The sequence below is a fragment of the Amblyomma americanum genome, chromosome 10 (assembly GCF_052857255.1).
Source record: "Amblyomma americanum isolate KBUSLIRL-KWMA chromosome 10, ASM5285725v1, whole genome shotgun sequence".
Lineage (NCBI taxonomy): Eukaryota > Metazoa > Arthropoda > Arachnida > Ixodida > Ixodidae > Amblyomma > Amblyomma americanum.
In genome coordinates this window covers 107,680,408-107,752,496 of record NC_135506.1, presented here as the reverse complement: position 1 = coordinate 107,752,496, position 72,089 = coordinate 107,680,408, and the positions used below count along the sequence as shown (strand labels likewise).

At 47.5% G+C, this 72,089-nt stretch overlaps 1 protein-coding gene and 1 long non-coding RNA gene across 2 annotated transcripts; both read left to right on the top strand.

Annotated features, from left to right (window-relative positions):
* The first annotated feature begins 24,937 nt into the window (after window positions 1–24,937).
* LOC144108614 (uncharacterized) lies at window positions 24,938–31,222 on the top strand. The gene is made up of 4 exons (XM_077641805.1): window positions 24,938–25,084; window positions 27,187–27,336; window positions 28,727–28,883; window positions 31,102–31,222. The coding sequence occupies exons 2-4, from the start codon at window positions 27,198–27,200 to the stop codon at window positions 31,220–31,222; spliced, it is 417 nt and encodes a 138-aa protein (XP_077497931.1). The 5' UTR covers window positions 24,938–25,084; window positions 27,187–27,197.
* An 11,832-nt stretch (window positions 31,223–43,054) lies between these two features.
* LOC144107638 (uncharacterized) lies at window positions 43,055–47,102 on the top strand. The gene is made up of 3 exons (XR_013309336.1): window positions 43,055–43,178; window positions 45,088–45,263; window positions 46,803–47,102. It is a non-coding gene; the product is annotated as an uncharacterized LOC144107638 (long non-coding RNA).
* Window positions 47,103–72,089: the final 24,987 nt, after the last annotated feature.

Here is a 72,089-nt window from a genome sequence, read left to right as displayed (position 1 = left end):
GGCTGCGTGAAAAAAAATCGTATCATGGTAATTTATTGTTCTAGTGACTGATGACTGCTGTGTGATAGGTGATGGCGAGTTGATGAAATTGTAATAAAGAAATGAAAAAAAATGCGAAAAAGAGGGGTTCAAAAGTAAAATCGCTGAGAATTAAAAGCAACTACTTGATGTTGCTAATTAAGGAAATTTAGAGCGAGTCATTGATAAAATATATGAAACAATTGAAAGAATGAAAAATGAGTTCAAAGGTATGCTCAGAATGGTAAGCATAAGAGAGCGTTGTTGAAATTGTAAGCCTAACCCACTATGTACGCTATCGCGTCGTACCCTTAAGGCTGTTCATCGCATGCGCTTATAAAGCGTTGCTCACGAGATTTTCGAACCAGAAAGCTCCACTTCTCGCATGCAAAGCTGACGGCCAAATGAGGCTTAGATTTCACCTCTATATTGAGGCTCGCCATAGAAAAGGTGCATGGCGGGTTCACTTTGTCTGTGCACGCCCGAATAACTCCACGAACGCCGACTGAAACGGTTATCAAGCTTTTTCTGAGCGTTTGTGGTGCGCTTGAGGAGTCAGTCCACCGACAAAGCGAACGCGCTGCGCACCGCAGGGATCGCTAGAAGGAGCCCGGCGCCTCCAAAGCTCAGTCGAAGACTTGCCCCGGTTCTGGCTCCATGTCTTCGGCGGTGCACTGGAGGCGCAGGGCTGCTTCTAGCGATCCTTACGACCGAGAGCGTCACGAAGCAGCGTTGGCTAGAGATAAATCGCGAAAGCTGGCTCGCCGGATTCGAGGTTCGTTTCCGGGAGCCTGACTCATGCGCCGAACGCCGAAAATACAAAGTAACAGTGGCGGGTACTCACCTCGGGAAGCTGGTTAACGACGTATTCTTCGGCAGAAACACTAACACTGACGCCGTCTGTTCCGTAGATAAATCCCTGTGATCACACGCTTGTAAGTCCTGTGCACTGACGACGAACTCTTCCGAAAAATAACGAAGCGCGGCCAACCTCAACCTGGCACAGCGAATTCTCTTTGCAATCCACGGGGCAGCCTTTCATTGGCGGAGACAGTCTAGTGTTGACGAATCACGGCACAGGAGGCAGCAGCACGTGCTCTAAGGTCCAGCACGCGCACTCTCCAACGCCACCTGTATGGCGTCTCAGCACTAGACGCCGACATGCAACGTGGAGATGTTCTAATGTGTTGAAAAAAAATTTTTTCAACACATTCGAACATCTCCACGTCGGCGTCTGATGCTCAGATGCCATACACGTCTCGATGGCTGAAAGGTTATGCGCTCAGCTAGTGAGCGGGGAAAACCCGCGTACGAACGCGGCCGCGGCCGCCTTATTTCTATGCAGATCAAAAATTAAAAAAAAAGTGATGAAAATTGGTTTTTGGGCAAAAGGAAATGGCGTACAGGTACTGTGCCATTTCCTTTCCCCCAAAACCAATTTTCAATTCTAATTTTTTTATGGGCCATCGGCGTTCATTGTCGGCGTTTATTTAGGGGACAGAAATACCGCATAACCGGCTCCCAAGGTCAGAGGGAACCTCAGCTGCGCTTGAAGTACGTGGCCTGGCGAGATAGATATGTGGGCTTCATATATTAGCGTTGACAGCATTGTGGAAGAGACGCGCCACTGCAGCGATAGGCCGCAGCGTTATTTGGGCGACCAGCCTCTCGCAGTCGAACATTAATTTACTGCCAGGGTGGCAGGGTGAAAGCGCTGCCTACCAGCCTGCGGAACGCACTCACGTTACAGGCGCCAAGCCGCGCCTAGTCGCCCGATATACCACAGCTTTTTCTCTCTAACCAGGTTCAGTGGCTGTAAAATCGCAGCTAATTTTAAGAAGAAAGCCTTTATAGGCTTACGGCTCGCCAGCGATGATGTCGCACTATAGCTGTCAATGTAACTTGTTTGCGCTGTCCACCGAGAATTAGATCTGAGAGCTACTGTCTACCCGCCGCGGTGGCTCAGTGGTTAGGGCGCTCGGCTACTGATCCGGAGTTCCCGGGTTCGAACCCGACCACGGCGGCTGCGTTTTTATGGAGGCAAAACGATAAGGCGCCCGTGTGCTGTGCGATGTCAGTGCAGGTTAACGATCCCCAGGTGGTCGAATTTATTCCTGAGCCCTCCACTAGCACTTCTTTGTACCTTTCTACTTTCACTCCCTCCTTTATCCTTTCCCTTACGCCGCGGTTCAGGTGTCAAACGGTATATGAGACGGATACTGCGCCATTTCCTTTCCCCAAAAGCCAATTATTGTTATTGTTATTATTATTACTATTATTAAAGATGCTGCCTAAACGCTCTCTTGTGTCTCTAACAACCAAGCGTGCGCGCGCTAATGAACGTCAGCGAAAGCGTCGGGAAGCGATCAGTTGTGTAGTATTTAATCACCATCTTAACCACACATAAGCGATACAAGCAGCAACATTACGCGAAAGGTTTCTCGTCTCACCGCACTATAGGTCAACAAAGTGCCCCATCCCCCCTTAATTTTTTGAAAATTTGTTTTGAGGAAAGGAAGTGACGCCGTAACTTTCTTACATACCTCGGTGGAAACCCGCTTACTCGATTGTGCGCGCAGGAGAGACGTTCCAATACGAACGTATGGGAACGTACTACATTCCAATAAGAAAAGGTTCAATTTAAGTTAAAAAAAAACAATAACCAATGAGTGTTCAGCGTGCGCAATCCAAGTTAATTTTGCGCGACTGTGAAGGATTCTGTGAGCCGAAAGCAAAGGCTCCTGCATGTGTGGTGTGGTCCGGACTCAATGTTCACGCTGGTGTAAATTCACCTGCGTGGGCGCAACCTTCACTCCATTGCATTCTGGGAACCCGGTTTTGAGTAGAAACCTAAGTGTATTCACAAGTATAATAAAACTACAGCTGAAGCGTATTTAATCATAATAATAATTGGTTTTGGGGGAAAGAGAGTGGCGCAGTATCTGTCTCATAAATCGTTGGACACCTGAACCGCGCCGTAAGGGAAGGGATAAAGGAGGGAGTGAAAGAAGAAAGAGGTGCCGTAGTGGAGGGCTCCGTAATAATTTCGACCACCTGCGGATCATTAAAGTGCACTGACATCGCACATCACACGGGCGCCTTAGAGTTTTTCCTCCATAAAAACGCAGCCGCCGCGGTAGGTTTCGCACCCGGGAACTCTGGATGAGTAGCCGAGCGCGCTAACCACTGAGCCACCGCGGCGGGTGAAGCGTATTTCACATACCAGCATTATAGGTGAGCAACTGAACGTTGTTCTCCAACTGATGGCGGAAGGTTCTTAATAGGCTGTCAGCTGGGGACGCGTCTGGTCTTCTGGCGGCCATCCCAGGTTTCGTAGGCTCTGCGGTGGATATTCCTTAATGGCTGGCTGGGACTGAGCTGGGGCCGGTTGGCAGCGAACTCTTGCCACATAGAGAAACCAGCCCTCCAATACGCTAAGGCGCCCGTGTGCTGTGCGATGTCTGTGCACGTTAGATCCGCAGGTGGTCGAAATTATTCGAGAGCCCTTCAATATGGCACCTCTTTCTTCCTTTCTTCTTTCATTCCCTCCTTTATCCGTTCCCTTACGACGAGGTTCAGATGTCAAACGATGTGCGAGACAGATACTGCGCCATTTCCTTTCCTCAAAAACGAGTTATTATTATTATTATTATTATTATTATTATTATTATTATTATTATTATTATTTATACGACACCTCTTTCTTTGTTCGCTTAGTCCCTCCTTTATCCCTTCCCTTAAGGCACGGTTTAGGTGCTGGCCGAGGTGCGAGACAGATACTGCGCGATTTCCTTTCCTCAAAAACGAGTTATTATTATTATTATTTATACGACACCTCTTTCTTTGTTCGTTTAGTCCCTCCTTTATCCCTTCCCTTAATGCGCGGTTTAGGTGCTGGCCGAGGTGCGAGACAGATACTGCGCCATTTCCTTTCCTCAAAAACGAGTTATTATTATTATTATTTATACGACACCTCTTTCTTTGTTCGCTTAGTCCCTCCTTTATCCCTTCCCTTAATGCGCGGTTTAGGCGCTGGCCGAGGTGCGAGACATACTGCGCAATTGCCTTTCCCCAAAAACCAATTTTAAGTTTTTCATTTCCAACCGCCGCGGTGGCTCAGTGGTTAGGCGCTCGACTACTGATCCGCTGCGTCACGGAATCGCGACGAGTGATGTGTGTGACGGATGCGGTGCAGTGGAAACACTAGAACACCTGCTCCTTCGCTGTGCCGCGTTCGCCGATGCTCGTCGCGATATGCTCGCGGCCTATAGGGCGCAAGGCATACTACCAGACTCCATCAAGACGCTATTGTGGCCGCAGGGCAGTGCGCGCACTCGTGAGCGAACTTTGGTGAGCCTCTGTGCATTCCTCGAACACACGGGCTTGACGTCCCGTCTGTTCTCCGTCAGGTAGTTACACGCAGTGACCGAACGCTCCGCGAGTTCTGCCTTGAACGATTAATAACTGGACGCCGCACTCCAGTTTTAACCATCACAGTGCTGTGCGCGTGTGTGATTTAATTCCTCTAAAATGAACTAATCACGCGCACAACCTGGACACATTTCTTATTGTTTAAATAGTTTGTACATATTACTTCTCCCCCTATCCTCTCTTCCTGTCCCCTCACCTCTTTCATTTCATTCCTCCATTCTGCCTGCTATCCTTTATTTCCGCTGCCCCAGCATAGGTGCTTCAGTATCGATGGCAGATGCCGGGCCTAGAAAAAATCTTTTCCTTCCTTTTTACTATTATTTTTAATAAAACGACTACCACCACCACTACTGATCCGGAGTTCCCGGGTTCAAACCCGACCGCGGCGGCAGCGTTTTTATGGAGGAAAAACGCTAAGGCGCCCGTGTGCTGTGCGATGTCAGAGCCCGTTAAAGATCCCCAGGTGGTCTAAATTATACCGGAGTCCTCCACTACGGCACCTCTTCCTTTTTTCATTCACTTCCTCCTTTATCCCTTCTCTTATATTCAGGCGCCGCGGTGGCTGAGTGGTTATGGCGCTCGGCTGCCGGCCCGAAATACGCGGGTTCGATCCCGGCCGCGGCGGTCGAATTTCGATGAAGGCGAAATTCTAGAGGCCCGTGTACTGTGCGATGTCAGTGCACGCTAAAGAACCCCAGGTGGTCGAAATCTCCGGGGCCCTTCACTACGGCGTCCCTCATAGCCTGAGTCGCTTTGGGACGTTAAACCCCTATAAACCCATAAAAAACCTTCTCTTACGGCGCGGTTCAGGTGTCCGCCGATATGTGAGACAGATACTGCGCCATTTCCTTTCCCCAAAAACCAATATCCATTTTCAGTTTTTGTTAATTTTTCATCTGCATAGAAATGCGGCTGCCGCGGCCGCGTTCGTACGCGGGTATTCCCGCTCTCTAGCTGAGCGCCCAACCATTCAGCCATCGAGCCATCACACATGGAGATGTTAGAATGTGTTTAAAAATTTTTTTCAACACATTCGAACATCTCCATGTTGCATGTCGGCGTCTAATGCTGAGACGCCATACAGGTGGCGTTGGAGAGTGCGCGTGCGGGACCTTAGAGCACGTGCTGCTGCCTCCTGTGCCGTGATTCGTCAACACTAGACTGTCTCCGCCAATGAAAGGCTGCCACGTGGATTGCAAAGAGAATTCGCTGTGCCAGGTTGGGGTTGGCCGCGCTTCGTTATTTTTCGGAAGAGTTCGTCGTCAGTGCACAGGACTTACAAGCGTGTGATCACAGGGATTTATCTACGGAACAGACGGCGTCAGTGTTAGTGTTTCTGCCGAAGAATACGTCGTTAACCAGCTTCCCGAGGTGAGTACCCGCCACTGTGGCTTTGTATTTTCGGCGTTCGGCGCATGAGTCAGGCTCCCGGAAACGATCCTCGAATCCGGCGAGCCAGCTTTCGCGATTTATCTCTAGCCAACGCTGCTTCGTGTCGCTCTCGGTCGTAAGGATCGCTAGAAGCAGCCCTGCGCCTCCAGTGCACCGTAGAAGACATGGAGCCAGAACCGGGGCAAGTCTTCGACTGAGCTTTGGAGGCGCCGGGCTCCTTCTAGCGATCCCTGCGGTGCGCAGCGCGTTCGCTTTGTCGGTGGACTCCTCAAGCGCACCACGAACGCTCACAAACAGCTTGATAACTGTTTCAGTCGGCGTTCGTGGAGTTATTCGGGCGTGCACAAAGTGAACCCGCCATGCACCTTTTCTATGGCGAGCCTCAATTTAGAGGTGAAATCTAAGCCTCATTCGGCCGTCAGCTTTGCATGCGAAAAGTGGAGCTTTCTGGTTCGAAAATCTCGTGAGCAACGCTTTATAAGCGCATGCGATGAACAGCCTTAAGGGTACGACGCGATAGCGTACATAGTGGATTAGGCTTACAATTTCGACAACGCTCTCTTATGCTTACCATTCTGAGCATACCTTTGAACTTATTTTTCATTCTTTCAATTGTTTCATATATTTTATCAATGACTCGCTCTAAATTTCCTTAATTAGCAACATCAAGTAGTTGCTTTTAATTCTCAGCGATTTTACTTTTGAACACCTCTTTTTCGCATTTTTTTTCATTTCTTTATTACAATTTCATCAACTCGCCATCACCTATCACACAGCAGTCATCAGTCACTAGAACAATAAATTACCATGATACGATTTTTTTCCACGCAGCCCTCGATTATTTCCGACACGGGGTTCTAACTACTATGCCGAGGGCATTTCGACCAAACGAGCTGTATACGCTCTCGCGTAAAAGCACATCACTACGGCGGCCGTGGTAGCGCACAGGCCACATCAGAATCATATTTCAATGAAATTTGAACCAACGGTTACAGTGATTTTTTCCGCGAGGCGTTGAGGCTGGAAGCGAAGCGTTTCTTTCGACGTGAAGGACTTTTCATGAAATTTGAACCAGCGCCTAAACTAATATGGACCGCGAAACGTTGAGGCCGGCGGCGAAGCGTTCCTTTTCAACGTGAACGAGACTTTTCATGAAATCTGAACCAGGGATTACAGATTTGGTCCGCGAAACGCTGAGACCAGAGGCGAAGCGTTTTTTTTTCGAAGTGAAGGGCTTTTTATGAAATTTGAACCAACGCTCACAGTAATTTCGACCACGAGACGTTGAGGCCAGCGACGAAGCGTTCCTTTTCCACGTGAAGGAGACTTTTCAAGAAATTTGAAACCACGGTTACAGTGATTTGGTCCCCGAGACGTTGAGGCCGGTGGCGAAGCTTTCCTATTCGACGTGAAGGGAACCCTCAGGGCGTGAGCACGTGGAGGCGATTTCCCGGCGTCGTTGTGTGGCCCACACTCTGTGACGAGGCGTCCCCCAAACTGTCGCACTAGTGCTTTGCTGATAGCGTTTCAATATGCGTGAGGTCGAGCGCTGAACTGCTAGTCGGAAGTTACGCTAGCCATTGGTCGGGCCTCGAGCCTTCAATTAGCACATGCATTGGCGCCAATGGGAGCGGGTGTCTAGGGCGGGCGACTATGTTATCGCTTTGTCCCATGTAATCAGCGAATAAGTGTCCCCCTTTTGGGGGCAAGATTTCTTAGCAGGAAGAACTCAGCAGCTGGAATAAAATTTTGCACAAAAGGGTTTTACAGGGAAATGCAAGTCTTCACAATAGAGTAGTCAAGGGCTTCCAACCATACTGCACTTTGCCACTGGATTAACGAAAAGAAAAGTACACGGGCATGTAAATTGGTTAGTTGTAAACGGCTTAGGATGGGGTTTGCTGCTCGCCCGTCGCTGTGGCCGAATAGTTAGCGCCCTCCGCTACTGAGCCAGAGTATCCGGTTTCGAACACTACCGCGACAGCCGCGTTTCGGCTCAGGTGAAACGCAAAAGGCTCTCGTGTGCTGTGCGATGCCAATGCATGTTAAAGATCTCCAGGTGGTCGAAATTATCCCGGAGCCTTCATCTATTACACCTCTTTTTTTCTTCAATGAAAGCTGTAACACCCCATCCGTAGCTTTTTAGCCGCGTACGCGGGTTTGACATCGAACCCACCTTGAACCACTTGGCAGCTATGACGTCACTACCCGCTGCCGCCGAAACCGAGCGCGCGTATGTTTCTATAGGCCGTCGGCGTTCGTTGTGTTCGTGGGCGTCGGCAACGTTCTAGACTCCTATGATTTTGAGGAAAGAAAGGGCGTATATCTTGCTCCTTGGGTCGGTGGACGTCTCAAACGCGCTTTGATGTACCTGGCGGTGGTGAGAGAGATGTAGGCTTCATGCATTAGCGCTGACAACGTTGTAGCATACAGGCGGCACTGCACGAATAGGCCGCAGCGTTCATTGGGTGACGAGACTCTCGCAGTACACCTTTAATTTAACTTCCACCTACCAGTGTGGCAGGGCGAACACGCTGCCTATCCAGTGTGCGGAGCGCACTCAAGGTAACAGACGCCAAGCCGCGTCTACTTGCCCGATACACCACAGATTTCGCTCTCTAACCAGGTTCAGCAGTAAAGTCACAGCTAAAATTCTTCTTCCGCTCCCACCTCCCTTTTTTCGTTGACAGCGCAGTGGAGGTGTCTACCAAGAAGAAAACCAGCTACTGCTCCATATGCTTTTCAAAATTCGCAAAATGTCTCTTATTTCTGTATTTTTCTCTCCCACTTTCCGCCCTTCCCTCACGGCGCGGATGACGTATCCACTGGGAAGTCGGACATTTACTGCGCCTTCCATTTCTCAAAACCAATAATCAGGTTCGAAGCAGACCACGGCGGCCGGGTTTCGATGGAAGCGAAACCGTGCGCTGTCCATTGTCAGTGCACGTTAAAGATCCCCAGGCGGTCGAAATTATTCCGGAACCCTCCATTACGGCACCTATTTCTTCCTTCTCTTTGTCCCGACCAGCCGCGGTGGCTCAATGGTTAGGGCGCTCGGCAACTGATCCGGAGTTCCCAGGTTCCAACCCGACCACGGTCGCTGTTTTTATGGAGGCAAAACGTTAACGCGCCTATGTGCAGTGTGATGTCAGTGCATGTTAAAGATCCCCAGGTGGTCGAAATTATTCCGAAGCCCTCCACTTCGGCACGTCTTTCTTCTTATCTTCTTTTACTCCCTCCTTTATCCCTTCCCTTACTGCGCGGTTCAGATGTCCAACGATTTGTGAGACAGATACAGCGTCATTTCTTTTCCCCAAAAACCAATTTTCAATTTTATTTGCTGAAATGTTTAGCTCGAACTGTCGGTTCTACGGCGAAAAAGCCACTGGACCACATAACACGGGACTGTAGAGCGCATCCTCCACAGCACATCTTCCACCCCCCGCTCTCATGACTGCTCCCTTATTTGACGCGTGGCTTTCAGCAAAGGCCAGCGATGCCCGAGATACTCAAATCAAGGCCGTGGAATGGGACTATACCGCCCGAGACCCCTAACCAACGCTCTACTCTTTCGACCAATGAAGCTTTTACTCACTCACTCGTGGTTTGGAACATGCCTATGCGGAATGATTTGGGGTACGCATAGAACTGCCGTATATTTTTCGCCTCGTGGGGCACTGCGATGGGTGAACTGATGTGCTTAGTTGGGATTCAAGAAGGTGGAAGGTAGAAGCTGTGGGCAGGCGGTAGCGCCTGCTTTAAATAGGGATTTCTGTTCAGCTTTGCAGCTTGCTAAACAACGTTAACATGCTCAGTTGCTCCTTGTTTTAGCTCCTCGACAGTCTTGAGGACGATGTTTACACTGCATTCCTTACTGCATCAGTAGGCTTCATCGGAGCGAAGCACTTTTTACAGAGAAGTATGTTATTGGTTTGGTGCAGCGATATAGCCCTGCATTTTATCTTGAACCTGCAGCGCCTGCCATATGGTCATAACTACTTGGTGAACAGGTCAGCCCAATCATGGGATTATATATTTTATTTAAAATTTATTGCCATCTGCGAACCGTAGCAAGTACCAAAGAGAAGGACATGGTCCTCTCCACGATTATGAGAGGAAGGATAGGGAGGAGAGAGAGGGTGACAGGCGGCGAGCGGAGGAATGCGAAACCAGAAGGTGTCCACCACGCCAGAATGCAGCGCTATATATGGCTAAACCAAAGCTAAAACTGCCTTCGCTCATTGGCGTGCTTATTGGAGCTTAGCTCTCTTTTAATTGCACGGTGGAAAGATACTTCAACGCAGATTCCGGCGTGATCATTGCGGCGTGTCTCCTCGCTGCAGGCTGCGCCTTTCTTCGAGAAGAGACGTGTTTCCTCGGCGTCGAGAACCGACCTGTCCAGAGCATCAAAGGCGAAACTATACGGCGTCCGGCCGTAGCGTGAAAGCAGGTGCCACCGTTCCATCGAAAGTGGCGGCCATCACGCTTGACTCCGTAAGTTCGATTGTGCTGTTATGTGAGATAATTGAAAGCTTTGTAAAGGCATGAGAGGCTTTCTGTAGAGCACAGCAAGAACTGCCTGTAGCATGGCTCCACTGTAGAGTTTGCAGCCTGGTTGCAAAACCTAGTCGAGCTTTGCTAGACGCAGTTATTGTAGTGGACTACTGTCTGCAAAATCTACAGTGTAGTAAGACAAACTTTGAGGGCTCATACAGGGAACCCGGACTCAGTCTCCGGGCACCCTCTGGAGCGGAATCATAGAGCCGAACAGCTTTCGGGGAGGCGAAACGCAAAAGGGCGTCAGTGTGCTTTGCAATGTCAGCGCGCGTAAAAGATCCCCAGATAGTCGAAATTATTCCGGAGCCCTACATGGCACCATTTTCTTCCCTTCTTCTTTCACTCTATCATTGATTCCTTGGCTTACAGCGCTGTTCAGTTGTCCACCAAGGCGTGAGAGATACTGCGCCATTTCATTTAATCATATGCCGAATTTAATTATTACAAATTTTTCTCTTCTTTCTGCTGCTGCCTAATTGAATAATTGAAGAAAAATGAAATGTGGCGTCATGTGGCACCACCGCCGCGGTGGCTCAGTGGTTAGGGCGCTCGACTACTGATCCGGAGTTCCCGGGTTCGAACCCGACCGCGGCGGCTGCGTTTTTATGGAGGAAACACGCTAAGGCGCCCGTGTGCTGTGCGATGTCAGTGCACGTTAAAGATCCCCAGTTGGTCGAAATTATTCCGGAGCCCTCCACTACGGCACCTCTTCTTCCTTTCTTCTTTCACTCCCTCCTTTATCCCTTCCCTTACGGCGCGGTTCAGGTGTCCAATGATATGAGACAGATACTGCGCATTTCCTTTCCCCCAAAACCAATTATTATTATTATTATTATATCATGTGGCACGAGGTGCCCGTTTCTTCTCTAAATGCTCTTTGAAGAGAAGTTAGTCATCTCGAGGCTTGTTGTTTTAGTACGCCGGCGCACTTTGCATTGCGAGAGTAGACTTGACTCATGTGAGCAACCCCCACCCGTCATCAGAAACATGTGGCCGGATCGGGACACGCACATGACATCGTCGCCCCTCCTGCAGCCATGGAGTCCCGGCGCCCTCACCACCACGTAGATTAAAGCGCTAATGAGGTGTCCACTCTCTCACTAATGAGGTGTCCACCCACCCGGGGAGCCAGTTAGGTGTCTTTCCTTTCCTCAAAATAGAGTCGGATGCAATTAAGCTGGTTTCGAGAAAAGGAAAGGCTCATAACTGCCTCAATTTGTAGACGCACGCGACCGCCTACTCACAGCGCGACTGAGTTGTCCATTGACCCAGGGAGCCAGTTACACTTGTTTCCGCATTTACATGTAAGAAATGCGTAGGTGTCCCCATGAAAATGAAAATTGGTTTTTGGGGAAAAGAATTGCCGCAGTGTCTGTCTCATATATCGGCGGACACCTGAACCGCGCCGTAAGGTAAGGAATAAATGAGGGACTAGAGAAGAAAGGAAGAGGTGCCGTAGTAGAGGGCTCCGAAATAAGTTCGACCACCTGGGGATCTTTAATGTGCACTGACATCGCGCAGCGCACAGGAGCCTTTGCGTTTCGCCTCCATCGAAACGCGGCCGCTGTGGTCGGGTTCGAACCTGGGTACTCTGTATCAGTAGCCGAGTGCCGTAAACACTGATCACCTAGGCGTGTCCTGAGTACTACGCGTCGCGGGCTTTGAGGCGTGCCGGCCGTCCATATTAAGGGTGCGCACGTAGTGCCGCAGAGCGTTTCGCATTGCTCGGTCGCGTCTAAACGTTTCCTTCCAAGAAATTGTGCCGCGTGGCCTGCGGAATAGCCTGCAGCCAAGAGGGGCGAGACGCGCCATGCGCATTGGCCGTATGAGAGGACTCGCTGTCAAATCGAGACGCTGACTACTCTAAGTTGAGGACACCAGTTCACTAGCATGGTTACATCGCGTACCTCGCAGTACAGTAACCATTCTTCCGGGTGGGCAGCTTCAGCATCACTAAAAATACCACGTTTCTCGGCTAAAAAATGAGAGCGGCGCAGAGGTGAGTTCGAGCCATAAGTAACAGGATCTGTGCAGTGTGCCGCGTCTGCTTATTCAGTACTGGTCTGCCTGTGGGAGTGAAGACACATGGGACAGGTTCTCTGCTGCTTGGTAGCCATTGAATATAATGATGAGTGTTGATTTTCGTTCTGCCCATACACTCGTTTATATATTTTAAGAAGCACGTTTATCGCCTTAAGGCTGTCCCCGCACAGCGATTATTTTGAAGAAATTGTAGCAGGTCTGGTACCACAACATCTCCATGCAATATCAATAAACTCTTTAACAGCCGCGTGCTATGTCGTAGATCATAATTTCTCTCTTCAGGAGAGCAAAGCCGCAGTAACAGTGTGACTTCTCAGTGCACACTTCATCGAGGGAGAAAGAATGTTGGCAGTGAAAAAGAGATGCGACTTGGGCGGCGTAATGAAATGTTTCGGATTAATTGCACCCCCCCCCCCCCTCTGGCTCGGTGATTAGTGCGTTCAGCTAAGCGCCGTTGTGAAACACTTGCGATTAATGGTTATCGTTCCGATTAATGGTTCTGGTTAAGGAATGGCGCTTCCACCAACCCTTAGAACTTAGGCCCTGGATGCAAAGTGCGCAGGACATGTTTGACTGTGCGCTGCGCCTTCCTTGAGAGAATGTTGCAAAGGATCTGTGTTGGAAAGTTCCCAGTCGATCACAGTGCCGCAACACACACGCTCATGAGCGGAGGTCAGAGCTTATAATACTAGCTTTGAGCGTGTGTGTACCGTGCTTCTGCGCAATTTCAACAGTCGGGAGCACCAAAAGAACGCCATGAGTCGGCCTCGCGTCTTTGTAGAACGGGGTCACAGTTTGGTCGCCTTTGTGCAAATAGACTCCTAAATAATCTAAAGTGGCGTTCGACAGCAGTTTTTTTTTGTTCCGCCATGCAAAGATGATAGCGTCCAAAAATCGTAGGTCTCAGGGTGATCTCCACCGCGTCTTCGTTTTCAGGCGGATTCCTTGGCTGGAAGAAACGCGCTTACACCGCGTCCAACTTGATTGCAATCGCTGCACCCAAGGCGGCACCAATACGCCAAGCCTTAGCAAGAAAGCCGGTCTCACTGCAGAATCGCGGAGGGTTACCCTGTCGCCAAGCCATGATGTGAAAGCAGGTCCGACTGCAGAATCGAAATGGTTGCCTGGTCGCCAAGCCGTGACGTGAAAGCAGATGGAGTCAGCCGCAGGCGCACACCTCCTAAGCCGGAGGAAGCAGGCATGGCCCCTTCAACAGGTAAGTTGAATTTGGAGACTTGGGTGAGATAAGGTGCATGTTTAAGGGAACTTGTGGAATCACCTCACAGGTTAGGTGCAGCAAGAATTCTCTAGTAACCGACAGACCTCTAAGCGCTCGTTTCGCTATTGTTGAAGCAAACGTTAACCTCACAGTACAGCTAGTGTTACGTAGTTCGCAGCAGAACCAGACGATAGGATGGCTGCACAGAATACCGGCAAGCTCTCTCAGGAATGAAAGGTCTGGTTAAGGATAAGTTACCACATCAACGTTATTAGATTGTATTCCGCAGCTACTGTGTACCCTTACGGAAAGGTTACAAACTGGTAGGAACTATGGCAATGCTACTTGTAGACTAGTCTGTGAACATCGAAGTGGGTGCTGATCGTTATTCGAACAGAGTTTATCTTTTGTGACGCGGCGCCGTGGAAGCAGACTCAATGGTCACTTCCAGGTACAGTTTTATACAGTTGAAGACAGAAACGGCAAATGCCCTCAACGGGCAAATGGAGGCCCTCCAGCCAACAGCATCGACCGCCTGTCACGTTGTGGTTTTAATCTCCTTGCACATTCAAGCGTGGCATCTCAAGGCGGCTGGTAGCTGCAAGGAGACTAAGCAAGGATTAACCGCATTAACCACGACATCAATACAGTGGGCTTAGAGGGCCTCCTTTCATGGAGATACGTCGCTTCGTTCTTGAGTTGCGAGCTACTATGTCGTTGCTCAGGCTTGCTCGACCAACGTCTTCAGTCTTGCTGTGCACTCTCATTTCTGTCTTTTGCAAATGCTTGCACACTGCAACCTAGCCGAGCAGCGTTGTAGATTCTGACAGGGACCCTTTTAAACCATGTCTCAGTGCCAAGCTGCACTGTTCCCCAGTCGACTTGCGACTGCCAACTGGGTTTTTTAGTCAGCAGTTACTATTTTTGAGCTTTTAAGACGAACATTTCTGGTTATAAGTCTTCTAGGTGCCGTTAAGGATTCGGTGCTAGTTAAAACTATTCCGGGGACCACCACTACGGTGTCGTTGATGGGCCATGTGTACCGAAAGAGGCGTCGTAGCGGAGCGCTCCGGATATATCTCGAAATACGACATACGACCACCTGGAGCTCTTTAATTTGCACCGACACCGCACAGCGCACGGGCGTCTTTTTATTTTAAAGCGAAAGCTTCACTTGCCCCGAACTTGCGATTTTGACGTGGCCGTGCTCCAACGAGGCACATAAAGTCACAGCGCGCGCCTCACCGCAGATATTTCTCTCTCTCTCGCTACCTAGTCAATATTGCACATGCGCCACTAATTGCACCGAGCCACAAGTGTTCCGCCGCTGCGCAGCGCCGTGTCTTTCCTCAAAATGCAACTTTCAATTTTCAGTTATGCTTTTCTCCTTACACTCCCTCCTTTATCCCTTTCTTTAGGGCGCGGTTCAAATGTCCACCGAAATATGTGAGACGGTTACTGTCCTTCGCGCGCTCGCCGCGCCATCTGGCATGACGGCACACCGCGCGGCTCGTCGCCGCCGCCGTTTGGTATGACATCACACCGCGTTCGGGCATATTCTCACAGCCGGCCTCCTCTACGCCGTGGCGGCGACGGAGCCGAAAACCGCGGCAGCAATGGAGCGGCGCGGGGTTCTAATCTAAGCAAAAGTTCCCAGGACGTCCAAGCACCTGTTGAATCGATCCCACACATGATGTTATTAGTACTGAGGGGTCCATATAAAAGCATCTGCTCTACTTTTTTTGGACCCTAGTTAGGAAACGACCCCAACAACTGAATCATGAAAGTGGATACTCTCCTGCCGTATGCACTATTCTGATAGGGTGTTGACAACACAATTTAGATCAGCAACATTTCACTCTCTGTATTTCAACAGCAGCACTTTTTTCATCGAACCGAAAAAATAGAACACCTCTCCATGGATGCTTTCATACGACCGCACCTCTCTATAGGGAAGTGGTTAACTGGCAGGTGATATAGCACTGCATTTCAGCTAGATCTTGCGTTCTCTGGGCACTTTTGTCTCCGACTGAACATACAGGACCACAGCTGCCACAGCTGCATGGGTGGAGTATAAAACTCATTGATGGCCAGACTCTCCACCACACCATTAGCCAATGCCAGCTGGGTCCCTCACGTACTGACATTTTGCCCATGAATCGGGCATCAATAGCAGCTGACAACTTAAACCATTCACCTATTCAATGTGAACCAGAACATAACCTTTCTTTGAATTGGTTTCATTGAGTCAATTAAAATGGTCCACACTCCCAACACTGTTGGCATCACATAAAAACTTTAAAGGGACTAGAAACCCAAATATTAAGTCAGCATAGATTATTAGTAGGTCAATGTTCCAAAAAATGTCAGTCAAATTTCACCAGCGTAGAGATTTTTCTTAATGAATGAAATAGTAGAAACAGCATACAGTTTTATTGCTACTGGTGACGATGTTGATGATAACATTGCAATGAACAAACCACTGGCTGAGCTTTGTAGATTGAAAAAAAACGACAAGTATACAGATTGACAGAACTAGTATTTCTCGACCGAGGTTTGCATATTAAAATGTAAAGCGTAAAAGGCATAACAAACAAAGAACAAGACTCCTCCAGTGTAGTCACAAGGGTTGTAGTCTTGGGCCTTATCCCTGCATGGTTAGAGAATGATTCCAATAGTTACATGTTTCTTTCCGGTAAAGCCATTACAGAACAAGTGTAGAGGTGTGCGAATACCGAATAGTACCTCTTGAATCGAATATCGAATAGTAACAAATTTACTCAAACATGTGCTGAAGTGCTTGTAATTTATAAGTTCTCATGCAAAAAAAAAAGCCGCTGCTGCACGTGATCCGGCAACAGGTTTTCTTGCCTGGACGTGGCAATGTTGCCAGTTGTACAAAACAGTTTTTCACTTGGAACTTGCGTTTCTGATATTGCCAGGTATTTCTGGCCATTCTGTACAGCTGACCTTAAAATTTCTGCTTGCCTGTTTTCCTCCAGTACGTAAAAGGGTCTTCATCCTTGCTGCAAACTGGCTCTCGAAGATGCCGCTGAAGTTCATCAATGTTGCCTGGTTCACGGTTGTCTCTCTTCCCAGATGACATTGCAAGTTTGTCAATATTGTCCCATATGCTGGCACTGCACTGCTTTTGTGGTGTAGATGTTGAGGGCTCCGCACAGTCAGTGGGTGGTGGGATTGGCGAGCTCTGCAGCTCAGTCCTTATCGTTCCAGAAGCCTTGTTTCTTGTAAAGCTTCAGTACAGAAGTTGTTTTTGAATCATGGGCCGCATGCCGTTGCCATGAGGTTCTCTTTTTGCTCATTGTGGTTAGGCGATCTTGCCTTCACAGTTTTTTGTATTTTTTTGCGAACAGTGACTTGTCTTCATCCGCTGCAGTACAGTCGTTCAGCACTATGTGCGTTCCGTATTTCTGCCCACTCATGTCTTTTGTTCGGATGCAATTGGCTCAAGGACCTTGACCAGTCCAGCCACTGTTTTCCATTCCTGTGGTGTCAGGTTGGATACCACTGTCTCCGACGTAGCGTGTTCAAGGCAGACTGCTTCTTTAAGCTGAAGGAGACGTGATAGCATGTCATGCTCGCTATTCCGTCTTGTGTCTACATTCTGGACGAGCTCCAGGAGGGGTAGCTCCATCCGCTGCTGGCAGTCCTTTAGTCTTGCTGCAGCTTGGGCACTGTGCTTGTAAGAGCCTACTATTGCACGGCCTTTTTTAAGAATGGCCGGTACTCCTGCAGTTTTTTCATTGGCATACTTGATGACCAACTGCAATGTATGGCCCGAACACTGCACTGAAAGTCCCGGAGAGCTGCGCGGAAATTTGGAGCATTGTCAGACACAACAAAAATAGCTACCTCTTCCAGTGGCAGATCCTATTCACTCGTCGTTGCTTCCAGGAGAGCTAAGATGTGGCATGGAGTGTGACTGTCAATCACGTGCGGGCCAACAGTTTTGACAACAGTTACCAGAAGTGAACTATCGATTACAGGACGCGCACGCAATGAGCAGGAAGTGCTAGTGGGACCCTGACTGCCGCACAATACTTCAGGCAATCTGCAGGTGTCGTCACTGTCGCTTGTGGATAACAAATAAAGTAGTTTCAGTTAAAACAAATGGTCACCGAACGTATTTCTGGATAAAGTGATTTAAAATTATGTATTCAATAAATCAGAGAAAATATGGACAGTTAGCAAGAAGCACCTATGCTGTGATGGCAACCTGGCTACCAAGTGTTTCCCAGGCATATGATGGCATCGGCACTTCTTACAATGTTGCCACACTGCGTAAACGAGCAAGGATACAACCGGTACAAAATTGAGATTATTTAAGATATCTAAAGCACAGCTTGCATTTTATGTAGGGGTGCGCGAATGCAGTCGAGCCCACTTATAACTGCTGGAGTTATAACGAACACTCGTTTATTACGAACAAAGGCAAACCTACTATCAAATCATGTATTAGGGCAATGGCGTTGCATCTCAGATACAGTGAACAAGTGTGGCTGCACAACTCAGCTACAGCGATTGAGGAGGCACTGTGAACTCGGTCCTGAAGTAGAAAACCTCAGTTTCTCTTTGGAGCACAGAGCGACGAGCACCTCAAAGTCCGCATGACAACACCTGCCCTATTTCTAAAGAAAGAGCGCAACCTCCGGAAAGCAAAAATAAAAGAATAAATTACGGTCTGTATGGAGCGCCAACAATGCTTTTCTTAAGATGCGACCATCGAAAACGCATGGTTTCAAAGAGGGTGATGAAAAGTGCAGTAAGCTTTGAGTTACCGTCCTTGAATGGCTGAGCATGGAAGAGAGTGACCAGCGGACACCATGTGTCTTTGCGGAGAGTAGCAAGGCTGCAGTGCTTTAAAATCTACATACTCGTGCGACGACTGGGCAATGCATGAGAGTTTAATCAATGAGTACGCCACTAAACATAAATTTGCGACTTGTTTGCCGAGTGGCTTGTAAAAAAAATTTGAGTATCCCGTTCGTTCTCGACAACCGTCGGTGCGCACCATGTGCTACCTTTTCTGACTGTGGCAACCACATTTTTCTGCCAACAAACACGACGAGCCAGACGTGCCTCTTGACATTGGCGTAATTCACATGCTCCAGGTGTTTTGTCGGAGCCCCGACTCCTGTGCATACTAAGAGCAATGATCGCAATTGACTGATAAGGTGCCGAAGTCTCTGTCCGGGTGACTCTGTTCCCTACCATGGAATAAGTTCGCGTGGATAGAACTGCCTGCAGCGTGCATCAGGAGTTGTTTCCGTAAGGCAGACATTGTGATGCAAAAAATGACGGAGGACGCTGTCGAACACCCACAATATGGAGCGCGTGCTTATTTTTGGCAACGCGTCTTTAATACGCAGCTAGCCCAGCCTGATGTCGCCTGGGATGAATTTGCTTTGAAACGGACTATTAGTGTGGTCATAGTTCGCATTTTTCCTAAGGCCACCTCTGTATGAAATTTCCGGCCAAATACCTTGTCCCATTCCATACTGTCCCGTTTCTTTAGCGCTGTGTTTCTTCCTAATGTTCGTTCACCAACTCGCCCTACAATGCACCTTAATACTTTTTTGCAACTTTGGAATATTATGTTTAATGAATGTTATTCAGTTTTATTGTAAGCATTATTACCAAGTAGTACATGTTTTTGCAGCTGATTAAAGCTTTTATATTCCTCATTAATGCCACATAGAGGTTTTTAAAGTAAGAAATTATGCGCTTAGGGTTCAAAGAAACGAAATAAAGAACACAAAACTTCCTACTGGCAATTTGTTCATGCATGATACGAGAGTAAAAATCATATACATTGTTTATAAAAAACGTTTGAGTGGAAAAAGGAGATAATTTTTCTAAATTTTTTACAGGCTGTTTTGCACTAGTTAGCAAAATTGAAAGGACTATCACAAGACAGGAAAATTTTTTCCAAGCGGATATTAAGGGGAATTGCTTTGGACAGTTCAGTAAAATGCTACAGATTTTGTGTGAAAAAGCAGAGATTGTCGAGCGCAAACTCTGCTGCATCTGGCAGGCATGGAATGACCCAAAAACTGGTGAAGTAGCATAGGAACCTGACACTGAGACTTTTGTTCTCTTGTCAGCTCTGCTAGGATGCTTTGAACTAGTCAGACAGGTTCTATGCAACACGGGGAATGCACACAACCATTGGCCATTTTCGTGTGGTTGAGCTGTTTTTGGTATTTTCTTCTTAACCTTGGAATAGGCTGCCATATCTTGCTAAAGAAAAAAATGCAGCCATTGGTCGAACATTATTTTATGTGATTAAAGGCAAATAATTGGCTCTCCTTTCTTAGTTTGGAGGCCGTTTTTCGGAACAGGTTTATTCGCTCATTCTACTATATGAATTACAGAGGTCATCTTGGCACCTTTGCGTGTCGCAAGTGTGGTGATTAACTGAAACCCAATGATTGTCCATTAAGACTTCTGTAGTATAATGTGGGTCCTTACTAGTATGTATTCTCTCATGTGTTGTATGAAATGTGCTTCATGTTGTCCGAGCAGTTTGGCCACAAGGCGTCTGCTACTGGAGCCACAGCACTTGATGCTGGTGGCCCTTATTCCCCTGGCGCCCTGGGAGCAGACGGGGGCCCAAGCCTGTTGTGCAAGCTCTGCAACGTGGCCGATCATCGTCTCTACAAGATTGTTAAATGGTGAAAGAGCCTGCCTCTTTTCAGGGATATCCAGGTGGGGGTCTTTACTGTTTCTCATGAGCAGATTATGTTTGCAATTACTAAAATTTTCTGAGGAGCCAGCGATGGCGTAGAGGTAGAGCGGCCGCCTCGCGTGCAAGAGGACCGGGGCTCTAATCCTGGTGCCGCACAATTCTCCACCGGGTTTAAAAAAAAAACGTGTGTCGATGGAATTGCATAACGAGGCCTGGGGTGCGGCCTGATCTCGGTGACCAGAACCGATAACGCACTCCCTCAACAGAACAGGACTCCGCCACCCTGGTGTAGTACTTGGCCACAACCTTCTACGAACAAACCAATTAACCCTCGGCCCTTAGTTCCCAGCGGCTGCGGAGCAACTGACCGCGGTGACGGTCAGACCTGTTACGCAGCTCAGGGTGCTAAGAATTTCTGGCTCCGGAAAGGCCACCATTGGAATCTGAACTTGGCAACGTTTTACGTTAGAACTTTATCTAGTGAGGCAAGCCTAGCAGCGTTGTTCGAGGAGCTAGCGGGAACTAAATGGGATGTGATAGGACTTAGCGAAGCTAGGAGGACAGGTGAGGCGTATACAGCACTAAAGGACGGACACATACTGTGCTATCGCGGATTAGAGGATAGATAAGAACCAGGTGCTGGATTCCTCATTAATCAAGATACAGCTGGCAGCATAGAGGAGTTCTGTAGTATTAACGAGAGGGTAGCAGCTATTTCAATTAGGCTGAATAAGAGGTACAAGCTGAAAGTGGTGCAGGCCTACGCGCCTGCATCCAGCCATGATGACCAGACCGTTGAAAGTTTCTATGAGGACGTAGAATCGGCAGTGAATAAAGTAAAATCACAGTACACTGTACTGATTGCCGACTTCAATGCGAAGGTGGGCAAGAAGCAGGCTGACGACCACGCGATAGTTGAGCATGGTCTAGGTTCTAGTAATATCAGGGGAGAGTTATTAGTCGAATTCGCCGATAAAAATAATTTACGGATCATGAATGCTTTCTCTCGCAAACGAGAAGAGAGGAAATGGACCGGGAAGAGCCCCAATGTTGAGGCTTAAAAAGAAATCGACTTCATACTGTGCGCTATACCTGGCATCGTTCAGGATGTGGCCGTCCTCGGAAAGATGCGCTGTAGCAACCGCAGAATGGTAAGGTCTCGAATTAGCTTATACGTGAAGAGGGAACGGAAGAAGCTAGTGATGAAAAACTTCATTAACAAGTTAGCCGTAGGAGGGAAAGTACAGGAATTTAGGAAAGCGTTGCAGAATAGATATTCGGCTTTAACTGAGGAAGGCGATCGTGATGTTCATACAATGAACGATAATCTGACAGCCATCATTACGGAGTGCGCAGTATAATTAGGCGGTAGGACAATTCGACAGAATACCAAAAAGCTATCTCAGGTGATGAAAGATCCGATTAAGAAACACCAAAGCATGAGAGAGTCTAACCCTACCGTTAGAATAAAAGGGATAGAGCTATCGAAGTTAATAAATAAGCGCAAGGAAACCGACATAAGGAAGTTTAATATAGAGAAAATAGAGCACGCTCTAAAGAACGGAGGTAGCCTAAATGCGGTGAAGAGGAAACTAGGCATAGGTAAAAGCCAGATGTATGCGTTGAGAGACAAGCAGGGCAATGTCATTAGCAATGTGGATAAGATAGCCAACGTAGCCGAAGGGTTCTACACTAACCTGTACAGTAGCCAATGTAATCAGAGTGTTAATGAGAAAGACAGTAGTACACAGCAGTGGGTCATCTCGAAAGTAACGTAAGAGGAAGTAAAGAAAGCCTTAGGAGCAATGCAAAGGGGAAAAGCAGCTGTGGAGGATCAGGTAACAGCAGTTCTCTTGAAGGACGGAGGGGAGATCGTGCTCGAAAAACTAGCCACCCTGCATACGCAATGCCTTATGACCTCGACTGTATGGGAAGCTTGGAAAAATGCAAACATTATCCTAATTCATAAGAAGGGAGACGCCAAGGACTTGAAAAATTACAGACCGATCAGCTTACTATCCGTTGTCGACAAAGTATTTAGTAAGGTAATCGCTAATAGAGTGAGGGCTACCTTAGACTTTAATCAAGCGAATGATCACACAGGCTTTCGTAAAGGATATTCCACAGTAGATCATATTCACACTATCAGTCAGGTGATAGAGAAATGCGCAGACTATAACCAACCTCTATATATAGCCTTCATTGATTGCGAGAAAGCATTCGACTCAGTGGAAACCTCAGCAGTCATACGGGCATTGCGTAATCAAGGGGCAGAAGAGCCTTATGTCAAAATTCTGGAGGATATATATAGCAACTGCACAGCAAATATATTCCTCCATAAAGTCAGCAATAAATTCTAATAAGGAAGGGCGTCCGGCAAGGGGACACGAACTCGCCATTGCTATTCACCGCCTGTTTACAGGAGGTATTCCTAGGCATGAATTGGGAACAGTTGGGAATAAGAGTAAATGGAGATTACCTAAATAATCTCTGGTTCGCTGATGGCATTGCCTTGCTGAGTCACTCAGGAGGTGAACTGCAAATCATGATCAATGAGTTAGACAGGGAGAGCAGAACGCTGGGTCTAAAATTTAACATCCAGAGAACCAAGGTAATGTTCAAAAGTCGAGCAAGGGAACAGCAGTTCACAATTGGCAGCGAGGGCGCCCTCGCCGCGGCATTGCAAATACTTGGGAGTGCGCCGACAAAGCACACCCTCCCCCGGAAGGGACTGGGTGCTCCCGGAGGGGGGGGGGGGGGGGGGGGGGGGTGAGGGTAGGAATATGAAGCCAGCGCAGCAACAGGCGACAGGTTGCATAAACACCTGTGCTTTGTGTCAACCACATGCATACCATTCCCCTTCTTCCCAGCGGGAAGGCTTTCTTCACATAAATTCTCGGGATGGCGCTTTTCGCCTGTTTCTCGTTTTGATGCGTAGAAAGCAGATTATGCGGTTTCTAGCGAAAGCAGCCTTTGTATTAAAGTGCACATACCATATAAACGCCTTATAAGGCTCAGCTTGAATATCGTCAGGACATAGCTTGAGCGAATCACGCGTTATTCTTGTGCAAAACATATAAACCACTTAGCAAACAAGTGTTCCTCCTCATTTTAAGAAGAAATTATTCCTTTTCACCCAATTTTTCTGTAAGAAGGCTCACTTGTAAAGTGCTTGTATTAACAGACTATGGAATTCTAACAGCAAAGAGAAAACTCTCAGAGAAAACCGATCGCTTATAACGAAGAAAAGAGAAGAAAGCAAATACGAGTGTCTCCATCATCAGTCGATTTCGCAAGCAAAATGCAGGCGTCGATATCGAACTTCAAACGCTGATCCCGGAGGGCAGGCTGCACCGCCATTCACTTGAAACGGCGCGAACCGGTCGTTCTCGGTGTAGACGTCAAGAATTTGAAACTAATGGCGGCAAAATTTGTAATTTGGCTGCTATTTCTTTTCTTGGCCTTGTTGTCCGATATATAAACGCGAGGAGATTGAAGCCTACATTCGTCACTTACTGTGGGACTGCCAAGCACTCAAGCCTACAACGATCCGGCACCTGAAGGTAGCGGGTCTTTCACCAAGCAACCCTGCTTCATATATTTCCAGGACGCAGAGACCGTACCATCGCTCTCTACTGGACTTTATCAAATCAGCTAGCCTTTTTCATTAATTTAATCATTACTAAATCGTTCATCACACCTTCCCCCATCACTGATGCCCTTAGACAATAAATCTGGCTTTAAAATATCAGTTTTCTCAGCTGTGAATATGGTCTTTGTTGCCTGGCATACTTTAACGTACGTAGAAAGAGCCAGAGATTCACTTTATACTGAAAACAGTAAATCAGTGGATTTGTCTTCGGTGTCCCCTTTAGAGTTTTAACGTATACGGCAAATGTATTTAACATTTCTGTACGTTAAACATTTATCCACCCAAAATGTCCCGTTCCCCCTTCCCCAGTGTGGATTAGCAGGCCACGGTCACCGCGCCGCAGGCCGACCACTCAACCTTTTCTTTATTTAAATTGTTTGTCTCTCTCTCTCTCTAAGGACCACTGCCTGAAGCTGAAACAGATTTTTTCCGCAGATTACTCTTTACTGAAGAGCGTTAGAGCGCATGAAATAGATTAAGAAGATAGTTCAACGCACGCTAATACTGCCGCATAAGAATATGAGTACCGAAGAGACATTAGTCACGAACAGGACAGAGCCTACCTTTTGTAACCTAGCCAAGCAATTACATGTTTTGATATAATTTCTTCTGTATCATTATTGTGACTTATAAATCTGAAAGGAGCGCGTTGCCAGGAATTTTATGCCGGGTTCATAGCGTTGTTTCAGCCTTTGACGAATGGTCAGAAATAAAACCAAATCGAAACAGAACCATTAAATCCTTATGACCCATGGCTCGTGTGGGCAAAGCGACCTCCGCGCCGACCGAACGTTATTTTCCGAGCGAATAATTTCGGGCGAATGATCTGAAGGCTCGTTGCACACGCCGCCATTTTCTTTAACAAACTATACGAGACTTTCTCTTTTATTTGCAGCGTTGTCTCGTTCCTTAAGGAGAGAGTTGCGTTTCCACTGCCTCCCGCGACTGAAGCACGTCAAGACTGGAAAACTAGCGACTGCACCTTCAACGACCGCAGCGAGAAAGCAGGTGGACGTGGTGGTAACCGGACAATTCCGCTCAGCCGCCACACTGAGGATTACCGGTAGGCATGGGATCAAGTTTCGGCGCAATGCCTGCCTTTGCTCTGCGCCACTAAATCGCAGCCGTTGACATTAAAGTGAAATCCCGTTAATGCTAACGTGATTAACGGAAATTTAAGGTTTAGCGTTGTTGATAACCTGTGTATTCGAATCTTGCATAATTCGACGCCTTCGTCTGTTTCTCTCCAGCTTCGGATATTAGCCTTGAGACTGTACCACAGAAATAGAGACAATCTAATGTTACGGGTTTGATCCCGTTGCTGCAGCTCGCTCTGAGATGAAAATGAGATTTTAAATTTGTAGCGAGTCGAAAGTGCCTAGTTGCTGGAACTTGGCAAAGCCGGCAATAAATTATAGCAGACTTTCAGAGCTGTTAGCAGAACGATTATATACATTGGAATAGCAATGCGGTGGGATTAGAGTACGTATCGCGGGCGCCACTGCAGCTATGTTGCATAGCAAGAGCTGCAAACAACCTCCGCATTTAACGGTGGCACCAATGTTTCGAGTTCCAAAGATTAAAATGGAATTTGAATTCATTTTTTCTCTCTCATCTCGTGGCAGTCGGCTGTCAGCTGCCTTGAAAGCACGCCGGTGCAGGCGCCTTGAGATCAAGAAGTATTTTGCAGATTTGTACGTCGTGAATTCCGAGGTCGAAATTCGCGAGTTCTAAGCAGGAAGTTCAGCCCATAGGTGTATTTTTCTTTGTGGTTCTTATGGATACCGAGCCTTCTGTGACATCCTGTTTGGGAGTCTTCTGAATACACGTAGTAGCCGACCTTGGAAAGATCCTTGTGTTTCCTCCAAATAGAACGCAGTAACTCAAGGCTACGCAGCATAAGGCAGCAGGGCCTGTGCAAATCCGGCCCTTACTCCACGCAGTCGGCTATGGTTACCTCGGGGTCCGGTTGGAACACCCTCCCACTGCAGAGCCCCCGGCAGCTTACATTAAACCGGAACTCTCCACTCTGGCTTCTGTTATCCATACCATATCGCATGATACCATACGATACCATAGCACGTCATACCGCATCATACCATACTTCTTTCCCATCTGGAATTATACACGTCCCTTCATTCTCTTTTCTACCTGTTATGAATTTTCTTCGTCCTCTTCCATGACACGTGACTCATGACTTTCTCCTACGTCTGTAGAAGAGTACCTTGTGGAGCTCGCACTTCTGGAAAGCCTCGCAAGTTCGGGAACATTTCGCATTGGTTCAGCTCGCGTTTAGTTTAATGCTTTTCCGTTTTCTTACTTTGTGCTCGGGACAACGCAGTCTGCCTCGTGCATTCTATATGCCTGGGTGTCCTGGGCCGGAACCGTGGCCAAACGTTTCGTGGTGGCATTTATACTGGCACAAAAATTTGAAGCCGTCGAAGCGCTTGATACAGGGCAGTCACGCGTCTCTGATTTTTCACCCATCACCCGCGTTGGACGCAGGGCGCGTTCGGCGTGCCTCGGCGATCGACGGGCGTTGGAAGAACTCCTTTACGTGATCGATTGGCAAAACTAGCTTCATTTAATATGGCTCTATTGCCTACTGCTATGAAGAGGTGTAGGCTATGGTGTCATGGCCACTGTTATGCCGACAACAATAAATCTTCTTAAGAGTCTCTCCTTCTTTTTCCTAAACCCATAGTGTCTAGGGTCCATACCCATAACGCACTGCGGTTTTCTTTGCATGTCTTATGTGCAAGAGTGAGTCCTGGTGATAGCCTACTTCCGGCGGTCTCAGTCGCAGGAACAGTCAGATGGGGCACTGCACGGCGGCAGTAAAGCATAATGCGCCAGCTTTAGCATAAACACTATTCTTTGAATGGAATTAATATTGTTTTAATGCGGCCAAATGGTAAAGCTTCGCGTAATAAACCCGTCGACCAGTATTTAGTGCTCTTGCAAGTAATATTGAGCAAGGTGTATTCCAGGACGGAACTGGCATGAAAAGAATTTGTGACAGAACACATTCAATACCCGCAGTGGAATAATCGTACGGCCAGCTGTACAGCGCAGATTCCAGTGTGATTTGTGCGATATGTCTACCTGTCACAGGTGTTGCCACATCCCAAAAGAAGAGACTTGGCATTTTCTGCATATTCGCAGTCTTCCTCCTTATGGGCAGACAGGGCGAGGCAGCCGCAGCATCAAAGCTGGTGAGCAGCTTTCCGTCCAATTTGGCCGCCCAGTCACCAAGCCATAACCTGGAAGCAGGCAAATCACCGACGTGGCTGTCCAGTGTGGTCGACGGTCTGGGTCAGTGAGCATGGCCTCGTGTGTTTGGTGAGTGCAATGAGCTGCACAGTTGGCAGTTGTATGTAATGCAACTTCAGCAGAAGAAACAGGGGCTGAAAGAAGGGAACATTGAGGGTGTGCTTTTCTTATATCCTACTCGCCGCTACGGCTTATATTATATGACGTTTGCTGCAGATCTCGAGTTCATGGTTTTGTTGCCATCTCCGAAAGCCAGATGGAGACGCTTGTTCAGTAGGGCACATTGATTCAGGCACCCAAAACAGGTTTCTAAAGAAAACGCGCAGTGACCCCACGTCTTACTGGCCTGATGTAATAAAAAGCGTTAATATCACTAAAGACGTCTGGCTTCAAGGCTGTCTGGAACTTAAAATGGCCGCGGTGGTGTTCTACGAAGGTGTTCGCCGTGCAGAAGCGAAGGAAAGCAAGTATCAGCCATGGTGACTCATTCAGTCGGCCGCTGAGCCCGATGATGCGGTATCAAATGCAAGCCGCGGTTCGGTGAAGGTGATGCGTATAAAACTGCCGTGCGCTCTGCGATGCCAGTGCAGGAAGAACACAAGGCAGTCGAATCTAATCCGGAGTCATCCGCTGCACCATCTATTTTTCCCTTCTTTTTTTCTATCCCTCCTCCATACCGTCCATCACGGTGCAGTTCAGGTGTCTACCGAGTGCGATGCCGTTACTGCTTCCTTAATTTCGGCATCGCCAAATATTTGTTACTGTCGCAGTGGCCGTATTTCGATGCAGGCGAAACACAGAAGGCACCCGTTTGGTTTGCGATTTCATTGCACGTTAAAGATCCTCAGGCAGGCGAAACCTAAGCACCACAGGTAATCGGCTGAGTATTGGAAATGACTGGTGTCACTCTGGTCCTACATTGGACTGGCCTTTGCCAATATATTTCCAATATTGGGCCGATCAGTTGTGCTGCCGGGGAATTATTCGTAAACAAAGACAGGAAGAGTTTGAATGGACACGGAAGTTCCACAGGACTGGCAGTGTTCACGACAGGAATTTGTACTAAAAGAGCAAAGTAAATGTTTCATTTGGTTTTGACTCAATAGCAATAACGCACCATGAGGCCAAAATGCTTCGGCGGTCTTAAAATTCTCCAACTAGATAAAGGGCACACACCTCATAAGACGGAAGCATTCTCTTTGACTGGAGTGGATTGACATAAAAAATCCGGAGGTCAAGCTACATCTGGTAAAAGCATCAAAAGCCGCCAACATATAATGGCGTTTTGCGCCATCTCTTTGCTATGGCGTCGCTTGTGGCGTCATCCTTTACTTCACCACGCTTTTGCACGTAGCACATTGGTTTAAGCGAGTTAAGCCCCAGCTAATTTTTTTTCGACCTGCTATATGAGGCATCCTTTTATTCTTGCCAGGCCTGCTTGCTCGAGCAGAATCCTGCGTTTCCTTTCCTGTCACGGGAAAAGTTCACAGTGCCTGCAGGACCTCACCCAACGTCCGAAGCCCCAAGCCCGAAGCGTGGAAGCCGGTGGTGCGTGGCCAGCCTCCGGAATTATTGGATTGCGTGCCTCGGTGAGTCACGATATACCTCGGTTCATAGTTAGCTTTAACGGTAAAGTGCCGAACTACTGCGGTAGAATCTGAGTACTAATTCCCGTAATTCGAATTGGCGTTTTACACGAAGTCACTTTTTGGTATTACCAGTCTTGCTGGAAGAGGAAAGTGCAACTGTGGACATTTCGCGGGTCGTTATTGAGTTCACTTTCCCCTGTCGGCCAATCAGATAATGCGTCCTGTCATATAGTTGAGCATCCGCATCGTGTGCAGACGCTTCAGGTGTTCCTGTTACGTAATCGTCGGGAACCAGGTTACTGATACGAACAACTCCTTCCGTCCAAGGGCAGAAACACCTAAAACAGTCCTCACGCGAAGTCAGATTTCAGTCAGATATACTGAACAGTGATGTCGCTCCCCGTGAATGAACTTAACGCTTAGTCACGCTGTGTACTACACAGTTTTGTACGAAGCGATCTTGGAGTTGTTTCTGAGAGTGGGCTGCACTAAGCAGTGATTCGTTTCAGATCAATTTTGCATCCGTCATCTTCGCAAATGAGCTGGATTTTGTCTTATAGGGAACGCAGAAAACAAAAACTTCGGGCCTTCTTACCCACATTCTTAAAGGAGAAGTGCATTCCAAAGTGAGAATCGCGCGCACACAAGTAACGCACAAGTACTTGCTTTTGGGAGGTAAGACGCCTAAATGCGGGAAATGATTCATGTCCGTTTATACTGTCCATTTCTGGAAACGCATCATCATACTTGCTTATCAAAATTTTACGAATAACCTGGGAGGGCGGGTCGAGGCTGATCCTTCGTGCCACCCGCAAAGTTCTCGTGTGAGTAAAGGAATTCACGGTTCGGTTTGTTTGTTACCTGAACGAAACAATTCTAACGACGATTACGATATTCAATGCGAAATTTGAGCGCAGCTCTGTCGGTGTTTCGATTTTGCAGTGTATTCGGCGGAGAGAGAGAGAGAGAGAAAAAAACTTTATTTGGGTGCTTTCAAGAGCTTGCCGTCTCGAGGCCTCCGTCGTCTTCACTGCGCTGGCGACTTGAGGCCTCTTCTTAAGCAAGGTTGGGCCCCTATTCCAGGGCTCCACTAAGCTCAGCTACCTAACTTGCGTGCTGCACTAAAGCCCTTTTGGACGTGAGCTCGCAGCTCGTGAGCCGACTCTCCCATTGCTAGGCACTCGGGTTATTGCGTTGGCGGAATGTTTGGTTGCGTTTACATTCCCATGTGATGTGGTAGAGTGTGAGTGTGGCCCCGCGCCAGGGGCAGGTATCTCTGTACTGCGTCGGGTACATTTTGTTTAGGATGTATAAATTTGGGATGGAGTTTGCTTGCAGTCTGCGAGAAAACGTTGCTTCCTCTTTCGTCAGGGCTTTATGCGGTGGGGGTATTTAGCTCTCGTCCCCCTGTGTAGGTTTAGGATGTCTGTATATCCTCTCTCACACGCGTGTGGGCGATACTCCGGTGCATGCGACTGCCCCCCGACTTAAGGATCATAGTGTTTACATCGGCGTGCTCAGCAAACGTTAAGACGAAATCCAAACATCCGAGGATGTTTCCTTGCCTTAGAAGGATGTTTCCCTTCCGGAAACATTCCGGAAACATCTCTTTTATGACACAAGATACGCCATCTACCACATGAATTTTGCACTATTATTGCGGTTTACAGCTACCTTTGCTCCATCGAAGAATGTTATATACAACGCTCTCCGACTCAACTGTAAGCTTTAACCCAACTCTCACCCTAGTCTTTCTGAGCGGGAGGCTCACATCCTTCGACAGATACAACTCGACACACTTGTCACAACTGCACGACTTTACCTGTACAAATTCCGTCGCGATCCTTCATATAACAACTGCTCTTCCCCTTATGCCAACCTCTCCAGCTGTTTATTCTCCCGCCCGGTTTCTCTGCAATCGTATTTATTTCGAACCCCCTTACACGCACTGTCGGGAGCTGGCTGGACTGGCTTGAAGCTGAAGGTGAACACGAACAGCGTTTTCTCGTGCAGCAGGCCATCGTCGTCTTAGGGGTCTAAGTGTTGTGCCTAAATAAAGTCTCACATTAAAGTCTCACATTACTGCCACTAATATCGTATAACATTTCGCCCTCCTCTACGGGTGATGGCCCTATGATATACCACTTCACCGCATTATCAGATGGCACTGACATCTTAATTATCATTGAAAGTTTCTATCTTTTTTTTTCTTTTTCAGGGACATGCCTGGAGCACTCGGCTTATGCTCGATTACCATGGAGGCACTTGGTCAGGTAAGCTTGGCTTCCCTGTTTGTCCAACATGCGGGTGTCCAAGAAGTTCTCGAGACACTAAAATAAAGAAAACGGTCAATTTTCTGGCTGATTAGAGACGGGGCCACGTATTTAGGGATGCAAGGTGCTGTTGACGGCGGGGCAGTGCAGACCATCCCCTTCGGTTTGTAGCTGCATGTTTAGGCTGGAAAGGAATTAATTGCTTTTCCGAAACATTTTGACCCACACGTGTCCCATTCTACAAAGGTGTGTCTGCTGATGAAAAATCCGACTAGGACGTGCTGGTTGGTGGCCCCTCATTCGTGCTGGAGGCTGTGAGGCGGTTATGGCCTCTGTTCCGTGTCCAGTAGCTACGTCGATAGTCCCACGGGGGCCTACCATGTAGTGTGTTGTGAATCCCCAGGAGGACTGTCAGGGCACTCTCCGTGGCCATGTGAGTGGGCTGCGGCCCACAATGCCCCTTGTCAGTGTATGGTAGCAGGTGTGGAGGGGTGTTTGAATGGGTACTGGCCGACGTGGCTTCAAAGGGCGACCAAAATGTCCAAAACGACTATGCCGCATGCACTCCCTTTTGGTGAAAAGAGCGCGGCACCCAGCCGCTTCGTGTTTGTTTCCGATATCGAAGTGGGGTCTTCGAGGGGGCTTCCGGCCAGACAAACGAAGTCTGGGCTGTGGAGAATTTGCAACCGACTCGCATTCCATGTCAGAGTCAAAGAGTTTATTCAGGCAACGTGTGGTACATTTGCCTAGGGCGCAGACCAAAAGGCAAATGGATGCCTGACAAAGAGTCTGTGCCCTTCTTGCTCCCAATCGAGAGCACAAGACATTCAGCATATAAATAAACACTAAACGAGGAATTACAGAGTGGATTGGTTAACATTGAAACTTGAGTTATTTCATATTGAACATTTATGTACAACAGTAGGGCAAAAACTGCGAGAAACGACAGAATAAAAACAAAAATAGTGGTTATGCCTGCAGTGACAACAGATACATAGTGATGCTATTTTTGAAAGCTTTCAATGATTGACTTTCCTGGATAATGCTTACAGCAGGATGGTGATCATTTAAAAAACTGGATTTGTACGTATTTTTTCCTTATTATAACATATGTTTTGGGTGTTGTAGGATTGTGTTTTCGTTAGATAATGATGACAAAAAGCGGTTGGGGATGTCGCGGATGAACACCATGAAAAGCTTCCTGCCTGTGTGCAAATACTTGGGACTGCGCCGAAGCTCCCCCGCCCCCCACCCCCCCCCCTCCACAGGGGATTCAGGCGGCAGCACGGCAACAGGGGGCAGCTTGCTGGAACAGCAGCACCTTGGTCGCGCCCACTTCCATCACCCCCCCCCCCCTCAGCGACCGGTAAGGCTGACCATACTGTAGCCAGTTAGTTGCCTGTCAGCGATAGTTTGGTTAACCAGCTTGCTACTCAAGACAATTCACCAGCTTTCCGATGTACGCCAACATGGTAATATTACGCTGCAAAACCCGTACTTTCACCCCGGAAGGCCTATTTTCGAACATTTTTGAAAATATTTCGTGGTCGTGTGTGAGTGCATGTTTCTCCCTTCCGCCCTGTGTTAATCTGCGCAAAGTTTTCGTGAATATGTCGCTACACCAACAGGCCCAACATTTTGCTCTACGTATCTTCCCGGAAACACGTGGCATTAATATCAACACTGGCGGAATTGAATACATTTTCAACAAGAAGGAAAACTGGAAGAGTAAAACCCTGCACATACGTTGGCTACGCGAACAGAAGCATGACAATCAATTACCAAGAACCTTGTGGTGGTTTTGCATTTGTTGAAGCCCCTGTCAGCCCAACCACTCTTCTTAAGATGTGATTTAATGCCTACCAACAAGGTACATTAGTCTAAACTGCCTCAAGTATTCCACACAAAAGGCTTTAAAGAAGTCAATAATATATCTCCTCAATATCGCTTTAGAACTTACGCACACAAAGCAAGAAGCGTAAGAACTAATTATTGAAAACAGGATCTTACTTATCAAGCAATAAAGTTGCGTTGCCATCACGAGCGCTATTTTGACCTTACGCTGCCATTTAAGCCACTCGAATTACAGTATACACGTCTTAATGGCCACTGAACATTTTATACATACAACAGACACTCATATGTATTATCAGACCTCATAACTTTGTTGTCAGGTTTCTTCCATGTTAACTATTTCAAATTATTTCCACTTCGAGATTTCCGACCAGTTTTCTGACCAGTGCGTTGTCGCGATCATGTTTGTTTCAAAGCGTAAGTTGTATTAATCTACAGCCTGCACTGAGTATTCGCATGTGTCGACGTTTTATGTCTTAAGTTGAATATATTGCCGCCAGGTGTCCCCGGGCGGCGCCTTGAAATATTGAAGTTGAATATTAAAGTTGAAAAATTTTCCCTGCTAATTATTTTCAAAGGTGAGACAAGGCCTCGACAGATGCATGCCTTTTATTATTTATTTATTTACAGAATAGCTGCATCACCTCCAAGGCATTATCGCATTCTATTTTTTTTAATTAAAATGAAGTGTACTGAATTGAACTACCTATTCATTTTGTGGCATTCTCATTTGACGTCCTCTCAATGCAGCCGGTCTTGAAGTAAAGATTGTCATCCCAGCCGATCTTGGAGAGGAGACACGTGTTTCCACTTATTCCTGCGGAGAAAGCACCCACAGGCCGGTTCCGCCCCCGAAGCCGCAACGGGGAAGCAGGTGGAGCCATCGGTGCTGATTGCGCCGCAACTGAGGGCTGTGCCCTCCGGTTAGTCCCGAGTACTTGGCTCATGGTATCAATCGTCCCTGCGCCAGTAAAGCAGCAATTCATTAATTCGTATGCCAAAACCAAGTGTATTGAGGAAGCTCCCTTAACGCGAACCCCGCTCAGTTCGAATTTTCGGTCCCTTTTGAGAACGAATGACCGAGATTCTACTATAATGGAATCTTGTTAGCGTGAAATCGGTTGTTTCGAATTGGCACTTTCATTTTCTCAACACCAAGTGTACAGAGAATGCTCCCCTTAATTCAGACTCGGCGCAGTTGTAATACTCTAAAGCAAAAGCCTTTAATGGCTCATAATCGCGGTGACCGTGCGTCCGGTCAGGTGACCTCCTCGCGGTGACCGTCCGTCCGTTACATCGCCACCTAGGTCACGTTACCTAGGTCAGGTGGCCCCACAATCGCGCAAGATTCTCTTTTCCTCTAACCTGAAATGAATGCAAGCGCGTCAAATTTAAATCAGTGCAATATAATCAATATAGACCCAAAATAATCCCAGTATATAGTACCACTATAGTCCCAATATAATCTGTCCCTGCTCCCCAGGAACAACCAAGGCGGCTTCAGCGTTAGCGAGAAAGCAGGTGGCCGTGGCGTGGACACCCTTTGCCCCACCAGTGACTTCAAGGCGTCACTGTCCCCTTCTGGTCGGGTGAGCCTGCGGATAATTTTTGTGATGAAGGGAAGGGTTGGGGTACTTGGCACACCATTTTATCTGTCTCCTGTACAATCTATGTCGCTGATCCCCAGGAACATCGTAGGCGGCGGAAACCTTAGCGAAAAAGCAGGTCGCCGCGGCGTGGACACCCTCTGCCCGACCGGCGGCCTAGAGGCGTCACTGTCACCTTGTGGTCGGGTGAGCCTGTGGATACTTTTTGTGTTGAATGGAGGGATTGAGGTAGTTGGCACACAATTTTATATGTCTCCTATATACTCTATGTCCCCATTCCCTAGGAAAATCCTAGGCGGCAGCAGCCTTAAGAAGAAAGCAGGTGGCCTCGGTCTGGACACCCTCTGCCCGACCGGCGGCCTAAAGGCGCCACTGTGTTCTTCTGGTCGGGTGAGCCTGTGGATACTTTTTCTTATGAAGGGAAGGGTTGGGGTAGTTGGTACACCAGTTTTTCTGTCCCCTATATAATCTATGTTCCTGTTACCCAGGAACATCCTAGGCGGCGGCAGCCTTAGCGAGATAGCAGGTGGGCACGGCGTGGGTACCCTCTGCCCGATCTCCAATAAGATTTCATGTTTGCTCAAGTAGCGCACCACGTCTCTGCCGGACTAACCTCTGTGCAGATTAGAATGCAATCCACGCTTCGGTGGCGCCATTACATGTACTATATTTCGTTGTTCCTCAGATTTTCTGAAATATGTCTAATTCAGACACCACATTGGCTCCAACAAGGTTTTTCGGAAGTCCGCCAACAACTGCAGGTAAATTACATGCGTAAATTACCGATAAACTACATGTCTGTGTGCGTGGGCGTGCATGTATACGTGGACAATGCGTAGTTGACATCACTGGTGTAAAAACGAGGCAGCTGTGAGATAACGTGATATTGCCTTGGCCTGCAAAAAATACAACGCAGTGCAAATTCTTCGTGCCAACAGCACGCCGCAGTTGCATTTAAAGCTGAAAGTACCTAGCCTGGAACAAAGTTTCTGCTGCGTTCTGTAATCTGCTGTGTTGCTACGGACGATTCAGGAAGTGTGGTAGTTTATAGTTTAAACAAAAGTAAAGCAAAACGCAAGAGAAATGTGTGTGTAGACCACTGAGACTGCTATCTACTTGAGATTTTTGGTGGCAGTAAGCGAATAACATTCCAACTAAACATAGCCGTAACTTAGGTTGTGAGAGAAATTGACACTTGCATTCAACATCTGTAAGCTTTAAGTGTAGCTTCGATGCGGCGGTAGATGCAATATCGGCGACAATTACAAAATATTCTTCGGCGCTGTAAAGCGGCACCCCGTCAAGGCGGGAGCAAAGAAAACTGTCCGGGCAGAAATCTTCTAACGCGTGAGAATATTTGCCAAACACGTTATCCTCTCACCAAAGATATGGGGCTCAAGTCAGTGAGAAGAGTGCGTCGCATATGCTGAATGAACGCCTAGCTATAAAAGAGTAAAGAGCGCTTTTGATTTGAAGTCGAGCCGAAAAAAGGAGATATATCCGCATAAGTCATGTGATTCAGGATGTTGTTACTCTTCCTTCGCGATCTTTTTTATTTACATCGGGAATTTTGTGTTTGCCGTTTGGGCTCTCCTGAACAACCATCTTCCTAACGTCTCAATGTGTACGTTTTCCACTGCAGCATTACTGCAAAGGAAATGAACTTCCTATTTTCTACTCAGGTCGTTGATTAGTTACGATCAATAGGATTTTGTATATCATGTTCAATGTGCTCCCTGTCACCGGCTTCTTCGAGTAATGATACTGTATAATAGACAGGGATGTACGTCCCCCGAATGCTTTTAATGGCTCAGCGGCCTATACTAATTACCAGCCGATACGAAGAGGGAGTGCTTTTGATTTCTCCAGACAAAGGGCTAGCCACGGATACATCTCACAATAAAAAAAAGTTCGTAGAAGGGTTAATGAAAAATGTGCAGTGAGTATACAGTCTGGCATGTCTGACAAAATATATGAAAAACTTCATGGATACAGTACATAGATATGCAAGGCAGACTTCTAGGGAAGCTGATGGTGCCCGCCAAAGACGGCGGAGCATATATGGAAAAAGCTGACCATTATATCTAAAAATCTTGTTTTAATACCGATATTGCTCAATACATCGCGTTTCCAAGCAGTGCAAGAAAACACTGCCCTTTCCAAGCCTGCTCGAGGTAGAAATTCCAAAGTTCTGAGCACCTGAACAAAACCAAGATCGTCCCATGCATGATAACTTCTTTGTGAGTTTCTTGCGAGAAACGGGTGTCTCCGTTACGGCGCCAACGCTTAGGGTTGTCCATGTTCCGCCAGGAGGCACCATTTTCTTTCCTGGCTTCATGTCGGGGCAGGAAGCTCCTAAATTCCTGTCCAAACCAAGGCTTCTATGCCTGGCCAAGCAGCCGAAACTGCGGCATTTAGAAATAATATAGGCGGAGTTTTATATGGCTCTGACTGAAAATGGCACGGTTGTCAACGCCATAATCGGCTAAAAAGATAATCGAGGCATAATGAAGGAATCTGAAAATATTTAGGCTGTCATATGGATGTTTTTATTGCAGGTGTCGTCGAGAAGAAATTAGCGTTTCCGCTGTAGCTATGCACAGCGAGCCAACAGCCGGAAATTCGTTCAAGCCGCAGCGTGAATGCAGGTGGGGCCGACGAGCAGCTTGTCGCCTCAACAAGAACCACCCGGCTGCAAATGGGAAGCAGGTGCCGGCGGCTCCTGCGAACGTGCGAGCAGGCCTCTAGGTAATTTGAGCGACGAGTTGTACGCACGACCTCTTCTAAGGTTGGGTGCACCGAGGACACCCGGCAGGTCTCAGTGTTCTTTCACGGGATGGCAAGGTCTCCGATCTTTAACATGGCAATATTCTTTGGTGATGGCCCTTGCCGTGCGAGTAATATAAGAGTACATGTTTCAGTATATGCGTGGCCCCGACCGAGCGCACTTTATATTTCGCCGCATCATTCGTCTATCTGCTATATACATGAGACTTCCATTCATTCCAGTATGCTCAGCTTCGAGAGGAAAGCCCTGCGCTTCGAATACCTCATCGAGGGAAGAACACGTCGAGCCTGGACGTGAGGCTTCACTCCAGCGACAGCAGCGAGGAAGCGGGTGGCGCTTTGGACGACGCCACACGGACGACATCGGGCGGCCGATGCGCTGAGAGCCACCGGTAGGCATGGGTTCAATGTCCTGCGCGTGGAATGTGTAGCCTGTCTACCCTACTAAAACAGAGACGCTACCAAAAGGGCGGAATCTCGGTAATTCGCTTAGTTCGAATTAGAGTTGATTCGAACTGCACGTTTGGTTTGCGAGTATCTCCTGTTTTGGTGCTCTTCGTAATTCGAATACCTTTACCTTAGACTTAGACCAATACCTTTCCCTTAGGCCACCGCGGTGGCTGAGTGGTTATGGCGCTCGGCTGCTGGCCCGAAAGACGCGGGTTCAATCCCTGGCGCGGCGGTCGAATTTCGATGGAGGCGAAATTCTACGGGCCCGTGTACTGTGCGATGTCAGTGCACGTTAAAGAACCCCAGGCGGTCGAAATTTCCGGAGCCCTTAACTACTTGATTTAGAGAAAACCTAGCGCAAAAACATGCAACCACAAAGACAGAACAGAAGAGACCCAAGCGCTATTTTTTTTTAACTCACAACTGGCGTTTTATTGAAGCAGGAAGCAGTTTATATACGGTGAAGCTTCAAGGGGAGAGAAGGGTGACAAGGAGGAGAAGGTGAACAAAGAGAACATCGCTTCGCAAAAAACAGGCAGGCAGCCAAAAAATCATACAAGAAAAAGAAAAAGTTACATGATAACTGAAACTAAAAATTCATACTCTGAATCAAACAGAGATAAAGAAGGGGTACTGATGCACCTACTGCCATATTTCTTGATGTAGAAAGCCTCCAGACTAACACGCGCCGTCTTATCGTTGCTCTTGCCAAGAATCTTCGTCTCATTCAAAATCGCCTCGCACCCGTCGCAGCTCATTACGTGCGCAACCAACTACGGCGTCTTTCATAGCCTCAGTCGCTTTGGTACGTGAAACCCGCATAGACCAAACCAAACCGAATGATGGACACTCTAGTGGGCTCCAAAAGAGAAAAAAAAAACGAACTACAGAACGGCTGCCACTACGTAACGCGAGATTCAGCGAGAGTCTGCTTACGCGACTGCTACTACTACAATACGCCGCTGAGCCACGTGAATTGATCTTTAATAGCAGTCGCTGTATAACTATATTTGCAACCTATATTTGCAAGGTTCGATCCCGTGGCTTCACGCAACTGTTATGAGCAAATGCTTTTCTATGCAGAAATATTGGAAGCGAGATGTAATTCTTGCAAAAACGGAGCCCGCGAGAAACGAAGACAAAATAACCCTGTATTTGGCGCATGAAAGCGCCGCTTAAGGTAGATTCACACGACGGACCATTGCCAGAGGAGAAATGGGACATCACGTAACAACTGGACCGCAGTCTCATATTGCGTAGCCTGAATTCAGGTTTATGGGAAATAAAACGGAACAACGAGGCACATACATGACTACCTTTTAAAACTTGATGCGCCAAATGTATACAACCGTCTTGTTGAAACTTAAGCGTACCACTCCGCTACATCATGTATGATACGGAAGTAGTAGATTCGATGAGTCAGAATTTGTTGTGTACGGAATGATAAAAATTCAGTGCGTAAAGGGGTCACTATCTCTGACTCAGCCTCCGGCTGCTTGGTACATGAAGACAGTGTATACGACAATCCCGCCTAGAATGGTGGATTATGGCGTTAAAATAAATCCCGGTGCCCAGAACTACTGTGCGCAGGTATTCCGGTAAATGGGTTATATCATTTATACCTTTCCCATGCTTGGCCAGGCATCGCTCCTTTGATGCGAGGACAGGAGTTCAGGATCATTTGTTCGAAAAGTGTAACGCCATCGCCAATGAACAGAATGAACGCCGACAGCCTATACTAATAATTATAGAAACAGGCGAGCGCTCGGTTTCTGGGCTGGCGGGTGAGTGATGTCATAGCTGTCACGTGGTCTCCCCTCGGTTCAGTCAAAGTCGCGCACACGGCGCACATGGCGAAGAAGCTGCATAGGGAAGTAGTAAAGCTTTTGCTTTAAAAATAGTAATAAGGTTGTACAAACGTTTTATGTATTCATGTCACATGTAGACATTTTATTAACAGCTAAGATTAGCACAGTTTGCCCTTCTTATTGATCGAGTTGCCCGCTTTCCCAGCTTTCTTTTTTCTTGTTCTCGACTAGCCTTTGAGTAAGTACCAGATTTGTACTGCACATTTTTATCTACGTCTTAAAGGCAGTGACTGCCATTCGTGCAACAGCGATCGGTACAGGTCCTAGGAAGCTTTTTTGAAATATCACTACGTTGTGCCTCGAGACAGACTAGATCTCTTAATCAGTGTCGACTTGGATAATATAGAACAACCAGCAAAAGTGTGTCCGTAACATCAGAAGCACTAGCATGCAAATGTATGTTTGAAATGTACTGCACAAAACAAGACATCGGAAATGTTTATCGCTGTCATTTCTGCGCTTTCTTATCTGATATGTGTCACCATTACAAACAACTTTGTTACTACGTGCAGCACTTTAGCCCGTGGGATTCGTGATAGTCGCAAGGTGAGTCTAAGGATTTGCCAAACTCTTGTGTCCCGTCCTTTTCTCTTTGCGCGGCGAAAGATCATTCCACTTGTATGTTCATTTCGTCGTCTCGCAGGTAAGCGGCGCTGGTGGAGTCCGGCCTAACCTCTTCAACGACGTCAAGCCACTCAGCGCATCCGAGACGGAGGAGCTCCTCGTCATAAGGGAAAGCTGCTCCAGGATAACGCAGCCCGGTTGGTTCGAGACTTCGGGGCTTTCGCACTGGCCAACGAGCGATAACCACTAGGCTCGTACACTACGAACAGCCCTGGCGACCGACAAAGGAAGGTACGTCTGCCAGTGGCCGTCACAGAAGTGCGCGTATGGTATAATTAGTTCTTGTCGACCCTTCGCATGGGTGTCCACCGATATATGCGAGACAGTTATACGCCATATCCTTTCCTCAAACCTGGTTCGGGTGTCCACCTACATGTGTGAGACAGTTACAGCTCCATTTCCTTCTTCAATTTTGTTGGGGCAGTGGGGTACATTGTGGGGAGGAGGAGGAGGGATTTTTCGCTCACGGCCGACGCCGACGACCCCGGCTTTTCTGCGACGCGAGCTCTTTAACGTTGTCGCGTTAAAGCTTTAATGCGTCGCTTGTCCACATATAAATAAGAAGGCGAGACATCAGCATCTTATTTTATTGCGAACGACTTGTTCTCCGCGCAGAGCTGACGCTGTAAAAAGCGGTTGGTTGCTGTACTCGGATGCAACTCAAGAATAAGGCGGCCAGTGCCCCTCAAAGGAGCCCTTCCAGCCAGTGGCATCGATCAATCCTCCCCCTTGAATGATTCTCTACCTCTCCCTCTTAACATGTGCCCTTGAACCCGTTAGCGGGAAATCCTAGGGGGCGGCATATGAATGGAGGATAATTACGGCTTCAGAATGAGAATCTGTCTTTATTTGTTAATATTTTACATACGTGCAGTATATCAAACAGAAGGAGGTCCCGAAGTTAAAGAGTGTTAATCGGATTAACCGCGACTTCATGAAAATGGGCCGGCGCCATTAGCTGGAGGGCCTCCTTTGAAGGGCATCTGTCCCTTCGATCTTAAATTGTTGCTGGCTAATGCGATACCACAATCCCCCCACCTCCCCACCTCGCTCTCTGCTTATACCAAACGAAAACAGAATGCCTACCATTATGAGCGCCCAACTATGTCACTGCAAAATTCTTCCAGCGCAAAAACGTCAACGCATGTGTTTACTGCTCGCTCCCGGCGAGGTACATATATGTTTTTGCTATGTGGATCGTAGGTACGTTTGTAACTGATAACTGGCTCACTTGTCCTTTTTCTTCAGACACATGGAAGGCGGTTCCCGCCGGCCAGCCCTAGCACGGAAGCAGGAGGGTTCTTTGCGCATGCCCACCACACCAGCATGCTTCAGGCAGTCACTGCCTTCTATCTGTCTGGTAAGCGTGTGGTTTCTCGATAAATAGAAGCGAAGGTGTGGGGTAGTTGCTAGTTCATTCATCTGCCTGCTGTCGCGTAAGACGAAACCATAAGAATAATTGTTTTGGTGCTTCCGTGCTGTCTTCCTCGTTTGCGGTCACCCATTTCTGCAACAAGGCTTGTTAAAGAGTGTCTACTCGTCCTGTAATCTCCGTGTTACGCATTAGCAACGCTTCATATGCTCCCTGGTTTGACTGAGCTCGTGAGTCGCAAGGGATTCCCATTTTTCTAATCACGAGCGAGAAGCAAGAAAAGGAGGGTCAAAAGTTTCATCATTCGCCCATACTTAGTCTCATAAGCAGTTTGCAGTGCAGTTGATAATGCGGCAATGGCTGAGCCAATGGGCATGGTGCGCGCTCCATTAATATTTTCCTCCGTACCTGAATGCTCCTGAATGCTCCGAATGGTGGCTCTATCTCTAAGGAGGAATGAGTAAATTATTCAACTCCTCTGTCTTCGTAGTAAGTGACCCCTGTTTTCTCTTAAGTTTTCTTTTTTAAGCTAAAGCTTCACTACGCTAGGTAAAGCCGGATCGCCGCCGTGTGTTGCACCGCTGTCACCAGCTATAAAACCGGCTTGAACAAAGCACCGGCTATAATGAGTCACCGGCTACAAGAAAATACCACTGATTGCTTCACGTGACCATTACGTGTTTTTCTGCTCCATAGCCCAGGAACACATATTACCCATCTGAAGTAAAAAAAACAAGAATACATGACTAGCTACAGCTTGCTTCGAACGCATATTATCTTTGTCTATAAGCAAGTGCTCATATGACATCCGCGACGCTATGGTAAAGTGCACTTCTTGAGAGATATCTAGCTGGGCTCCGTCGATAACCCTGGTAATCAACGTTATTGCTACTTCACCCCCGCCTAAACGGAGAACGAACTGTGGCAAGGCCCCTTGTGGATCTGAACAAACGAAGATCGCGCCGAACCAGAGTAATGTCTCTATAAGCGACGCTTTCCTGAGGGTTATGGTGGCTGTATCCCCATGCGGGCGCTTCCGTATAGGTTAATTGACCTTTTTCCGCCGGGAGACGAAATTTTGTTTTCTGAGCACATCGAAGGCTTTAAATACGGACAGGAAGCTTCTACGTTTCTGCCGAAAACAAAGCTTCTATGCCTGGCCAGGCACCCGAAAGTGCAGTATTTATTGGCGGCGTTTTATCTGCGTCTGTCTGAAAATGGTACAGTTGTCAACCCCATAATCGGCTATGCAGATTGTCGAGTCGTAATAATTGAATCTGAACACATCTAGGGCATCATATGACTATTTGCATTGCAGATGTTATCGAGAAGAAACTTGCGTTTCCGTTGTGGCCCGGAACTACCGAAAACTCGTTCGAGCCGCAGAGTGAAAGCGGGAGAAGCCAAACAGCAGGCTTCGCTGCCACGTCAAGAACCCTTAGGCTACAACTGCGAAGCAGGTGCTGTTGCCGGACAAAGTCCGGCCGAGACTCTATGTAATTCGAGCAACCTGTTTTACGCACGCCCTCTTAAAAGATTGGGTGCGCCGAGGAGATACCGTATGTTTGGGTGTTCTGTGACGGCGATGGCAGATTCTTTGACCTTTGAGGTGGTAGTATTTGAGGTTAAGCTTTGGTGAATAGCGCGTTACATGTGGTCAGTACTGCAAAGTGTCACGCGTACTCCAGTTCCTTGTTTTGCGTCGTGCAAGGCAGTGAGAGTTTTATTGACGGATGCCATGACTGATGAGGACAGGTAAGTAGAGAAGAAAGCGCGCCATCTATGTTGATTTGAAGGAAGTGTGTCGGTAGACAGCGGCTCATAGTAGGGAACACAGAAGTAAGATACACAGGAGCGGCGGCCCTTACGCACCCCTATGCTATCAGCAGGTGCGAATTTGCTACACAAACGGCCAGGTGGCGTCTGTCCGTCCGGGCACTAAGCGTTGCGCTGTACTGTCTCCCACCGCTGCTCCTCCCTCGCCAATGCGACTTTTTGCACACTGCGCACTTTCCCCGTTTCGCTGTCCTCCTTGCAGACATAGCCACATCGACACACCACACCTCGTCATTGCAGCGAAACGAAATGCTAGGTGACGCGGTCCTGGCAGACTCCTTAAGTACTTAGCGGAGGCTTGCGTGGTGTATTAATGTTTTGTCGGCGGCAAACCGAGTGTTCAAGATCTTCGCGTGCGCCACATTTGGGGCAATGAGGGCTGCCGGATCCCCGAAGTTTATGAAAAAAAATTTTGCGCGCAAGGAAAGTGCAAGTGAATTCGCTGCAGGTGATTGCAGTCACGCCTATGTAAGCCTCGTGGCATGCGAAAGTCGCAAGTGGGGTCAGTCAGAAGTACTGGGTCTGTATTGAGGCTGCGAATCACATCACAGAGAGCGTTGCACCTGTTAGGATTCGATTCAGCAGCCACAAGTCTGGCGCCATGACTGCGAGAAATGCGAGTTGGGATAGCAGCAGGGTTTTATCACCATGCGCCGCTTTCGCTGGGGTGGCAGCGTGGATGCCTCCGAACCCAAGTTGCACCGGTGCCAGCATTTTGCAAGCGCCAATGCTAAATGCGAGGGCCATCTATCTTGTGCTTGGCCAGGCTTTCTCTGATGCAGAAAAATTCATCCCCTTCACAGTGAAAAGCGGTGGAGGACTCCTATGCTGCGCTTATGAATTGACGCGATAGCATACGCGGTTTGCTGCGTCATGTGTTGCTTAGGCGACGCTTCAGGGTTTTTAAGTTGTTTAAGTTAATCAGTTGATCAATTACGCACTCTAAATTTTCTTAACTGGCATCATGAAGCATTGGATTTTGCTTTCTGGTCATTTTGACACTTTTGAACCCGCTTTTTCTAGTTCTTTTCATTTCTTCATTTTCTTAATTAAAAAAGATTTCCTTAACTCATCATTGCCTGTCGCACTCCAATCAATCGTCAATCACTAGAACCACAAATTATCATGATACAATTTTTTAGACAGCTCCCAATTATTTCCGACACACGGTGCGTGTCAGAAAACCCATATGCTACCACGCAAAAAAAGTTAAACTCCTTCCTCAGGCCGGGGAATCGAACCCAGAACTTTGAGGTCGCTGTCTAGCTTTCCAAGCTTACAGAGGCGTAGTTTGCAGCTTCGGACTCTGAAATTCGAGAAGCATCAGCCATTTATGGTTTAATTCGAATGTTTTTTAAGGTCCGACGGCCTTCTAATTCGTCAAAGTTCTATTGTGTTTGGTATGCTCGTGGACTGTGCAGTTTATCTTCTGCATTCGACACTATATTTTGTTTGCAGGAACTTTCTTAAAAAACTGTCACTCCCTAGCGTTTGATTTCCTCCCCATTTTTATTTATTTACTTTTTTCCTCAGATTCGCTGGGAGGTAGCAGCCACACGGTAACGATCGCTCGTATTAGTCCGGCAATCGGCAACCGTGAGGAGACCCTGGACACACTGCGCTACGCCGACCGGGCTAGGATGGCCAAGAACAAGCCGGAGGCGAACATCGATCCAACCCAGGCAGAAATCGCGAAACTCTGCCAGCAGGTGGGCTCCTCTTTGCAATGCAAGCATAGGTCACAGTACAGCAAACAGGATCCGTGGTACTTGGATGGTATTGCATCGATGGCCACTCAGTACCTTTGCAATTGCCATATTTGCAGGAACGTAACGAGAGTTTTTTTTCCTTAGTCCGTCGGTTTGGGAACACATCTTGCGTTATATTCAAAACCAAGATACGAACATAGTGTTTTTTTCGGCTACTTCTATGATAGCTACAGCAAGCTTCGCCACCTGACTTGCGAACTGCTAGAAGACAGCTTAACTTGGGGTGTCTATTGGTGTGCATGGGCAAAGGCGAACGTGGCTCGGCCCGATGAGAAAGAGAAGGCACTAGAAGAGACGAGTGCCGTAGAGAAAAGAAAAAAATGGGCACTGGGAGCAGACAGCACGAAGAGTGAAGCAGCGGTGGCTCTGCAGCGATGGCGGCTGCTACTGCATGGGTGTCTGCATGCATCAACGTGTCGAAGGCCTTGCTGCATTCCTTGTGTCGCACGCATTACTGCGTGATATGTTGTTTGGCCAATAATATTAGCGCACCTGCTGCTTTCCTATTTTTGTCTGCCGTTTTCATTTTTGCAGAGCCCTCGGCTGTAGCTGTTTTGAACAGGCAGAGGTCGGGTTGTACAGTTAAGCCTCGATTTAACGAAGTTGATCGAATCAGCAGTTTGCTTTGTGACACTGAAATTTCGCTGGATAGAAATTCGTATTTAGAGTGCCAACAATCCTTCAAGCATGTTGTAAATTCCTCACGGAGAAAAAAAAATTCATTTGTTGTGAAAACGGTAATTTCTTTCTGCTCTTCCTTCGCCGTCAACAACAGTTTTGCCCGTCGCTCGTACGCCCGATAGGATTGCATGTGATCATATTGTGAGCTCGCGAGCCACCTCAGCATGTCTACCACGCTGAGACAGATGACGGGGACCACTAGACTGTCTTGGGTTTCACTTTGCTGTCGTCATCGTCACGTGATTGCTCGAGAACTGCCGACTCGACACATTCCGCCGCCACCATGCCAGCTGCCCCAATCCCTCCTGTTTTTTGGCGTACTTTATTTTGGGACTTGTGCTGTAATTTATTGTAGCAGACTTTCACTATAAAGCCAGTCACTATTAATTTAATTTGATTGGTTTTTTTAGCGGTCACGCATGTGTATACTCTTTTATGCATGCACGTTAAGAAAGAAAGGGCAGAGTTGAAAAATTGGGAGGTTTCTCGTAAAAAGCCAAATATTCAAGATTGAGAGTGCCTGCCTTAAAGAATTCAAAATATTCACATTGCAATTACTCAGTGTACTGTGCGATGTCAGTGCTCGTTAAAGGTCCCCACGTGGTCCAAATGATTCCGGAGCCCTCCACTACGGCACCTCTTTCTCCCTTCTTTCATTCCCTCTTCTATCCCTTTCCTTGTGGTGCACTTCGGGTGTCCACTGAGATATGTGAGACAGTTGCTGCACCATTTCCTGTCCTGAAAACCAATTTTAATTTTCAATTACTTCGCCTTTCCTTCCTCCCCGCGGCGACCAAGGCCTGTCAGCAGATGAAGAGGATCACCGCCGCCGTGGACAAGCTCACCGCTCGAGGCCAGGGCATCTCCCAGCAAGCCGCGCTGCGTCTATATAATGCCGCAGCTTTGGGGGCGGTGCTCTATGCGCTGCCGCTCGTCACGGTGCGCAAGCCGTGCTGGAAGAAACTCGAGCGTCAGCACCGCAAGTCCCTCCGCGTGTGCCTAGGCCTGCCCAAAAACTCGCAGTGCGCCGCAACGTTGGCCGAGGCAGGAGCGTGGCCACTTGAGGTCCAAGCAGCGCGCAGGGCATTTAATCACATCGACCGGCTTCCCCGCACACCGGACGGCGGCTCGCTGCTGCAGCGTATGCGCTCGCACCCGCGCTCACGAATGGGCGCGGCGCTGCTGGAGTATGAGCAATTGACACAAGGCCCACCCCCCTACGGCTCCTGCGCGCCCTGGCCTGCTGCCTCGGAGGTACAGCGAGAGATCGTCGGCATTGCGGGAAAGCGGAGCACACCACTCTGTGCTGTGCAGCAGCTGGCCAGAGCCGTCATACACGAGGAGCTCCAGGACCATCTCCTCGTGTACACCGACGCCTCAGTGGCCCGCGACAGCTGCTCCCTTGCTGCGGCGGCCACCATCCCCGCCCTGCAACCGCACAGCCAGCAACACGCAGCCTTCCTGGGCTCCTCCACCACGGCGGAGTTGATGGGGATCCGGCTCGGGCTGGACCTGCTGCTCATCCTCGGTACTCCGCCGCCCAGGAGTGCTCTGCTGTGCGACTCCCGCGCCGCCCTCAGCCGCCTGCAATCTAAAGGCCGCGGTACCCCACTAGTGCGGGAAAATCGCTCGCGCATCGAGCGCCTGGCGCAGAGAGGTTGTGCCGTGCGTGCACAGTGGGTGCCCGGTCACTGCGGCATCGCCGGCAACGAAGAAGCTGACGACCTCGCGACCGCTGCACACCAACTACCTGCCAGCGATCTGCCCCTTGCGCTGGAGGACGTGCGTGCGGCCATCCACGACCACCTCCGAAAGCAGCACCCCGACCAACGCATCGCGGGAGGTGAGCGCATCGACAGTGTCACCGGCTGTCGCGCACTTACAAGGTCACAACGTGCAATGATCCTCCGCGCGCGCATTGGCTGCGTGTGGCCTGGGGAACGACGGGTGCGTCACGGAATCGCGACGAGTGATGTGTGTGACGGATGCGCTGCAGTGGAAACAATAGAACACCTGCTCCTTCGCTGTGCCGCGTTCGCCGATGCTCGTCGCCATATGCTCGCGGCCTATAGGGCGCAATGCATACTACCAGACTCCGTCAAGACGCTATTGTGGCCGCAGGGCAGTGCGCGCACTCGTGAGTGAACTTTGGTGAGCCGCTGTGCATTCATCGAACACACGGGCTTCACGTCCCGTCTGTTCTCCGTCAGGTAGTTACACGCAGTGACCGAACGCTCCGCGGGTTCTACCTTGAAGGATTAATAACTGGACGCCCCACTCCAGTTGTAACCATCACAGTGCTGTGCGCGTGTGTGATTTAATTCCTCTAAATGAACTAATCACGCGCACAACCTGGACACATTTCTTATTGTGTAAATAGTTTGTACATATTACTTCTCCCCCTATCCTCTCTTCCTGTCCCCTCACCTCTCTCATTTCATTTCTCCATTCTGCCTGCTATTCTTAATTTCCGCTGCCCCAGCTCAGCTGCTTCAGTATCGATGGCAGATGCCGGGGCTAGCAAGAAATATTTTCCTTCCTTTTTACTATTATTTTTAATAAAACCACTACCACCACCACCATTTTCAATTACTACTACTCACTTTATATTCACTTCAAAGAATATTCGCACAAGCCTAATTGTAACAATCTCGCAAAGGGCTGAGCCACCTAGCAGTGTACCTAGGGGTTGGACATTTCGTTTTAAGCCGAAATAAAACGATAGGTGTGGGCTGATTTTAGTTTTTCAAATTCAGTTTCAACATAATTCTGAATTCTTGGCATCCAAGGCCCAGATAGCTGCTGTTGAATGCAAGTGCACTCAGTCAAAGCTGAAATTAAGTAAGCAGGAAGCCAGGGGCAAGAAACGACGATGGTGTTGTTGAATAAGCAGCGCAGCTGTGTGACTTAAGGTACTGCTCTGCTAGTTTACACGCCGGTGGCGACCGGGAAGCAGCAACCTCTCACCGCATGCAGGCTAAGCACTATTTGTTCACTATCATCACCTGCTTAGAGCATGCAGGACAATGACACGGAACCGTGCACGGGCGTCATGAAAAGGTAAGCTCTGGCTACCACCAAAAATTAGGTGGCAGTTCAATCACTGCCATCAACAAAGAGACCACGTGATGCCCCGCCCTTGCGCTCAGCCCAGCGCGACAACCCAGTGTTAATAAGTCAACCTAGATCTTAGAAATTAATTTCAACGTTCGTTTTTGTCTGGGCGCTATCATGTATAACTTGACTTACTCTTTTAATGAAGGCAGCAAACTCTTCTACAAGCACAGCCTGTGGTAATAACGTTTGCACGCTAATTAGTGGTAAATAAATTGTTCGTGATGACAAGAACACAGACTTCAATTGGCTTTTGACCACAGAGTATTGCCGCGTAACAATACCAGAAAAAGTCAGTATTTGATACCTGGAAATAATATTCGCCGAAGAAAACCGAAACCTCGGATCTGAAATAAAAACCGTTTAAAGTTCGCCAAATTTTCAAAATAAAAACCGAGAAGTCCAAGCCCTAAGTATACAATATTTACACGTATAAAATGGGACCAGTAATATAACGCAAGGGCGAAGTTTGACGCTGTGAAAATGATCGGCAGATGTACATTTCTTTTCTAGTTATTGTTCTCCCTCATCAGGATGGTCGCAGCTGCCTGCCATTTATTGTCAAAAACGCACCCCATTGATTTTCTATGGCAGTCTTAACTGCTCGGTGCAAGTGCAGAACAAACTTTCAAGCAGGTCAAACAGAACAAACGTCTAGACGTGCCGTGAGTCACCGAAGTAGAGTGATATCAGGCAGGCAAAACAAGCAGCTGCGGCCGTGTGCTGGTCCATGCGATGACGTTACGCGTTAAAATAAAAAAGCTGACCCCCAAATCGTAATGCGAATATTAGCAACAATATGCGTCATTGACAGTTCTCACTGATATTCGCGTTAAAGAGCGGGAACCGGGTGGTCATTTTTTTATAATTCATATCTAATTACATGCGAATGAAAGCGCCTGTCATGAATAAAAAAGCAAAGGGCCACAGGCCCCAGTGTCGCAGTCTGCAGTTAAAATTGTATTTAACGCTTCGCGAAAGCCCCTCCACTTAGTGGCAGCCACAACGGTCTATCATCCACGTGTCTAGCGTCAAGAAAGAGAATGTAGGTTCTTCTCAGCGCCATCGTTGCACTGACTGTACTGCCACAGATCTGTTTGTACCGCTGTTGTAAATTTCCTGCTAGAATCTCACCGGCTGCCATGCTATGGATTAAAACATTTTCTTTCTTCTCAATTATTACATTTTGGCTTAATAATTTGGTTCCATGCAGTTCCTCTCTTCATTAGTATTATTATTACTATTATTATTATTATTATTTTTATTATTATTATTCATATTATTATTATTATTATTATTATTATTAATTTTGAAGTCAAAACTTTCATCCCTTTCCTGTTCATGAGGAAGAATCCTCCGGTGAGGCTTTCCCGCGTGCTTTTCTTTTTAATTACCTGAATACAGGTGAATAGTCGCCCGATTCTTGGCCGATCCCTCAGTGTGTGCCATCTTTTGATAGGCTAACAGTAACAACAACAACGACTGTACTGCAAAGCGCCTTTATAGGTGAGTCGAATACAAAGACACTTCCTACAAAACGGTGGAATCATGTTAACCGCTGGAAATGTCATATACCCCGTAGGATTCCTCTTATGCTGGACGAAACGTGGACTATCCAGTGGCGTTTGCGAGATTCCCTTTGATTGACACAGACAGCCTAGGCAGCAGAACGACAAATGTGATTGCCATGAGTAGGAAAGAACCTCTGTTCGAGCCCAGGTCTTCTCTTACTGCTCAAGTATGCGAACAATGATGAATTTCTCTATTGAATAACGCCGAAGTGGTAAAATAATTCTCGCACAAAGAAAACTTAAACCCTTGAAACCGTTTGATGGATATTTTTTTTTGGTAAATTCTGATGAAAGGATAGAGAAATGTTGGAAAACTCAATACTTGAGTCAATTTGGCCTCCGTGTGGCTCAGTGGTTATGGCACTCGTCTGCTGACCCGAAAGACGCGGATTAGATACCGCCCGCGGCGGTCGAATTTCGATGGAGGCGCAATTCTAGAGGCCCGTGTACTGCGCGATGTCAGTGCACGTTAAGGATTCCCACGGGGTCGAAATTTCCTGAGCCCTTCACTACGGCGTTCCTCACAGCCTGAGTGGCTATGGCATGTTACACCCCATAAACCAAAACCAAGTTTAGCCAATATCATAATCCAGCTGCTGCTGTCGATTAGGACATAGATTGAAATTTTGTTCAAAATTCAACAAGGTTCAGCCAGATTTCTGTACAAGGCTGCTGATTTATATAAGGCACTTCCAGCCGAAGTCTCGAGGTCCGCCTCCCTCTCCCCCCCCATTTCATTTTTCTTACGTTGCTCATTCTCCACATCTGTCTTCGTTCTTTTTCGTAGCGATGGCTCGGTGGGTATGGCTTTCTTCTGCAGAACCCACAAGCACGGGTTCAAATCCCAGCCGCGGAGGCCGCGTTTAGATGGAGGCGAAGAGCAAACGGCACCTGTGTGCTGGCGATGTTAGTGCGTTATTCCGCACACCTCCACTACGGCACCTGTTTCTCTCTCCCTTCTTTCACTCACTCCTACCTCCCTTCCATCTCGGCACGGTTGAGGTGTCTAACGAGAAGTTGGCAGTTACTGCGTCATAAACATCCATATATAGAGTTCCAGAAGAATAATCTATCCGTCTTTCTAGGTTCTACATTTCCCTTTAGTGTCCTTTTAACACGGAGTGATGCGAGAAAAAAGTACCCCGAAGCTTTAACTCGCCGGCCATTTTTAGGATCGCAGACAAGAGCGACGAAAACGTGGTCTAAGCAACTGCCTGCAGGCGTGCCAGACGAGACGCGCGCGTGTCTGAAACAAGATCTTGATATCACTTCATCGTGAGCCAACACCCCTGCGTCGCCCAAGAATGAAGAAAACGCGTATCGTCATGGGAAAAGCGGCGAGCACTGTCCGCGCATGAAAGATGCGGCAGCGAAATGCGCTGTCACGGCTTCGGGTCCGCACGTGTGGCAGCGCTCGAAGACCATCGGAACGAAGTGCAGTTGAGTTATCTGGAAGGTTTAGTTAGAAGGCCCTTGGGGCTGCGTAGGAAAATCTTGGTCACTTATCGCCGCTGTAACCCCAGCGACAGAGATTCCCTTAGAGAAGCTTCTACCAGCGTCGCTAGAGGGCGCGCAACGGCGGGCAGTTTCGCGGTTAGAAACGCGTCAGCTCTCGTCGGAGGCTGTCGTTTTGTCTTCTACGCTGTTTTTTTCGTTGGTGGTGGTGGTGGTGCTTGAGTCTTCGCCATTCCCGGAGGCGCCTGGAAGTCGTGCCCATGACCGACCGACAAGCGCCGAAAGAATTATCTCCGAGCCAGGCCTTCGGCATCCAAGGTAGGAGCGGGGCTGTAGCCTCGCGGCGAGGGCGACCTGTGTCCATGAAACCGGCTCTTGGCTACGCGCCAACGTTCAAAATTGTCTCCCATAAGCATTGGAAAAGAGCGTGTCACTAACACGCATCGCGTACAGGTTTCATGGACCATCGCCGTCGGGTTTTCTTCGGTGACGGAAGCGCGGCGGGCTGTATTATTTGCGGCGTGCAGCAGATTTAGGCTTAGCTGACACTAGGCAGGGATGCGGTAGAGCCCGCTGCCGTTAGCGTCATGGAAGAGTCACCCGTTCCGAACGCCGTTGCGTCTCGGCCACTATGTCGTGTCAAGGAATGCCCGGGCGCGCAAGTGCTCTTGAGCGACATGTGGTTTGTGGCTGCATACGGCGCTCGGAATTTGTTGCCACCCTCGTCCAGCAACTCCGAAGAACGGACGCGGCCTGCGGTCTGCGGCACGTCGTGTTTCCGCTGCAGCCAAGGTCAGTGGAAAGCTTTCATTGTCGTATTTCACAGCTCCGGCTTGGGAATCATCCGTCTCTGCGCTTCAAATTCTGTGAGGACATGCCTACCCGGTGAGTACCCACTTCCCCGTTGGCTTTTCTTTGCAAGTCATCTTTTTTCTTGTCTTTTCAGATGTGCGCGGTCCGCTTCTCGCGCTCGTGTATACTCGCAGGAACCCCCTAGGTGTGGCGTTTCGAGCTAGCACCTGGCCCGTTGCGACAGCTGCTCACGGTGCCAGTTTGTCCACGTTCCCTACCTCTTGGTGCTCTGCGCGAGGCTATTCCTCACAAGCCCTGCAGATGCCCGGTTCGTATACATCGTACGCTTCTAGAGTGTGTGCACTATACTTACGCGCGGGTTCCCCTTTCATCTCTACAGGTACGCGCTGACTCGGGCTTTCCAGTGCTTCACGCAGTCAGCACGGAAGACTCTGCAAGCTGTGTTCCAGGCTGACATGAGTGGGCCTGGCGTCTCAGCCACGAGTGGGGCATGATATTCCCCAGCATGCGGACTGTTGTGTTTGCCGGACGTCTTCCGAGTAAGGACCAGAATTCCAGACACCGAGTCTTTTTGCTACAGCTCCGCTTTTGTCTTCGCAGATGCGGGAACTTCGGCTGTGCAGTACTCGACACATCACTCGAACGTGCTCGTGGTCACCGCACAAGGCACTCGGTTCAGTGGATGTCTTCCCAGCTCAGCTCCGACCCGGGCGTGAAGGCGTCGTGCCAGATGCCTACCAGTTCCACATGCTTTCAAGCCAAATTCCTTGTGCTGACCCAAAGGCGCCGGCGACTTCCTCTATGCGCTGACCTGCTGGCATCAGCAAGATGACCTAAATTTCAAAAATAAAAGCATACACATTTGCACCCTTGCCGTGTGTTTCCTTTCACCACTTCTGTGCCCGCTGGCGTCAACTGGTTTGAGAACTTTTTTGGCTGACGCAACTGCCGCCTTTGTAGTTCAATCAATATTGCCGAAGTGACCTCTGTAGGTGCCATGGGAAAAATTGGTATTTCTTGCAGGTTTTTATTTCTAACCGTAAATTGTGCCAGTTACATTATCATGCAGCGCATCTAAAGCAGCTACATAAAACTTCCTGCTAGTATTGCAATTAGGTAGAAATATTCAGTAATATGAAATTTTATCAGTCCTAATAGAAACTTCGGTGAAGAATGAAGTATATTTATGACGATATGCTTGTAACGCGAGAAGAAAAAATATTGTGTAAACTAAAAGGCCGGCGTTCCAGGATCCGTTTGCGCCTTTTCACCGTCCGAACCAAAATCCCATCATCAGAGGCCCTACTGTTCGATGCATCTAAAATATCTGCTGCCGATGCAGTAGAATGGCGTGCAGCGCGGTTTTTGCGAGCGTGCACCGTCGCGGCGCTGGCAGCGCATGAAGCCTGGACTCCATGTACGCGAAAACTCACGCGAAAGCGACTGCGGCAAGCGAAGAGCAGCGCCGTCGCGCGAAGCAAAATGCATGTGTCGCCTTTGGCGTCGCTCGGATCTGCACCCACATATAATTTCGCTCGTCGCCCGGAAGTCCCCCACGCAACTGTCCAATCAGAGCCCCACAAAGCCATTTCCGGTTTGGCCATGGTTTGTCATGAGTACATCTCACGAAACCCTACAAGCGCGTCGTCTTGGTCATCGCCACCGTCGAGAAATTATTTGGTTTTGTAGCTGAGAGGCAGACCCGCATGATTTAAATAATTAAAACAATCCACATATTGGTTGCGGAGGGCAACAGCATTTGGAGCGGGCGTACTGCAGGGAGAGATGTGTGTCGAGCCGCAGGGACCGGCGCTCGATCCACAGTGCCGCTTCGCTCCAACTGTATATACGTGCAGAAACACTCGCGGCGCGCATTCTCACTGGTATATTGGAGTTTACTCACTAACAATCAGATTGCGGTGACAGTTTATGGGAGTGTTCTTACTAAGCCGGAGTGCACACAGGCACCGAACGAAAGCACACCTCTCACGTGAATCCAGTGCTGCCAACCTCGAAAGCCACTTCACCCCCAAATTTTCACTCAAACTTCCCTAGATTTCCCTAGATCCAAAAAAAAATATTCAGGCATGGAAAAAAGGTGCGTAGTTGAATTGTGAACTCCTTTATTTCGCAGAGACCCTCTTACCACACTTTGGTAGCAAATTTGAATACAATAACACATTGATTTCCCATGCAAACTCGCGTACCACGTGATCACGGGTAAAGAAAACATGTTAATATCACAGCCTAATAAATCCTGGCCTAAGCCCTGAAATGAACGAAAATCTCGCAGTGAACACTTACGCTCACCGGCTGCAGTCAAAGAGCGAGGGAAAATCCAGTTTGTGCCCAAATGTTGGTGTGAACAAACAAACGCTAAAACATAGGACACGTCATTCGGGTGGCATCCCGACTGAGTTTCACTCCTGCATATACATTTCTTTTGTCATGAGGTCAATTAAGCGTTCTTTCACTGCAAAGTCATAACAGTTGGCCCCTCCTAGAACCCGCTTGGCGTGAAGCGTAGCTGCCAGGGTTTGCGTCACCAAGCTGTTTCTGGTCTTTGTTTTCATCAGGTTGATCTGAGAGAAAACTCTCTCCACTGTTGCACTGGAGTGCAACAAGAGAGGGAACATTGGGCTCCCGTCTCCTTGCCTGGCGTCTCTCACTCGTTTCCAAAAGCGTTGAACGCTCGCATCTGCAGGCAGGTCTATTTCTCTATTGCGGAGCAGTCTCCATTCTGCGTCAATTTTGTTCATTTCTCTTTCTGGCACCAGAGAAGGGAATGATGTGGCAAGTGGGGCTATTGAAGAAATCCGCTTTTCGATGACAACTTGCGGGTCGATTGCCTCCAGTATGTTCATCTGGACGTTGTCCAATGGGATTCTGGTTAATATCTGGCTTGCCGCTTCAATATAAAATTCCAAACAACTGAGGCGGAAGTTATGAGTAATGGTTCGGTCTATGCCGTGAGGTTCCGACAGTGCCGACATCACTTTTCCGCCGAGGTATATCTCCTCAAGAGGTATGAAGTTCTTTGGGTCTCTGTACGGTACACGCTCCAACGGTACATCCCGCAAACAGATCGGCTTTATGTCACGCTGAGTCGAGGGCATCTCCTTTGTGACCGAGACCGCTACCCCCACACGCTCTAAGGGTGTCTGGGAGTGCACGCAAAAGTGCGCGAAGTGGTGACACACGCCTGCGAGACTTCATATGAAGTCGCCTAAGCTGTTGTGAAAGAGCAACGACTCTTTCTGCTTGCATCCGGGTCGAGTTGGTCCTCAAAAAGACTAACCACTTCACCTTCAACTGGCGAGTCACGGGGACTGGTTCTAAGGAGACTCGTCACGAATTTTTCTACGGAATTTCACCGGAACCCAGCCAAGAGAGTCCAACCTAGACCAGCCCTTCCAACAAGCAGCTCACCCTTAGTTTGAAGTGCTGAAACAATTCGTTTGTAATTTCCTCTCTCTGCTCGATTGAATTTTTTAACTGTTCTAATTGTGTTCTCATTTGATGTTACTGCTTGTATCGTTGTCCTAATTGCCCTCTTTGTATGTTTAAATATGTTTTACTAGATCTGTTCTTTTGAACCTCTTTCCATGGCTTTGTTCTTGTTTTTCCTATGTACGAAGCCCTCCCCTCCTTACGTAATACCCTGAGAAGGGGCGGGACCTTAAGGGAAAAATAAATGATGATGATGATGATGACGTGGTGACAAAGAATGTGCGGTGCAGAATGACTGGAGTAGCAAAGTCACTCTGCTCCTCTGAAGCGGAGAAAAAAGCAGAATCCACCATTCTCGCCGGCCTACAGATGAATGGCTACACACGTGGCTTTATTCAGCGCGTTGGTCGCCAGTCAAGCTCAGAGGACAGGGGGACCAGCTAACAATGAGACAACGAAACGCGCGCGTTGTGCTTCTGTATGTGAGGGGAACCAGCGAGGCACTCGCACGCATTCCGAGAAAACATGGAATCTACATAGGCTCACGAACCTGTTTCGACAACAAGCCGCTTCTTGCCACGACCGAAAAACCGCGTCCCAGAGAAAAACAACCAGGTGTCGTTTACAAAATCTTATGCTCAAAGTGCCCGGCACCATATATTGGCGAAACAAAAAACCTCCACCAAAGAATAAGGCAACACAAAAATGACATCCGGCAAATGAATTCAGAATCTAACTCCCTCGCCGAACACTGCGAGCGCGCCGTCCACAGGATAGCCTTCGAGGAGGTGAGCGTCTTGGCCGTGGAGCCAAACCGGTTCAAGAGGCGACTGCGGAGTCATGGCACATCCGGCTCACAAAGGTGTCGATGAATAGCACTCCAGCAACACTCTCCTCCGCGTACGTTAGTGCATGGACTGCGCCACGCGCTAACAAACGGAGAACGAAGGCAGCAACCCGCTGCTTCTGGCACATTTTAGTCACCCCTGAAGAAGAGACCGCGTTGGTCCAGAAACCTTGGCTAAAGTTAAAAATATTGGTTGGCGTCAGTTTCCTCTAAACACACCCAACTACCTTCAGCCGTGATTTCGAGGAATCGTGCTTCTTGGACAGCGTGCTTCTGGTACTGCTAAAGCTAGACTGTTCCAGGAACCGACCAGGAAATTCGAAGCAAAGGAAGCGTCCCAACTTTTGCCTGGGCAGATGCGCCATCGACTCTGTTCAAGGGCGGTGGCCAGACTTGTTTATTAACGGGTAAAGAAGGCGGGAACCAGAGGCAAACCCTATTTCAGGGCGCCCCTCCGCCTTGCCCATCGAGTCTCTACCAGAGCTTCCCTCATCATCTCTGTACAGTCCGTGCATTTCCTTCACCATGTAAATAGAATGTCTTGTCCCCCCAAAGTCTCCCTGAGTCCCGTCATCCTCGTACCTCCTCCCGGCCCGACCACGCCATCTCGATCCCAACAACGCTTTCCCCTCGTGCACATGGCGCATAGCCAGATTCTCAAAATCAAGGTGGTGAAGAAACAGTGAATAAGGAACCGATTCACATCGCAAAATAAAGACCCATGCGGAAGGTAAAATTTCCCTAGATTACAACAATAATCCCTTTTCCCCTAAACAAAGTTCAAATTCCCTAGATCTAAGGGAAAATCCCTAGGGTTGGCAACACTGTGTGACTGTCTCCGCAAGCACGCCGTTGGTTATCTCCACTGCCGCTACACCGCTGCCGTAGAGGAAATATTCCTTTGGCCCTGACTATGAGGTACACTCACAGAATTTTATGGGAGAGAACAGGTTACGGGCGTGTTTACTAAGCTGGAGTGCGCAAAGCACTGATTGCCGAATCTGGCTGTGTTAGCAGGTAATAATTGACGGTGGGAGGAAGCAACGTGTTATCGCGAGCGTTATATATATATATATATATATATATATATATATATATATATATATATATATATATATATATATATATATATATATATATACATATATATATATATATATATATATATATATATATATATACAATACACACAAATCTTGTGCCCCTTGGTGGACCAAGCAAGTGGTCTATGAATAGAAAAATGTGTATGTGACCGCCAAAGAGTGCTACATCGATAAAATTAACCACATAAAAAGCGCACAGGTCCTTAGTTGAATCTGGGAGGGAATGGAAGGGAACTGAGCGCTACTGTCCTTTGCCGTGCTACACTCTTCAGATATAATACAAACACAATGGTCGCTTCCTTTTAGTGCGTGACTCCTCTTATAAAAATGATTTTTAGTCTTTCTATAGACTTCTTATAGACTATATTCCCTCTCAGAGGTATTTGTTTTTGCCTATTCATTGTCAATAGAATGTCTATCGGATTTCTATAGATTTCTATCGGATTTGTCTATGGAAACTGTATAGATTTTATATACAAATGTCTATGGACAGCTACAGACTGTCTAAAGAAATTTTTAAGGGCCACACTAAATCATACAAACCGAGATGGGGAAACCGAGAATCCGGGGCCTTTCTTCTTTCACTGTCTCCTTAATCCCTTCCCTTACAGGACAGTTCGGGTGTCCACCGAGTTAGTGGGACAGTTATGCGGCATTTCCTTTCCTTAAAAATTATTTCAATTCAATTTGAAAACATGACATGGAAAGAGCTGTTCATAATGCCACGGGCGATTTGAGCCTTGGAACTTTGCCTTTCAAATAACTAAGTGCGTTGAAGATAAGAGCAGACGGGGTGGCGGCATAAAGCGGTGAGAACCGGTGAACCCTTGCTTTGAGACGAGTGAGATGCATGAGGTCTATCCCCTCCTTGGTTTGATAGGAGTTCCGTACAACTGCCAGGAATTGCACCAGGAGCGTTGCGTGTTTCCATTCACCAGCGTATATTTTTTATTGGTTCATTTTTGGTTTAAATCATATGTAAACCAAGGACGAGCAGGCAAAAGGCGTTATACAATACCTGACTAAGGCCTGCCCTCCTATACAAAAACAAAACAACGAAATTGAAACAAGCATTCAAAGCATTTGGCAGCAACCGACTTCGAACAGAAAACGGAAGTTAAATTGGTAGTAATATACAGAATTGATTACCAAAAAAGAAACAAAGCTCTTTACATATACAGCACTGTCACGAAAGTAGCATATCATGCACGGCTCTTTTATAACTTTAGTCACTTCATTTTTTCATTGCCATAGAAAGAATCGGGGGGTAAGCATTTAGAGCTCTCGGTATCACAAATGTCAACATTTGGTGGCCATAATTTGTAGGGGACCTTGAAACATGGAAATCAGCTGCTCGGAAGTTATATAGTTCAGGCATGTGCAGATATGTGTTCTGAAACGTTTATTTACTGTAGTTTATTTGATTCTTTATGTATATAGCCAGTTTTTTGTCATACATTGTTTGTATTTTAAGTAGTTTGTGTTTTCTAAAAAGCTCCCCTGTGTCTTGGCTGAGTGTAAGATTGAATATAGCCCGGATAGTCCTTTTTTGCAGCGAAAGTAATGTTGCTATATTCGTAAGTGTTGTTGTTCCCCACACAAGTAGCCCGTAATGTATATAGGAGTGAACTATAGAGTATTATAGTATAGCTGTAGTCTGTATCTGACAGGTAAAAGCATACGTAGTCTGTTTATTGTACCCATTGACCGCGATACTTTACTGCGCAAATAGTCTGAATGGTCATTCCACGGTAAGTGCTGCTTGAAAATTACTCCTAAAAGTTTTATTGAATTTTCACGAAGTAGAGTTGAATTTTGAAATTTTAGTTGAAAACCTTCAGCAATGGTCTTGTTTTTGTCTGTAAATACGACATATTTAGTCTTTTTACCATTCAGTTTCAATAGGTTAGATTCCAGTCATGAAGAAAGTTCTTGTAGCCACACGTTTTCCTCTTTTTCTAATATAGCCATATTATTTCCTGAAAAGAACACATTAGTATCATCTGCGTAAATAATAATATTCATAGTCTACGGTATGTTCATTATGTCGTTAATATATAGAAGGAACACTATCGGCCCTAAAATAGAACCCTGTGGTACACCAACTACCATTTCACCTGATGTTGATGATACTGCGTTTATTTGTGTTGATTGAAAACGATTTTTCAAATAACTGGTTAGAAGCTCAAGAGCAAGAACTCTTACCCCGTGCCGTTCCAGCTTTTTAAGAAGGATGTCATGTTTTACCGAGTCGAAGGCTTTCTTTAAATCGAGAAAAATTCCCATTGTTACTCGTCTTCTTTCTATAATATCAATTAGCTGTTCCTTTATATTAAGCAAAACAGATTCTGTTGTTTTATTCTTTTGGAAACCATATTGCTCTTTCGAAGTAATTTCGTGTCGTGCCAGATAATTATACAGGCGATTATGTATTACATGTTCAGCAACCTTCGCAAAAGTAGAGAGAACAGAAATCGGTCTGTAGTTGTTGAGGTTGTTGGCGTCATCGCCCTTGTGAATTACAGCTACACGAGCCACTTCAAGTTGTTCACGAGCAAGTTTGTTCACGTTTGACAGCAAATTTTCATCCTCACCTTGCTTAAGGCCATGAAGTTCTAGTTTTTGACCTCTACCGTACTGCTCAAGCTCATTGACCTGCAATTTTAGGTTTATAATTTCATTTGCAAGATCAGTTGCTTCAAGGTCGTCCATAATTTTTTTGAGGATCTGAATATCAGAATCCTGTTTTTTTTTTGGTGTGCCGGAATTTCATCATACTTATCAGACATCATTTGAACAGATGTTTCAAGACTCTCTATTGTTGTTCGCAAACCCGCCAAACCATCAACTTGCACTTTCATCTCGACCAAAACAGCCAACTTGACATTGATGTCGGCCAGTACGCCAGTGTGTTCACAGCCTTCCTAGCCTCGAATTCACACGTGTACTGCGCAGATTATTTCAGCAGGCATAAAACCAAATTTAATATAAGCTGAACTGTCGCAACGTCCAGAACTAGATTTAGATGGTGACGAGGAAGCACGGCGCTTCTGCATAGGGCACGACGTTCCGACGTCTGTTGTGTAGATGTCAGTGCGACAAGCACTGCTAGGAACAGATATCTTAGCTGGGACTTGGGGAGCATTAGGAGGTGATGTTGAGCCTCCAGCACTAGCTGCACAAGCTGAAACAGATGCAGACGTGACTGGCAGAGCGGAGGATGTTGACGGTGACACATAATTGAACAGCAACAAACTGAGCCAACGCCCCCAAAAAAGTGTTTAGCAATCGCTCCACCACCTTAGTAAGGGCTTTTTCTACTGTGGTCACAATCGAGGAAGTCAAGTTGGACTCAATGTTCCCAACAGAAGCGCGGACACAACTAGCATATGAGTCTTTTTTTCTGTTAAGAACACAGTAAGCATCGGCTCTTCAGTACCACTTTTCTTTGATAATTTCCAACAAGCTACGCTATTCACTACGTTTTGCGCAGTTGGCATCTTCAGCTGAGTAGGTGTTGCTGCAGAGGCAACAATGAGACTGCTCTGAGGTGCAGTTTTCAGCAGAATGACCTTCTCCACTTAAACGGCATTGGGTATCTGACTTGTATGCTTTGCCGCTATGCCCGAACCGCCAGCAGTTGGTGCATTGAAGAGGGCGGCGTTCCAGAGTGTCCACACGGTATACAATCGAGAAAAGTTTTAATTTAGCAGGGCAGGAAGAGCCAGCAAAAGTAATTACAGACTCAGTAGCAATAAACAACCCATTTACCTCTCTACTACAGCGGTAGACTGAAAAAACCCCAACTTCTGTATCCTGAAATTCTTCTAGAATTTCTTGCGCGGATGATGCTGGGCCGACATCACGTACGATATCCTTGACACATGCAAGTTGTTCGGGAATGAATGATTTCACCAGCAGTGAGCTGAAAATTTTGCACTGAAGCAAGTCTGCAACACAAGCGATGTCAGAGGGCTTGCACACAATGCCTCTACGGCCAACTGTACGCACTTGAGAGATCTGCAGATAGTGGTCTGTCAATGATCTTAGCTCCTGTCGAATTATTTTGGGGGTTTTCATTTTGATCGCACCCTCGCCGACTGGGACAAGAGCCACGGCAATTGCAGCAATGCCATTTTTTTTGAAGGTCTCAAGCGGTAGGCTTTGGGCTGGCAAGCTGGCAAACCAAGCTGCGAACCCTCCACCTGGGGAGGTCAACGACATCTTTCAGAAAACGCACCCTCAGGTTCACATGAACTGCAGCTTAACCTACGGCTTGTACAAAAATACTCAACGTATTACGGGCTCACCAATTATAAACATGCGGGAACCACCAGAAGCAGTGTTGTTGTCCGCATTAGTTCACCTTCCTCAATAACTTTGGAGTTTAGCATGTGTAACCCATGAATGCAGGAGAGCATTCGTATGTCGCAGCCAGGACAAATCTCACTCCCACTTCCTGCATTCAGCGGAATCGCGAACCCTCGCATCTTAGGATTCTTTCCAATGTCAACTGGTTATGTACCTGATTTTCGCCTTTGGAAAGTGTTGGTTGTGTACCTGAATTTTGCCTTTGGAAGGTGTTCGCGCTTCTCTTGTGTCGACGGACGGGACTTGCAACCTTCAGTGTGGGCTGCATTCTTGCTGAGTTCCTTCCACACGATGTCGGTTACGGCGGTTACCAACCGAACCTATAGGCATCGCGTTGTAAGAAGTTCGCTTTGGCGGAACCAAAAACGCAGAGCAGCGAAAGCTGTGTAGGGTGTGTGGGGTGCTGCACGCCACACACCGGGGAAAACATTGTGCTGAGGATTATTTTGCAGTGCTGCCTGGAGTCCAATACATTCCTTAGAATGTCAGAAATGACAAGGGTGGTACAAGCCATGCTCCGGTTCTAGGGGCTAAGAAAACAGATCTCCTGGCGCAGCCGTGTTATCTATAGACAGCACAGGAAAATGCCTAACACGGCATTAAACCTGCGCAGACGGAACCTGTAGCCTGTTCTGAGCATGCAAACTAAGGTAGTTCCCTCATAAATATATACATAGCGCCATGGCCACAATACGAAAGGAAAAAGCTACCTCACCTACTTCTAAACAAAAATTGAGCGGGTGTTATAACATAATAAGAAAGAGCTGGACGCTTAAGAAACTGCTTTCAAAGTCATCGCCGCCGTTCAGAAACTGCTTTACCGCTTATTTACCTGCGCATCTTGCTTGCGAACGTGTCGCACCACTAACAGGCTCATCGGTTCACGAAGCCAACGCAAAGCCGAACTCTCAAGCATCTACACTAAGGTCATATTATTTTGCTTCAGGAACATCAGTTGTGGACGGGTGGCGATGCGGACAACAGCCCGAAGATGCACCGAAGACTAACACTTCGAGAGCATCCGTCCACACAAGTAACTTCGCAAATGGTGCTTGAATTGGTCGGACCACAGACGATTAGCCAGGTTGACAAAGGCAGGGCTGTCAAGGGTGCATCGTTGGCGAGACGCCAGGATTCCGCAGCGAGGCTAGGTGGCGTGGCCTCTCCTGTTCTCCACTTTGTGGAGACGGAAGTCTGTTCTCGAAGACTGGGGCACAACATGCGAACGAAAACACGCACAACAGAGCATAAAGATTGCGTTGATAGAACTTTTTAACGAGAAAACACACACTAGGGGGTGTTGTTAATCTGCACCCTGAACAACCACCAAAATATAGTAACCATAAGCCAACCGCTTACGCGGGGAAAAAAAAGGATTACTCGCTGCATTTCAACTAAATTTAATGGTAAGAGTAAAATAAAGGCTGATGGGACCATATGGAAACACGTTTTCATGGGTTTTCACGCCTTTGGTCGTGTGACCTGCGCCAAATGTAACCAGGCTGCATGATTTGCTTCTCCCTTATAAAATGGAGCCGATACCTCTTTCCTAAAAACCAAAGTGTATTGGTAGGTGAGAAAAAGGTTTCTCCTTACCTCACAAAGATTTACAATTTCTTGGGTGCGATGACTGTTTCGCTATATACAAATGTGAAGCAAACCGGGCAGACCGGTTACTTTTGGCGAAGGGTTTACCTTGGTTTATGCTAGCTGCTTCATAGCTAAGGTATATTCTAAAGACAGCGCAAAAGGGCCGTTGTTTCCTTGCGCCTTCCTTTTCTCTTTCGCGCCAACTTCAGAATCAGCCGTATACCATGAAACGAATGAGCTGCAGAAATGTCCACATTCAAGGGAGATCTTGTGGCGAAGGACTGCTCTATTTGTACAACTGGCTCCCAGCATAACTGTGAACAGTGCAAATTCGAGGCTTTCTTAGAGAATGTTATGCCCAAGTGCCAGTTTTTTTTTTGCTTCCGGGGTGCTAAGTATTGCCGCCGCCTCAGTTGCGCCGCTGGCCGCGTGAGATTAACGTAATCCCTGCCAAATCACGCACTCTTCGACAAACTGAAGGGCCTCGGCACTACCGTGAAGGCGAAGATTAGTGACGAGCAAAGAAGCGGTCATTACCCAATGGAGGGATGTCAACGTCATGGTCGCTGCCGCTACCTGCTTCCATGTTGTGGTCCCGTTGAAGTGCCTCTTCTTTAAGTTCCGGAAGATCGCACCAGGCGACTCCGAACCTGCAACGAGAATGCGTGTACAGAGAGGTCCCTAGAAGGATGGCACGGCATGCTTTAACCACGCACGTTCAAAAGTGAGTTACCGTACAAGCATTTCCTAACGTAGTCCGAGTTACTGACAGAGAGTACGAATCAAGCGGCGGGCAATAAATGAGTCTCATGGTACCGAAAAGAAAACAACCTGAATATAGCCATGGTTAGCAATACAGTCATTTTTACCATGAACGAACACTGAACGCAACCCTCTCATGCAAATATTATTTTAGACAGTTTGCGGACTTTCCATATTCTTTTGTCAATATAGTCTATAGACTTTCTATCGACAAATCCTTTAGACTTGTCTACAAACAATATCAATGCTACAGACGGCCTACAGAGAATGTAGATTTATGGCGTACATTATTAGTAAACTCTTGTGTGTCGACAATCTACTGGCTACGAATGGATAAAAGAAAAAACCCGGAGGAAGGTAATAGAGCCCACAAGAAGTCTATTGAAAGTCTATATACCATTTTCGTAAGAGTCGTGATGTTAAGCTTAACGAAATTTCGGCCAGACGGTAGACAGCCAATATTCCTCATAGAAAAATGAGCCAGAAACGGAGCCAGCGGCAGAAAAGACAATAGTTTAAAAATAATAGTTTTGCGCCCTAACAGCGCACCTACTCCTGTAGAAGCCAGATTGCGCGCCCATTCTTCCGCCTTGTGGCCCTGATTAACTCAGTGGTCCTCGATGTTCCGGGTGTAGTCCTGTCGATGGTCAGCAGGCACACGCTCTTAGTTTTCGATTACACGACGTGAGGTCAGCGCAGTTTACGTGGTAATTGCACAGTTCTGACCGAGGGGGGGGGGGGGCGCTTATTCTCAATTGATGTCTCAAGCAATATGAGACTTTGGGAGGCTTGACAGTTGTGATGCTATATTTCTGGTGCCATGAATAAAGGCGTTATTCTTATAATCATCATCATTGCAGAGTACCCAGTTTTTATTGTAGTACAGCCGACTTTACTGACCAGCGGGAAATTGAAGATTGACTGGAATTATGCGTGGCATATTTTCAATACACTTGAAGCTTACAAAATTAATTAGCGTCAGTTGGAATGAACCAGTAGTTCTAATTAAGCACGTTAGTATTTAGGAGCCTGGAATATCGGGCTTCAATTCGAACTTCTGGTTTCTTAGTGTTGACACTTTTGTCTGGCCAATTTAGATTGCGAATTGTGGAGGATCGACGTTATAGCTGTTTGTTTCGAGTTTGTTGCGTTCCAAGAGTATGACGCTTTGTGTTCGTCTGTCGTGGGGTCTACTGTGTGCTTCCAAAGGATCATAGCTGTGGCGGTGGTGGGGGCTAGTGGCTCAGCGGAAAGTGCCGCCATGTTTCTAACAGTGAACCGAGGCCCATTAGGACTTACCGGTGCGCCCCACGGGAAAGTGTTGAAGCACCGTTGTTCGCACCACCTGCTTCCATATTGTGGCCACACAGTCCGAAACTGGTGTTGCGTCCCTCTAGGTGTGCCTCTTCTTTCCGGGGGAGGAAGTGGACTGAAATCAGACCAGCTGTAATTAATCAAAAGTTCGATCTTGGATCGATAAATTACACAAAACGGATCTGAAAACAAATGACGGGGAACAAAATCTAAAACACAAAACACCTCACCATTTGAACAATAGTAAATTTTGCCTGGCAAAATAATCCCTTTATATTTAGTAGGCGCTTTGAGACAATGTTGAACAACAGGGATCGCTGGCTGCCGCATATGACACACGTTGGGGTATGTACTTATCTGTTAGCGAGTTGATTGTTTTTTTAAAACAAATCCGGATTTCTTGAAGAGTACGTGCACAAAAATTTGGTAGGTATTCATCCAAAAATGTTCCGAGTTGTCTATTTGATCCAAAAAAAAGTGCTATCTCGTAATTTATGAAGTTTTGCGCTGGCGGTGAGAGACACATGCTTACTGCAAACGCGAATACAATAATACCATGGTCATTGAGACCCGGGAAAAAGTGAGTGAATTAACGACATCGGGGGAAGTAGGCAGAATCAGGTCTATGATACTGGAACCAGTTTGCATGGTTCAGGTTAGTCGCGTTATGATTTCCGAAAGTTGAAATCAGCGCAGACGTTTAGAAGTGCTGCCGTTTCAGATGACCGGTCTGAGGCAAGCGTAACAGCGGCGGACCAAATTAAAATCACCCGTCTTGAATATAGGTGAATTCGAGAATTTGGGGACGATATTTTGTAACACATCATGAAGATTGGTGCGAAATGAGGAAGCAGTAGTAAGGGGCCGGTAGCATTTGCAGAAAACAACATCGCGGTGGTTAATGCGTACACATGCGCACACCAATTCTAAGGAGGAGACAACAGGAATATGCAAACTGTGAACATGGTCTGCAATGACAATTCGGACACCTCCGCCAGATCTAAGAGCACGATCACATCGATACATGTTAAAGGGCTTTTCACAGTTGGAAGGTTTGTTATCAGAAATAATTGCATTGAGTCAAGCCCCAGTGAGTATGCAAACAACGGCGTTACACGTGCCAATGAAGGAGCACAGGCTATCACGTTTTTTCGCTAGAGTTCGAACGTTTGAAAACCGAAACAAATTTTCACTTGCAGAATCACGAGCACCGCTTGACTGCTAAGATAAAGGTGAGTCGATTTCAGCAGATGCAGGTTGGACAGCGTTGGCAGGCGCAGACCTAACATTAGGATGATCAGATTCAGATTCACAAACACTGTCCTTCGAGGGGAGGTAGATAAAGTATTTTTGTTTATGGACAACATGTTGCAACGAAAAGAGAACTGCTCACCACTGGCTTCACTAAAACAATGTAGTTTTTTTCGTGATGTGCGAGTAGCCGGACAGTAGACTTCCCAAACCCTTACGATTTTAGATTTTATCCTTGGGAAAAAATGGCTTCTTTTATCTTGAAGCTCTAGAACTTGGCTATCACCGGACGACACATGTTTGGAACAAACGTATCCAAACCTACGAGCTCGGATAATGGCTTGATCACCTAGCCGCGTGCTTAATGACAAAATGGCGTCGCGAACTGTTTTCCGATTTTGATGATTCCGACTGCTGATCAGGAAAACCGTTGAAAAGCAAGTTTTCAAACCATCTGTCTCCTAGTTCTTCTAAACGTCTACTAAGGGCGGTCGTTTAGGTTTGAATAGCGTCCGATACTATACGCGCAATATCATTTTCAGATTAGGAATGGGAACCAGCTATGTTAGCTTCCACAGCCGTTAGCCAGTCATGAAAATTGCTCAATCGCTGTTCGGTTTATGATCTACGGGGGTTTAATGTCTCAAAGCGACTCAGGCTATGAGAGGCGCCGTAGTGAAGGGCTCCGGAAATTTCGACCTCCTGGTGTTCTTTAACGTGCACTGATATCGCACAGTACACGCGCCTCTAGAATTTCGCCTCCATCGCAATACGACCGCCACGGCCGGGATCGAACCCGCGTCTTTCGGGCCAGCTGCCGAGCGCTATAACCACTCAGCCACCCTAGGTGTTCAATCGCTTTTCAAGATTTATTTGCATTTCCTTTATTTCGATAATCTGGGACAGGACTCCTGAGTGATTTTTGTTCATTTTACCATTTAGTGCTTTAAGTAAAGCGAAGCATCGTTATGATTCTTGGTAGGGTCATCCTTGGGAGGCCAGAGGTTTAGTTCAATATCCCTACCCAAAAGAAGAAACTTAACACATGCAGACATTCAATACCGGTGCTAAACAAAACAGTTTTGCATGGAAAGAGCGACAGCTTTACCTCGTTTGCGCCTTTACAGAACAAGGAAGGATTCGGACTAACCTGCATTAGAAAGCAGAAATTTTGGTGCATCGGCATAGCTGCTGCTCTTTCATGCCGAATGAGGAACTAGGCGGGCAGTACGTGATTAAACATGCTCCGGGGACATGATGCTTCCGTCGATGGGGCTTGCGTCAAGGATAAGGGCAATGTGAGCCAACACGCTTCGGGGTGGGGGGAGGGTAGTCCCGGGCAGCGGTGATCCGTCGTCGATGATGCTGTATGTAGCGTCGCTACTCGACAACGCTTCTCGGTAAGTAGCAATGTGCTGCGCATGCGCCGTAGATCCGGCGGGATCTGTGAGATTAAATCAGGTGAAGGACAGCTGGATTCGCAAGCCAGTAATATCTGCATTATAACGCAGAAGTTCTGGCGCGTCCGCATAGCTGCTGCTCTTTCATGTTCACTTCGTCAGTGCCAAGCATGCAGACATATTTAGGTCGCACATACAGTATTGTGCGTTTTTATCGCTGACACTTTCAAAAATTTCCCCGCCTCAACCGCTGGCTCGTTTGCGGTGAAACTGCACACAGAGCTTGCGTATTATGGTAACTTTTGTATCGTAGCAAGTTTGACAACTGTACTTACTTAGTTGAGCCGTGCATGATGCGAAAACGTAATTGTCTACGTAGAGATCGGCAATCAAAACCCGCAGACGACGCTTTTTCGCTGAAGGGCGGCAGTGGCCCCATCTGTTTGCGGTAGCTCAAAGCGTCACGACAACGCCGTCGAGGAGAGCGTTGCAAGGGGCGCGGGCCCTTTGAATATGCCGTTCCTGTCGTTTCGTCTGCTTCTACTGAAGCGCTTACAACATTTTCGACTAATTAAGCGGAAAAATATCAGAACAAATGATTTAACGAGGCTTTACCTTTTAAAGAATATTGTTTCAATGCTCGCCTCGGCGGCCTTGTCGGTACGGTTTCCACTGCCCAAAACAGATGGCGCCACTGCCACCCTTCAGCGAAAAAGCGTCGTCTGCGGGTTTTGGCTCGCCGATCTCTCGTAGACGCTTACGTTTTCGCATCATGTGCGCCTGAACTAAGTAAGTACCATTGTCAAACTTGCTACGATACAAAAGCTACTATAATACGCAAGCTCTGTGTGCAGTTCCACCGCAAACGAGCCAGCGGTTGAGGCGGGGAATTTTTGAAAGTGTCAGCGATAAAAACGCACAATACTGTACACTAGTAGCATGAGGCTGACAAGAGGTCGCGCCAATTGAAAATTAAGTATCCTGATTATGTAGGTGGAAATGCAGTGTGCATTTTCATGAGAGTGCACTTCTTCTTTTCTTTTTTGATCCTCCGTTTGTTCAGTCAAGCGCCACTACTGATACAAAGCCGCAGTTGGAAAGCAGCCTGCAGCATCAGGCCGTACTGAAGAGGTGAGAAAATTGTACGCGAGAATTCCATTTTCTTCTTCTTCTTCTCCTCAAGTAATATGGCACATACCCACGTGGGGGGATTGGCCAAGGTATAGGGTAGAATGCCAATGAAGCATTTGCGCGGGGAAGGAAACGTCAGAAGACTGAATCAAGATTAAAAAAAATTGGGAAAAATAAAATGAATTCAAGAGGTATGAGTCATCCGGAATAGAATCAATCTATTTACTGTGAGCACTTCTTCCTCTCGGGTGCCCACTGAGCATCGTCCGCCCCCGTAACGATCACTTTGTGCAATGATTTCGGAATCTTCTGCGTTGCTTACGGACACATTGCGTGTCTGGCTTCTATTAAAAAAAAAACTTTTGTTCCCGATATACAGTATTGTGCGTTTTTATCGCTGACACCTTCAAAAATTTCCCCGCCTCAACTGCTGGCTCGTTTGCGGTGAAACTGCACACAGAGCTTGCGTATTATGGTAACTTTTGTATCGTAGCAAGTTTGACAATGATACCTACTTAGTTCAGGCGCACATGATGCGAAAACGTAAGCGTCTACGAGAGATCGGCGAGCCAAAACCCGCAGACGACGCTTTTTCGCTGAGAGCCGGCAGTGGCGCCATCTGTTTTCGGCGGCGGAAAGCGTCACAACGGAGCGTCTTGCGAGAAAAAGAGCCGTTCTTCCGGCCTAATGTGTGTATATCGTTTTAATAGGGCAAATGATGAGATACGCCTGGAATTGGTTTGTTTTTCAGTGCTATAATTTGAAAATACTTAAGATGAAGCAAATGCCGAACGGCATATTCAAAGGACCCGCGCTCCTTGCAACGCTCGCCTCGGCGGCCTAGACGTGACGCTTTCTGCTGCCGAAAATAGATGGCGCCACCGCCGATTCTCACCGAAAAAGCGTCGGCTGCTGGTTTTGGCTCACCGATCTCTCGTAGACGCTTACGCTTTCGCATCATGTGCGCCTGAACTAAGTAAGTACCATTGTCAAACTTGCTACGATACAAAAGTTACCATATTACGCAAGCTCTGTGTGCAGTTTCACCGCAAACGAGCCAGCGGTAGAGGCGGGGAAATTTATGAAAGTGTCAGCGATAAAAACGCACAATACTGTACCTTTATTTTTTCCCGCAATACGGCATTTTTTTACGCACGGCGGAGTCGGGGTACCGCACTTATTTCTAGCTAACGATGATTTTGCCGCCTGAACTCGGAGCCTTCCGCTTTGCTTACATTCACGCTCTGTCATCTGGCTTGTAATCAGGCAAATAAAATTTCCTCTGCGATGCACTTTTTCTTTCCCGTAAGGTGCAAATTTTGAACGCGCTCTGAATACGCCGTAGCATCACAGTCGCTTGGCAGCCTCCGCATGCGCGATAAACCCTCTAAAGCGACCCAAATCTCTCCACCCCGCTTTGTCTGCGATTGGTTTTTATGGACGAGCCGAGCAGCAGCAAGCGTAAAGATACGTCAGGATTCGGCCCTGACGTCCGTGATGTCGCACCTGAGGGTCAATGCTGGAAAGTCCTCCCATGTCTTAATCTTTTTGGTGTGAGTTTCCATGTCCTCCAGAAACGTTTTCGCGCGTGCCTCATATTCTTCAATGCTATGCTCCTCCTTTCTGCTCCTGCACTCCCCGACTATATCCCAATTTGTAATTCTGGCTGCCGCTCTCTTCGTGTTACTCTTGTTGCACTCAACTGTAGTCTACAGAATGAAGTGATCGCTCCCCAAGTTCTCCTAGGCTGCATGTCTGAGATTTTTTCAAGGTATTTTCTCAGTTTTCTGCATTCACTATTATTCCGTACAACTAAGGACCCATGGTAACTCACTCTTCCGAGTTCACCTTTTCCGCTCTTTTCTCCGTGGTCTTCTTGCATAGCTCCGTCGATCTACCTCTGCTTCTGTCGG

What these genes read in the sequence shown, in the direction of transcription:
- LOC144108614 (XM_077641805.1), top strand. Translation starts at nt 27,198, where the DNA reads ATGGGCAGACAGGGCGAGGCAGCCGCAGCATCAAAGCTGGTGAGCAGC. An exon ending in CAGTGTGGTCGACGGTCTGG is followed by an intron (nt 27,337 to 28,726) that starts GTCAGTGAGCAT and finishes TATTCTTGCCAG; the next exon opens with GCCTGCTTGCTCGAGCAGAA. An exon ending in TTATTGGATTGCGTGCCTCG is followed by an intron (nt 28,884 to 31,101) that starts GTGAGTCACGAT and finishes TTTCTTTTTCAG; the next exon opens with GGACATGCCTGGAGCACTCG.